Here is a 72089-nt window from a genome sequence, read left to right on the forward strand (position 1 = left end):
CTGCCTAGGATGCCTTGGCACGGGCCCAGAGCACCCCTCACCGCACCTGCCAGACCCTTTACTCAGTACTTTGTTGAAGCACCTTTGGCAGCAATTACAGCATAGAGTCTTCTTCGTATGAAACTACAGGCTTGGCACACCTGTATTTGGGGAGTTTCTGCTATTCTTCTCTGCAGATCCTTTCAAGTTCTGTCAGTTCTGTCAGTTCTGTCAGGTTGCACAGCTATTTTCAGGTCTCTCCAGAAATGTTAAATCGGGTTCAAGTCCGGGCTCTGGTTGGGCCACTCAAGGACATTTAGAGACTTGTCCCAAAGCCACTTGTCTTGGCTGTGTGCTTAGGGTCGTTGTCCTGTTGGAAGGTGAACCTTCACCCCAGTCTGAGGTCCTGAGCGCTCTGGAGCAGGTTTTCATCAAGGAACTCTCTGTATTTTGCTCCGTTCATCTTTGCCTCGATCCTGACTTGTCTCCCTGTCCCTGCCGCTGAAAATGATACACACAGCATGATGCTGCCACCACCATACTTCACCGTAGGGATGGTCCCAGGTTTCCTCCAGATGTGACGCTTGGCATTCAGGCCAAAGAGTTCAATCCAAGTTTCATCAGACCAGATAATCTTGTTTCTCATGGTCTGAGAGTCCTTAAGGTGCCCTTTGGCAAACTCCAAGCGGGCTGTCTTGTGCCCTTTACAGAGGAGTGGCTTCCATCTGGCCAATCTACCATAAAGGCCTGATTGGTGGAGTGCTGCAGAACTCTACAGCTCAGAGTGACCATTGGGATCTTGGTCACCTCCCTGACCAAGGCCCTTCTCCCTCGATTGCTCAGTTTGGCCAGGCGGCCAGCTCTAGGAAGAATCTAGGTGGTTCCAAACTTCTTCCATTTAAGAATAATGGAGGCCATTGTGTTCTTGGGAATCTTTATTGCTGCACACATTTTCTACCTCGACACAATCCTGTCTAGGAACTCTATGGACAATTCCTTCGACCTCAAGCTTGGTTTTTTCTCTGACATGCACTGTCAACTGTGGGACCTTATATAAACAGGTGTGTGCCTTTCCAAATCATGTCCAATCAATGGAATTTACCACAGCTAGACTCCAATCAAGACAATCAAGACAAACATACTGTGCTTAAAACCTGTTAAGGATATGGCAGACATACGCCCCCTTTGGAGAGATTGGGTACCCCTAGTAAACTGGAAAAAAAATCTGTCAAAAATTGCTAATATATGCAAATAAAAATTATTATTGGATAGAAAACACTCTAAAGATTCTAAAACCGTTGGAATTATGTCTGTAAGTATAGCAGAACTCACAGGGCAGGCATTCTTCCAAACTAGTTTTTGTGGCCATGAAAGTTGGAGCAACTTTGACGTCATGGCCCCCACCCTTCCCAACCAGCTATGATTCTGAGGACACTTTCTATCTCTTCCGCTAGATGTCCTCTTTCATTAGAGCTTTGAATCGTTCAAACCCCCGAGAATTGACCCTATGGGAGTGAAATTAGTGCGTGCCACGAGAGAATAGGCTGTGCGTATGGGCGCGAATTGGTCCCAGCCATTCCTTTGTTTCCAGCACTCAAGAGAAGGGCAGACGATGGCCGATTGAATTGAAGTTTGTTTTGCATGTCTAAAACATCATAAAGCTTGCTTCTGCACTTAGTTTGACCTGTTTAGTCGACATATAATGTGTAATTTTGAAGTTTTGATGCGCAACTTATCCGGACCAGAGGACGTTTTGGGTGCATTTCAGCTGATGTTATTAGCAGTAGCTAATACAAAGACGCAAGACTTGAAACCAAACGATGTATTGGGTAAGTATGAAGCCTTCCAGAACATTCTGAACGAAGACCATCGAAGGTAAGGGAATATTTATGCTTAAATCTGTGTTTCTGTTGACTCCAACATTACGTGGAAATGTAGCTTGGAACTGAGCGCTGTCTCAGCATATGGAATAGTGTGCGATTTCTGTAACGTTAAAAATAAATCTAACACAGCGGTTGCATAAAGAAGCAGTGTATCTTTCTAACTATATGTAGAACATGTATATTTAGTCAAAGTTTATGATGTCTATTTACGTTATCTTGCCGCGCTACATAGATTTCCTGCGGGCATTTTTGAGTAATTTCTGAAGGTGAACTCACTGTAAATGGACATTTATGGATATAAATGGCATATTATTGAAAAAAAAAAATATGTACTGTGTAATATGTCATATTACTGTCATCTGATGAAGATTTTCAAAAGGTTAGTGAGCGATTTATTTTTTAATCCTGCGTTTGTTGATTGCATGTTTTGGCTATTGAAATGAGCTGTGTCTGGTGGTGGTTTTACATATATATGTGCTATGTTTTCGCCGTAAAACATTTTAGAAATCTGACTTGCTGGCTAGATGAACAAGATGTTTATCTTTCATTTGAGCTATTGGACTTGTTAATGTGTGGAGGTTAAATATTTTTAAGAATATTTTTGCGTTCCATGCGCCACCGTTTCAGCTGAACGTGGGAGGGTTGATTCCCAATTGGGAACCAGTATCGTAGACAGGTTAAACTAATAACACACAAATTATTGTATTTTTCTTGTCTATATTGAATACATAATTTAAACATTCACAGTGTAGGTTGGAAAAAGTATGTGAACCACTAGGCTAATGACTTTTCCAAAATATAATTGTCAGGAGTCAGCTAACCAGGAGTCAGCTAACCAGGAGTCAGCTAACCTGATAATTGTCAGGAGTCAGGAGTCAGCTAACCTGGAGTCCAATCAATGAGATGAGATTGGAGAATTTGCTATTCACAAGAAGCATTGCCTGATGTGAACCATGCCTCAAACAAAAGAGATCTCAGAAGACCTAAGATGAAGAATTGTTGACTTGCATGAAGCTGGAAAGGGTTACAAAAGTATCTCTAAAAGTATTGATGTTCATCAGTGTATGGGAAGAGAAACGGTCTATAAATGCAGAAAGTTCAGCACTGTTGCTACTCTCCGTAGGAGTGGCCATCCTGCAAAGATGACTGCAAAAGCACAGCGCAGAATGCTCAATGAGGTTAAGAAGAATCCTAGAGTGTCAGCTAAAGACTTACAGAAATATCTGGAACATGCTAAAATCTCTGTTGACGAGTCTACGATACATATAACACTTAACAAGAATGGTGTTCATGGTAGGACACCAAGGAAGAAGCCACTGCTGTCCAAAAAAAACATTGCTGCATTTCTGAAGTTTGCAAAAGTGCACCTGGCTGTTCTACAGCGCTACTGGCAAAATATTTTGTGGACAGATGAAACTACAGTTGAGTTGTTTGGAAGGAACACACAACGCCGTGTGGAGAAAAACGGCACAGCACACCAACATCAAAACCTCATCCCAACTGTACAGTATGGTGGAGGGAGCATCATGGTTTGGGGCTGCTTTGCTGCCTCAGGGTCTGGACAGCTTACCACCATCGATGGAAAAATTTATTACGTTTATCAAGACATTTTGCAGGAGAATGTTATGCTGTCCGCCAATGACCCAAAACAGAGAAGTAAATCAACAACAGAATGGCTTCAGCAGAAGAAAATACGCCTCCTGGAGTGGCCCAGTCATTGTCCTGACCTCAACCCGATTGACATGACCTCAATAGAGCGGTTCACACCAGACATCCCAAGAATATTGCTGAACTGAAACAGTTTTGTGAAGAGAAATGGTCCAAAATTCCTCTTGACTGTTGTGGAGGTCTGATCCGCAACTACAGAAAATGTTTGGTTGAAGTTACTGCTGCCAAAGGAGGGTCAACCAGTTATTAAATCCAAGGGTTCACATACTTTTCCCACACTGCAATGTGAATGTTTACACGGTGTGTTCAATAAAGACATGGAAACATATAATTGTTTGTGTGTTATTAGTTTAAGCAGACTGTGTTTGCCTATTATTGTGACCAAGATGCAGATCAGATCAAATGTTATGACAAATTTATGCAGAAATCCAGTTATTTCCAAAGGGTTCACATACTTGCCACTGTATGCTTGATAATGGCAAGTTTGTTTTTAGATATAATTCTGTATATGATTATGAAAACGGTTGATACATTCATATTTGTAATTTCTTGGCTAGCCTATGATTTGTAAATATTTGTAAACTACACAGGGCCATGCAACACAGTAGTCAATGCACAGGGACTATGTTCACTTTGCAAAATGGATCGTTAAGTTATAGATGGTAAAGAAAACATTGGGTCCTACTGGTGCGGTGTATATTACAATAATATTGTGTTATTGTTGATCTGGATCGAAATCTACATGTATGAACTTGTATGTGGTGGAGTGCTGTTGCTTTATGATTACACAGCAGTCATTGACACTTGGATGTTGGGTATGTTGGGTGCACAGTACTTGGTATTTTGGAATGAATTCTGCCTGGCATGTGGGTCAGACGGGCACAGACATGTTCCACCATAATATACAGCACATAAATCCCAAGGGCAACTGTGGAGCATGCCACCCACAGGCAGACAATTCTCTTTGGCAGTTAACAATTTTCTGAGCTGTTTGTGTTTTGCTCAACAACAACCGGACAGTGACCTTAAGGGGAGTTTACCCCGGCCCCCTCTCAACCCTCCCATTCCCTTCTCCGTGACCCTGAGAAGTCTGGACCCGGAGAAGCCCGGGGTGTCAGGTTCGTAACATGGGCTCTTCAGGGCACACCGAGGAGAGCTTGCCCCTTCTCAGTGCTCGGGTCATGGTTGGGTTTAATAGCAGGCAGCAATGCTCAAACTCTCCCAGCTTTCCCTTGTAAAGACACAGTCTACTGCTTCATTAATAGCAACAGCCTGGTCCATATCACCAGGTATCTCTTGATTATTTTTGACCTGCTGTGTAAATTTTGGAGAGGCGCAGACATGTACAATGGCAAGGGTAGCTTTGTGCGCCTAGCTGCCTAGGATGCCTTGGCATGGGCCCAGAGCACCCCCCATGGCCCCTGCCAGCCAGCCAGCAACGACCAACCAACCCACTAACCTCAACCCCCCCCCCACCACTCCACTGCAGCTCCCTACACTGGAGAGGTGTGGGAGATAAGGAGAGAAGACAATATTAACATGAGCTGGGTCTTTGCAGGTTGTTAGTAGGGACAAGGGGGGATTTTGGAAGCATTGATTGGATGAAGGTAATGAACAAACAAACAGACGGGTGGGTGTGCCATGTATTGGATAAACTACAGTGATTAGATGACAAAACAAAAAGTATTTTGGTAATGTTTGCAATCATGTTTCCTAGCCTTTCATACTGCACAATTCAGTATACAAAATGTGTGCATTATTTTGCTCAAATAAATCCTTGAATTAAACGGAGATGGCAGACACTGCACTGGGACACTTGAATACCTACAGTATTACATGTTATTCTACCCATGTGAATCCTGGCTCCCATGATTACATGCCACTTTATGGGCCAAGCCACATGGTCCTCCAAAATCGTGGAGGTCAATGAGGCCTCCTCAGACTGTGACCTTGTGTCGTTGGCATACAGTCGGTTGCCTCTCCAGTTTCTTCTGGCTTCCTGGAATTATGATGGCCTCCGGTGTGATTCCAGACCTAGACACATGCCACAGACAGTATCACACTGGAGCCTTGTCTCCTCTGCTCCACACACTCTTGAGACCACGGATTGAATGTGGTTGAGTTAAGCATGCATTTTAGTATCTTGATCCATGAAACCAAACAAATGAACAAGGTATCATGGTTTCTCTCCCAGGAGGTTGGTGGCACCTTAATTGGGGAGAACGGGCTCATGGTAATGGCTGGAGCGGAATTAGTGGAATGGAATCATATACATCAAACACATAGTTTCCATGGTTTCCATGTATTTGATGCCATTCCATTTGTGCCGTTCCAGCCATTATTATGTGCCGTCCTCCTCTTAGCAGCCTCCACTGGTTTCTTTGGATTGTACATTAAGCTTGATAATCAGAGGTTAGTTTTGTTTGTTCTGTTCGAACAGACGCTAATCTATTTTGATATAATGTTTCTCTATAAAGGTTATAAATGTTTTTCTCTGACCAGTTCCAACTTGCTTCATACAGTAATGGTGGCCTCATTCCTAGCTTGTCAAACTATCGATGTCACCTCAGAGGTGTCAGAATGTCTGGGCTGTCCTTGGCTGACCAATTGGTCTGGCTGTTTCAGTAACACACTGCTTTTCTATCTATCTGATCCAGGGAACCATGGGCCTACTGAATGTATCCAAGAGGAGTTGGACAGAAGATCAACTAGCTGATCCCAGCTGTGCTAACTGCATCAGTGGACAGGAATGAGGGGCATTCCACCAGCTGTGCACATCGTCCTCATACCGAACAGAAATGCCTGTTTTTACTGGGCTGTCATGACAGCCAGTCAGTTAGTCATGTGCTTGCCTGCATGGTCCCCAGGGGCTGTGACTGATAACTAGCCCCCCACTGCAGCCCAGCACAGACCCATGTGTGTGTGTCCATCAGATAGGGTCTGGGCTCTGCATCCCTGCCGGCCTGCATGACTATGTCCCTGATTGCCTGACTAACACTCCAGCGGAAAGCGGCCCGCGCCGCTCCAATCTCCTATTTTAGCATTAGCTGGCTGCAGGGAGAAGGGCAGCAAGAGGAACTGACACGAAAGTCTGTTTGGAACTTGGTTGGAGGCTGGGTTGCTAGGGGAGACCCTCCTGCTGACACCATGTGACCTGATTCCGGGAAAGGTTGAGTGGCTGGCTACAGATAGCAATAGGGAAATGCACTCGGATTGCACTCTACTTTTAAATCATCTTATCAATCTCTCCAACAATGAAGGGAATTTCCCAGTCTGAGATCGATAAATTGTCTAGTATATTCCATACACATTTAAAACAGTAGATAGTGATAGCGCTGACATCATCCATATATTCCTATGGAAAGCTCCCATGAACCCGGAAGTATTTTAATTTGAAGTGCACCATTTTGCATAATGGGACTGAATGGCACTTATAAATAATTGCTAATAATCATGGTGAAAGTGGCCATAACTAGCAAAGGATCATGGTTGATGTAATCATTTTCATCCTGACTGGGGGAGTCAACCTTAATGTCTATGGCATGAGGGTGCAAGCCTCCTCATAGCCTGTTGGCCATTGTGGCGATCATAATGGGCTTTCTAGGGCAGACTAGGGCTTATGGCACCGCTAGGTTGCTACGCAGTAGCTGGCTAGCAGAGCTCATGACTTCATGCTTTTTTTTCTGTCAAACCATCTAGGGAATGTTCAAATAAAAGTCTGTGTCACCTTTGCTTGCAAACAGAAAAGTTGTGTAAAATCACACATTTCTCAAATTTCCCTTGAAATCTTGCTTTTTCAAAGATACAGTCCTTCCAATCCCGTGTCTATACTTTCTGCAACAACTCTTCACACTGTATCTCTCAAGTCAGCAAAGGCATTGCAGACACTGTTTCCATCCCCTGGAATCACATTGGACCTTGCTTGCTGCCAGTAACAGGTGTTGTTGGCCTGACATTTGACTGATTAGCTGAGATATGGAAGGTGTGACAGAACGAGAGACATGTTGTTACTGTATGAAATACAACATGACAGAAATAGACCTGCTTAAATAGAGCACCTTGGTACAGTAAGTCAGGAGAAGTTCATGGAAAAGCAAACCAAGGAACAAAAACAATGAAATCAGGGTTGAATAAGTTACTTTCTAAATGTAATCCATTACAGTTACTAAATACATGTCCAGTAATGTAACTTTTGGATTACCCAAACTCAGTAACGTAATCTGATTACTTTGTTACTTTGGGATTACTTTCCCCTTAAAGCAGCATTCAGCAGTTGAAACAATAACAAATAATTTCCCCCTCCCCTGTTTCGGTGAAAAGCTGAGGGATGGAGCTGGAGAAATGTAACCACTCTCTAATTCATAGACGGGGGTATGGATGCAAGGACTTACCATCCATAATAATTTTAACCATGTTTGTTTAAATTTACCTTGTTTTGGGGAAAAACAAGTTCATATGTTGGGTACTGATTTGGTAGATTTGGTAGAACAGTTGAACTGTTCATGGGAAATGTATAAAATATATTCTTAAAGAATCAATGTTTACATATCATTAATTTAAAAGGAAAAAAATGGCCTCATGAGTGGTGCAGCGGTCTAAGGCACTGCATTGAAGAGTAGCGGCATCACAACAGCCTGGGGTTCGATCCGGCCATGACTGGGAACCCCATAGGGCGGCACACAATTGGCTCAGCGTCGTCCGGGTTATGGGAGGGTTTGGCCGGTGGGGCTTTACTTGGCTCATCGCCAAGTAGCTATTCCTTGTTGCGGGCCGGATGCCTGCAAATCAAATGTTATTTGTCACGTGCCCTGAATACAACCTTACAGTGAAATGCTTACTTACAAGCACTTAACCAACAATGCAATTTTAAGACAATGCAGCTATATACAGGGTGTACCAGTACAGAGTCAATGTGCGGGGGCACCGTTTAGTCGAGGTAATTGAGGTAATATGTACATGTAGGTAGAGTTATTAAAGTGACTATTAATAGATAATAACAGAGAGTAGCAGCAGCGTAGAAGGGGGGGGGGGGCAATGCAAATAGTCTGGGTAGCCATTTGACTAGATGTTCAGGAGTTTTATGGCTTGGGGGTAGAAGCTGTTTAGAAGCCTCTTGGATCTAGACTTGGCGCTCCGGTACCGCTTGCCGTGCGGTATCAGAGAGAACAGTTTATGATTAGGGTGGCTGGAGTCTTTGATAATTTTTAGGACCTTCCTCTGACACCGCCTGGTATAGAGGTCGGCAGGATGACAGGAAGCTTGGCCCTGGTTGATGTACTGGGCCGTACGCATTACCTTCTGTAGTGCCTTGCGGTTGGAGGCCGAGCAGTTGCCAGACCAGGCAGTGATGCAACCTGTCAGGATGCTCTCGATGGTGCAGCTTTAAAACCTTTTGAGGATCTGAGGACCCATGCCAAATATTTCCAGTCTCCAGAAGGGGAATAGCGTTTGTTGTGCCCTCTTCGAGACTATCTTGGTGTGCTTGGACCATGATAGTTTGTTGGTGATGTGGACGCCAAGGAACTTGAAGCTCTCAACCTGCTCTACTACAGCCCCATTGTTGAGAATGGGGGCGTGCTCGGTCCTCCTTTTCCTATAGTCCACAATCATCTCCTTTACCTTGATCATGTTGAGGGAGAGGTGTTAAGAAGCGCGGCTTAACAGGTCATATTTCAGAGGATGCATGACTGGGTCAGTAGCTATATACAGGGTCAGTTCCAGGGTCAATAGCTACATACAGGGTCAGTAACTATATACAGGATCAGTTCCAGGGTCAGTAGCTATGTACAGGGTCAGTAGCTAAAGTATTCGGCCCCCTTGAACTTTGCGACCTTTTGCCACATTTCAGGCTTCAAACATAAAGATATAAAACTGTATTTTTTTGTGAAGAATCAACAACAAGTGGGACACAATCATGAAGTGGAACGACATTTATTGGATATTTCAAACTTTTTTAACAAATCAAAAACTGAAAAATTGGGCGTGCAAAATTATTCAGCCCCCTTAAGTTAATACTTTGTAGCGCCACCTTTAGCTGCGATTACAGCTGTAAGTCGCTTGGGGTATGTCTCTATCAGTTTTGCACATCGAGAGACTGAAATTTTTTCCCATTCCTCCTTGCAAAACAGCTCGAGCTCAGTGAGGTTGGATGGAGAGCATTTGTGAACAGCAGTTTTCAGTTCTTTCCACAGATTCTCGATTGGATTCAGGTCTGGACTTTGACTTGGCCATTCTAACACCTGGAAATGTTTATTTTTGAACCATTCCATTGTAGATTTTGCTCTATGTTTTGGATCATTGTCTTGTTGGAAGACAAATCTCCGTCCCAGTCTCAGGTCTTTTGCAGACTCCATCAGGGTTTCTTCCAGAATGGTCCTGTATTTGGCTCCATCCATCTTCCCATCAATTTTAACCATCTTCCCTGTCCCTGCTGAAGAAAAGCAGGCCCAAACCATGATGCTGCCACCACCATGTTTGACAGTGGGGATGGTGTGTTCAGGGTGATGAGCTGTGTTGCTTTTACGCCAAACATAACGTTTTGCATTGTTGCCAAAAAGTTCAATTTTGGTTTCATCTGACCAGAGCACCTTCTTCCACATGTTTGGTGTGTCTCCCAGGTGCCTTGTGGCAAACTTTAAACTACACTTTTTTATGGATATCTTTAAGAAATGGCTTTCTTCTTGCCACTCTTCCATAAAGGCCAGATTTGTGCAATATACGACTGATTGTTGTCCTATGGACAGAGTCTCCCACCTCAGCTGTAGATCTCTGCAGTTCATCCAGAGTGATCATGGGCCTCTTGGCTGCATCTCTGATCAGTCTTCTCCTTGTATGAGCTGAAAGTTTAGAGGGACGGCCAGGTCTTGGTAGATTTGCAGTGGTCTGATACTCCTTCCATTTCAATATTATCGCTTGCACAGTGCTCCTTGGGATGTTTAAAGCTTGGGAAATCTTTTTGTATCCAAATCCGGCTTTAAACTTCTTCACAACAGTATCTCGGACCTGCCTGGTGTGTTCCTTGTTCTTCATGATGCTCTCTGCGCTTTTAACGGACCTCTGAGACTATCACAGTGCAGGTGCATTTATACGGAGACTTGATTACACACAGGTGGATTGTATTTATCATCATTAGTCATTTAGGTCAACATTGGATCATTCAGAGATCCTCACTGAACTTCTGGAGAGAGTTTGCTGCACTGAAAGTAAAGGGGCTGAATAATTTTGCACGCCCAATTTTTCAGTTTTTGATTTGTTAAAAAAGTTTGAAATATCCAATAAATGTCGTTCCACTTCATGATTGTGTCCCACTTGTTGTTGATTCTTCACAAAAAAATACAGTTTTATATCTTTATGTTTGAAGCCTGAAATGTGGCAAAAGGTCGCAAAGTTCAAGGGGGCCGAATACTTTCAAAAGGCACTGTACAGGGTCAGTTCAATGGTCAGTAGCTACAGTTGAAGTCGGAAGTTTACATAGACTTAGATTGGAGTCACTAAAACTAATTTGACTGTGCCTTTAAAGAGCTTGGAAAATTACAGAAAATGATGTCATGTCTTTAGAAGCTTCTGATTGACATCATTTGAGTCAATTGCAGGTGTACCTGTGGATGTATTTCAAGGTCTACCTTCAAACTCAGTGCCTCTTTGCTTGACATCATGGGAAAATCAAAAGAAATCAGCCAAGACCTCAGCAAAAAAAAAATGTAGACCTACACAAGTCTGGTTCATTCTTTGGAGCAATTTCCAAACGCCTGAAGGTACCACGTTCATCTGAACGTCATGACAGCAAATAACCTTGTGAAGATGGTGGAGGAAACAGGTACAAAAGTACAAGGAGTATCAGGTACAAAAGTATCTATATCCATAGTAAAACGAGTCCTATATCAACATAACCTGAAAGGCCGCTCAGCAAGGAAGAATCCACTAGTACAAAACCACCATAAAAAAGCCAGACTACGGTTTGCAATTGCACATGGGGACAAAGATCGTACTTTTTGGAGAAAAGTTGGAAAAATAGGATGATCGAGCATCATTGAGGGCTCTTCGATTCTGCACGGTACCGTCTTTCCAAGCCAGTCGGAAGACTTCCAATTTGGTGCAACGCCATTTCCGTTCCAATTTTCTGGAAGCTTGCTTCAGAGCTCGGGTATTTTCTGTATACCAGGGAGCTCGTTTCTTATGACAAATGTTTTTTGTTTTTAGGGATGTGACTGCATCGAGGGTATTGTGCAAGGTTAAATTGAGTTTGTCAATTAGGTGGTTAACTGATTTCTGTACTCTGACGTCCTTGGTTAGGCGGAGGGAGTCTGGAAGGGCATTTAGGAATCTTTGGTTTGTCCAAGAATTTATAGCACGACTTTTGATGATCCTTGGTTGGGGACTGAGCAGATTATTTGTTGTGATTGCAAACAATTGATAGTCCAGGATTATGAGGAAAAACATTAAGATCCACAACATTTATTCCACGGGACAAAACTAGGTCCAGAGTATGACTGTGACAGTGAGTAGGTCCGGAGACATGCTGGACAAAACCCACTCGATGATGACTCTGAAAGCCTTTTGTAGTGGGTCTGTGGACTTTTCCATGTGAATATTAAAGTCACCAAAAATGTGAATATTATCTGCCATGACTACAAGGTCCGATAGGAATTCAGGGAACTCAGTGAGGAACGCTGTATACGGCCCAGGAGGCCTGTAAACAGTAGCTATTAAAAAGTGATTAAGTAGGATGCATAGATTTTATGACTAGATGACGAAAACATAGTTTTTTTTATTTTTATTGAAATTTGCTATTGTAAATGTTAGCAACACCTCCGCCTTTGCGAGATGCACGGGGGATATGGTCACTGGTGTAACTAGGAGGTGAGGCCTCATTTAACACAGTAAATTCATCAAGCTTAAGCCATGTTTCAGTCAGGCCGATCACATCAAGATTATGATCAGTGATTAGTTCATTGACTATAACTGCCTTGGAAGTGAGGAATCTAACATTAAGTAGCCCTATTTTGAGATGTAGTTTTGCCCAACCTAGGTCGAGGCACAGACACGATCTCAATGGGGATAGCTGAGCTGACTACACTGACTGTGCTAGTGGCAGACTCCACTAAGCTGGCAGGCTGGCTAACAGCCTGCTGCCTGGCCTGCACCCTATCTCATTGTGGAGCTAGGGGAGTTAGAGCCTTGTCTATGTTCGTAGATGTGATTCCTCCTTATTCCTATTTTGTGCTTTTGCCTGATTGATGAGTCATTTTTTCAATGCTGACTTGAATGTCATTGAGAAAACAGAAATGTGTCATAATGTTTTTTTTTCTTCTCGCAAACATGTTTCTAAATGTAAAAGTAATCCAATAAGTAATCTAGTTTTACAAAAGTATCTATAATCTGATTATAATATTTGTGCTGCTAACGTCAATTATTACAGTTTAAAAAAAAATGTAATCAGATTACATGGAATTGATTACATGCAATCAGCTACTGCTCAACCCTGAATGAAAGTGTGGTATTGACAATGAAAGGGGGAAATTGATTAATTGTAGGAACGATTCAAATCTTAATTTGTCTGCAGGATTACAAGAGCTATTTTATGTGTGTACTAATCAAGTCCTTATTTTCCTTACCAAAGTAATTATGAAAGTTCCACCAATGTGGTTGAACAATGATTGACTAAATTGAGTAAAAGTTACCAGAAACTAGACGCCTCTCACTTCAATCTCACTGAAACAACAGAAGCTTCAAACACACAGACCACACAGCTTATCCCAGTAAACAAAGCATGGATAATGTGTGTGTGTGTGTGTGTGTGTGAGGGGGGGGGGGGGAAACCAAACCCGTCATGGTAATCAGATGCCATTTGTCTCTCATTCTCCGCTTTAAGGAGTGTGACACTTGTGTGGATGACGCAATGAGCTATGTTTGATACCTTGTTTGTATGGCGAGACCATGGGAAAGACAAGTGAGTCACAGACTTAAAACCATCACCCCATGAGTCCAACAGGAGCTAGAGACTACTCCACTGTAGTCTTTGAAGGCGCTTAAAGATAAGGCTAGCGTGCTGCTATGGACACATGCTCTTAGATACTAAAATTAGTGTTACTGCTCAGTTTGGCCACACCGTCTTCTGTGTCTATTTCGGTAGCCACTCTTCCATGCTTAGCTTTTAGGGTCCTTTACCCCGCTGCATTTACCGCATGGAACTCAGAGCTTGAGTAGGTTCAAGGATTTATCTTTGGTTATTTATTTATTCAAAGTCAACTTTTTTCCTGCTTGTAAACTTGTTACTCACTCCTACGATTTTTTTTGCAGGTGCCGTCGATTCATCAGGACTTAAGGATTTTTCCTCATGACCCCCCCCCCCCCCCCGCCTTGATTTGACCCTTACCCCCAACCAAACATGGAATACACGATCAAAAGGTAAAGCCGAATTGTATCTTCATTAATGGTAATAACTGTCCAAAGCATGGAAATGTAAGGGGATGATTGGATCACACAGTCTGGATCGTTTCTTTGTGTGTGGGGTGAAGGGCTCACAATCTGACCCTTCTACCCTAATACCCAAACAAACATATGGCACATGTACACGACAAACATGTCAATATTTACTTTAAATTTTTATGATAGCCATTTGCAAATACATATATATATATTTACCAACTGAAGCTTTTGTCCAAATTGTGCACTTTTATGTCCAAACAATTTAAGTCCAACATTTAAGTCCATGAGTTATGAGGCGGAACTTTGAAGACGATGTTGCTGACACTAAATTTACTGTATATTACTGTACCTTAACTGTATAATACTGAATAGTTACCTTGGGGTTTGATAGGAGGGATAGATAGCCTCTCTACTCTTGTTTCTCCTCTGGTATTAATACACCAACTAGAGGCTGGGAAATCACCCTGCCTCTGTAGCTGGCATCACATTATAAGCACTGGAAAATAGCTTAGTGCTGGCCAAATTCTCCTGGAAAGTGAATGCATTCTCTCATCTCAGTTCCAGTTACATAATAAAGTGTGTTGTTAAATATTGAGGGCAAAAGATTGAAAATGCATGTGTGTGACTGGCAAAGGCACGACGGCTGTACGCAGAGCTCGGCCTACACATGTCTGGGTAACTGCTGTTGATCTTGACATGATCATGAATCGGAATCATGTTTCTTCTTCTGTGCTTTTGAATCCCGTTTTACTCAGAGGGTTAAATTGAATGCAACACTATGGCATATTCTATACATTCGGTACTCTCACTGTGTTTGTGTGTCTATTTATCTTGATCAGCTGCAGCTTCTTTTAAGGAGTTTTGTAGGAACAATAACATTGACCAATATGCCAACGGTTAAGCTCCCAGGTCAGAATATTGAAATGGGTTAATGAGCTATTCTAGACCCTCACCCAGATAGCTAAACTGAGCTAAGCAGCTGCTGCAAAGTGCACTGTGAACAACGACGCGATTTAAAAGCATTCTCAGCGCCCCATGTAAACTTATTCTGCACATAACATGTCTAAAGAGCATCGTGGCGTGTGATTTGCTTATATAAGCTTGACCATCAATCATATTATGAAAATATACACTGCCTGTACAAAACATTAGCAACACATTTACTAATGTTGAGTTGCACCCCCTTTTGCACTCAGAACAGCCTCAATTCATCAGGGCATGGACTCTACAAGGTGTTGAAAGTGTTCCACAAGGATGCTGGCCCACGTTGACTCCAATGCTTCCCACAGTTGTGTCGAGTTGGTTGGATGTTCTTCGGGTGGAGGACCATTCTTGAAACACGCAGGAAACTGTTGAGCGTGAAAAACCCAGCAGTGTTGCAGTTCTTGACACAAACCAGTGCGCCTGGTACCTACTACCATACCCTGTTCAAAGGCACATACATATCTTGTCTTGCCCATTCACCCTCTGAATGGCACACATACACAATCCATGTCTCAATTGTCTCAAGGCTAAAAAAAAATCATTCTTTAACCTGTCTCCTCCCTTTCATCCACACTGATTGAAGTGGATTGAACAGGTGACATCAATAAGGGATCATAGCTTTCACCTGGATTCACCTGGTCAGTCTGTCATGGAAAGAGTTCCTATTGTTCCTAATGTTTTGTCCACTCGGGGGAATATAATAAGTACTGTATATCCATTGTGAAGGTGACCACAGGAGGAAAATAATCCTGCAGCAACAGGAAAAGTGAATTATTGTGTGGTTATAATAATGGACATTTTTGTAGAGTGGAAATGACTAACATTTTAAGCATTTTTAAACCTCAAAAACACCACATGTTTGCATCTCCTGCAATGACAGGGTGATGAAATGAAGATCCTGCACCTGTAGCATGTTCTAACATGCTGTTAACATGCAACCCACATGGTTGTACACAAACCTATGCTGATTTATAGGAATGTTGCAAACAATAACAGTGATTACAATGTGATGGCCTTTTCTGATGATAATGCCTATGTTAGTCTATTAGTCTGTTCGTCCATAGCCTGTTAGTCTATAGCCATTATTATCGGACTATACCAGGGTTCTCCAACCCTGTTCCTGGAGAGCTACCCCCCTGTACATTTTTACTCCAACCCCAGTTGTATCTAACCTGATTCAGCGTATCAACTAGCTAATTATTAGAATTGTGTGTGCTCGGTTAGGGTTGGAGCAAAAACGTACAGGACATTAGCTCTCCAGGAACAGGGTTGGAGAACCCTGATATAGTCAGATAATAATGCCTATAGACTAACATAGTCATACAGGTGTAGGATCTTAATTTGATCACCCAGTTGCAGGATAACTTTTTTTCCAATGCAAGAAATATCACACCTGTGGTGTATTTGAGGTTTAAAAATACTTCTGAAGCTTTTAATTTCACCTTTGAAATTTCAGAATTGATTTGCCCTACCAATTTTTTTTTTTTACTTACAGCAAATGTATCAACCCCTACAAAAATGTCCATTAATTAGTCCACATTTTCTGTTGCTGCAGGACAATTTTCCTGCTGTAGCAAACTGGCTGAAATTAAGATCCTACATCTGTAGGCAGTACAACAGATACACTGTGGTACAGGGCATCAAGGACACCAGCTCCTATAAAATCTCAGTATTTATGAGACACGAGGTCAAAAGTTCTTTATTGTCATGCTGCTCATATCCATGGTCATCCTTGATGTTTAGGAGACAGTGTAGAAGCATCCTCCTTCCCTTGAAATAGCCTGCGGTATGGTATGTGTTTGTCTGTGGTGTACATAGCAATGAGATAGTTCAGCTCACACATATCATGGACACAAAGGACAGAGTGAGATACAGTACATGGTCTACCAAACAATTTATTGTTCTATCAAAATGGACACAGCCCTTTATGTAGTGTTAGGAGGAATCACATAAAAAAAAACTACATCTAGCTTGTAATTTGTAAAAATTATTAGGCTGATGAAAAAACGCTTGCATCTCAGGAATGCATCGACAAACGCCTGGAACTTTCATTGAGCAGATACTCTACATGCTTCAAAGTCAGTCACCATACAATCTGAATAAAGCAATTAAGTGCTGCTGTTTCCTGATTGTGACACTCTACGTATTTCCTTCTTTCCCAGGAAGATGGTAAGCTGACCCAACTAGGGACGCTATAGACTCAACCATCTAAAACCCATTGTCAACCATCAGCCATCACCATGACCTGTGTGGAGAAGCGCCAACACGTGAGCCACCGGAACACCATGCTCCACCACCGCTTCCCCAACGGCTTCACTGAAATCTTCCTGGACGAGACGGACCGAGAGGTCAGCACGCTCACTGACCGAGCCTTCCGGAGCCTGTGCATCGGAGACGAGGCCGTGTACAACGATGAGTTTTCATATGGATTCCCTTTCAGCTGTCACAAGCCCCTAGTGGAGAAGCCCCTGGAAAAGACTAAAGACGCTGGTACAAAGCACCAACTCAATGGTGCCAAAGACACTCAACCCTGGAGGCAGAAGAAGAGCATGTCCAACGTGTTGATTAAAAATAGTGATTTTAAGGACCCTAACGGGGACTCGTTGGATAAGTCGGCCCTCTTCAGCATCGAAAGGGAACTATCAGAATTCTCCTCGGATTGCAAGAACCTCACAGCCAAGAAATCAGACAAAAATGCAAAGTCCTCCAAGACTAAAAATGGCCAATCTATTTTCAAGCTGCGGAAGCTGAATATCAAAAACTTTTTTCTCCACAGCGAGTTCAGCCCGTTCCAATCGTGGAGGGATTTTAACCGCTTTCCGTTAGGTCAAGACGGCATCACCTCCATTCTCCCGGTGGTGGACAACCTCCCTAAATGGTATGACTCCCCGCTATACAAACAACTGACTGAGGCGCATCGAATAGATACACTGCTTGCGGAGGAGACAGAGCAGCAGTGCCAGAAACCAGTCGAACCCCCTCCTCCTCCTCGTCCTCCACCCAAGGTTCTGCCAAAACCCTCTGCCCCCGAGAAGAGGTCTGCGTCGGACACCTCTTCTAAGGGTGAAACCAATGCCCCCTGGAGGAGAAACAGAGCGAGAGCCAAGAGTGCTGTAACTGTCAACCAACCGGGAGTACTTTGCCCTCCCACTGAAACCCCAAAACTGATGGAGGAGATTCCTCTGCTGTATAAAAAGGAAGTCAAGTCGGCAAAGGTGAAAGAAGTGGAGAAGTCGTGCTCTTTGACCTCTACTCCATTCAGCATTTCTCAGCTGATGACACCCGTAATACTGTTCAGACAGGCTACAGACACCTCAGAGATCCTGTCAGCAGTGCTCTCTCCCTCTCTCCTCGATCTCCCCCTCCTAGACATAGAGCATGTGTCGCCAGTCATATCAAGGTCGACCTCCGAGGTCGTCAAACGAGACAGCTACAAATCTATTGCGTCCAGTTTGTTGTTCAACCTCAAGGATAACAGGAAGAGGGTCAAGAGCAGGTACAGCCCGCCAAAGTTCAAAACCGAACAGGCGGATCGTAGCACTCTGTCTCCAAAGCTGCTGGAACAGAGACTACTCAAATATGCAAATGCTCCTTCTGATAGTATAGCCTCTGGCTTCAGTACACCTGCCATTCTAGCCTCCGGTTTAAGCACACCTCCCATTCTATTAGATGGACTGCCTATCTGTAGCCCAGCTGTTTCAGAATCTAGCAATGCTGGTCTTAGGAAATATATAGATTCGGATATATCAGACGATTACTTAATATCCAACTTATTGCAAACCAAAAGAGAGGCTGCGGGTAGCAGGAGCCCTGGGTCGCCCTTCACACACTCAAAGGTGAACAAGCGCTCCCTGACTACGAAACAAACATACCCAACTCTGAACTTGTACAAGAGTCCTGCGGGGCCAGAGATGAAACACTTCTCACCGTCATTGAGTAAGGATACTTTGTCCATTGCCACACCCAACAAAGGACTTTCTCTGAATATTTCAGACAAGACAACGTACCATCCTAGTGCACAAAAGAAAGGGATTTCTCTGAATATACCAGAAAAGCCAGCAAAAGAGATGTTGCAGCAAAAGGAGAAAGACATCGGTGACCAGCCTGTACATACAATAAGGAATACAGCACAGAACAAAGTGGCATCTCCCAATTTACCTGCAGCGCAAAACAAAGTGTCGTCGCCAAATTTAACAACCAACGCTAAACAACCAACAAAAGACACTGTGGAATTGAAGGAAGAACACATCGGTGAACAGACTGTAAATACAAGAGAAGTCATCACAGCTATTAGGGAGACATTAACTACAGCCCAAAATAAAGTGCTGTTCTCGAAAAGAAAAGACCATACCAAAAGGTCAACAAAGGACATGAGCGAGTTAAAGGTCAAATATGCAGTTGAAGAGGTTACGAAAGCCGGTTTGGAAGCAATATTCACCGCTCAAACCAAAATATTATCTCCCAATAGAACAGAAGCTGTAGAAGAATTAACCATGAACAAGAACAACATCGTCAAAACAGAGGCGTCCCAAGAGAAAGATGACAATGCAATTGTAGTCGAGGATAGACATTCACTTCATTCCCTTTCAGTGCCAAGCCACAGACGGATAGAGCGACAGACAACAGGTGAGACATATCCAACTGACAACACACTCACCAACGGATTTGTAGAATGTGCGGAAAAAGAGAAAGAAATGATTTTGTCAGAAAAGGAGAAGGAGCCGGTTAAAAAGCAAGGCAGGTTTAAACACGTATTTTCAGCGAGACAAAACAACTATATTAAAAGCCAAAGATATGCAATGAAGGAGAGTGGCGAGAAAGTGGAAGATGAGGAGGATTTTGAACCTAAAATGGAGGTAAATAATAAGAAAGATGTGGATGAAGAAGTACATTATACAGAGAAGATGGTGCACAAAGAAATGAAAGATAGCGAAAAGAAAGTAAGTGACTTACATGCACTGAAAGAGCTGGAAAAGGCTAGAATGGGTGAACACCTTATCAAGGACAGTGAGAATTTGAACCTCGAACCAGGGATAGATAGGGAGACAAAGGCAAAAAACAATTTAATTTCCAGGGAGCTTAGGAACATCAAAAGGGGCATGCTTTCCATGCGAGGAAACACATTCGCTAAAAAAGAGGTATTTGTGAACAAAGAGAAGGAGCAAACTAAGCATAATGTATTCTCAAAGATAGACAACAACGTTGTTATAAACAAGTCATTGATCAACGACAATTATGACAAGGCTAAAATGGCCCTCGAGGAAATCATATCGGATAGAGAAGAGAAACGTAAAAAGAAAGTCTTAAAGAATAAAGAAGAGGATGTCAATACAGTCCCAGGTGAGAACACTGATGATAGTTGTAATGTTAGAGTCCAAGAGCGTAGACAAGCAAGACAGGAATCTATCAGGACAGCAGCAGAGGAGGAACAAAAGGAGGCGAGAGAGAGGCTCGGAGATCCGAGGGATCATCATCATCATCAGACACAAGAAATCATTACCAAGACTGAGACACAACTTGGTGGAAATCACAGGTTGGGTGCCACAATCTATGCTGAAGAAAAGAAACTCGCAACAAGACCTATCAGGGAGGATCAAGAGACTAGAAACATCATCAATAATGTCAGTGACAAACAAAAATACAATATTAGATCCAGCAAATACTCAGCAGAGGAGAGTGATAGAACTGTTGCTAGACAGTTATCTATTGAAACAAGCGATGACACCTCTACAAATGATGAGGTCGTCAGAGAGGAGAGTCAACCAGACGCACCCGTTCTCAAACCAGAGGCACCACCGAGGAGCAAGAAAGGGAACACTGAAAAAGAGGACAGCACAGAGGAGGAGAAAGAATGTGGGAATGTTATGAATATAATTGAGGAGGATATAAAGAATAGAGAACTTTCAAGAAGGGATAGTACTAATGACACAATTCAACAACAAAGGAACACACGGGCAAGAGGCAAGGTCTCAAACAGGGAGGCCCTTGATGCAAAGATAAAAGCAGAAAGACAAACAGATGCACTTGAAACAGAGACGACGACTGAGCAAGATACGCCAATTATACAAAATAATCCCCAGAAGAAGACTATTCTAGAAGACTATTCTAAACATTCAAGTCATCCCCATGAAACAAATGCCTCTTTTTCACTCAGTGAAGAGAAGGAAAAGGAAAGGAAGGCTTTATTAAATGAAAGCCAAACTAATAAACTTCCTGTAAGGGAGCCCAAAGCAGAACAAACACCAAACAATATGGAACAACAGGAACAACCCTGTGTAAGAAGGAAGGCCCCTTTAAAACCAGGCAAAGATCATTCAAAACCTTCAAACCAAGTAAACATCACTACTGAGGATGAATCACTAATGGAAAAAGAGACCATGAAAAAGAGCCAAGCAACTGAAGAGTCAAACAAATCAGTTAAGATTAGTGAAGATATTGCAAATGTTGATGAAGATATTAGAGAACTAGTGTCTCCGTTGTCAAATAGCAGTAGTATAAATCAAAGTCAACAGGATCAAACCAGTATGTCCTCGAAGTCATCATATTTCTCTGTCGCGAGTTCATTGCAAAGAAACAACGAAACTGACTCAAACATCTATCACTCTTTGGAGAATTTGATTGCTGAATTAGAGGAGGTTGAGGAAGGAGTAGAGGATGTGGCAGAACGTGTGAGATGGGATTTGGAGTCTAAGATAGAAGTGGAGTATTACTCGGTAAGTGATCATGAAAATGAGGAAGTTGGAGTTAAGCCAGTAATCCCTTCCAGGCGAGATAGGGAAACATCCCGGAAGGATGACAACGAGTCAAGAGCCAGAGAGATTGACAAAATTGGATGGCTCCAGAGCCCCATGGACAACACAAACAGTCAAACGCCAACATCTCAGTCCAACGCCTCTTCACCAGTTCTGGGGAAACCGGCTCTATTCAAAGTGAAAGACAACACCTTCAAGCATCATGTCTCACCTGTAACCAAGACAGTGAAACAGGTTCTGCACAAGACAAACCATGACCCAGCGGAACGTGCACCGTGGTCACCTAGGGAAAGCTTGAGTGGCTCTGAGAGGAGCGAGGAAGATCCTTTCAATCATCTTAAAGAGTCTATTGAAATACCGTCACCCTATAATGTCGCCACCACACCAGACAAACACTTCAAACCCAAAGAGACGGCATCTCCCCACTCTCCACAGTCACCGCTGTCTCCCTCAAAACTAGCCCCCGAACACAGTCAGAAAGACAAACGTGCGCCATGGTCACCCAGGGAGTGCTTGAGTGGCTCTGAGAGGGGCGAGAAAGATCATCTTGATATCCCTGAACCCCATGCTGCTGCCACCACACCAGACAAACACCTCAAACCCAAAGAGGTTCAATCTCACCACGCTACACACTCCCCACTGTCTCCCACAAAACTGACCCCCGAAAACACCCCCAAAAGCCAACAATATGGGTCTTTCCTCACTGTCCCTCAGGAAGATTACATACATTTGGGGGTGAGTCCATCATCAGAAGGGGGGACAAGCACAGTGGATACATCTGATAACAACCCAGAGGACTCCAAGGTGCAGTCTGGGTCAGTCTGCAGCGGGAATGACACCCAAGGCCCCGGCAGACCCCCCGTGGTCCCTCCCAAGTCAGAGAAGGCCCTCCTCAAAGCCATGAAGCTGACCACCAGAAGGATCCGAAAGGAGGAGAAGGGAAGTCAACCACACAAGAGCCGCAGCAGTAGAAGTGATAAAAACAAGATTGATAAATCATCGGAGCATAAAAATAGTAGCAGTGATAGTATTGACAAGCATTGTAGTAGTAAGAAGCAACATCAGGAAAGGACTGAACACATCAGCCATAGCAGTGAAAAGCACAGCCGTGGTGAATCGGAGCATCAAGGCCGTAGTAGTGAAAAGCCCAGGCAGGATGAATCAGAGCGTCAAGCCTATAAGAGTGAGAAGCACCACAATGGTGTACCTGAACATCAGAGCCATGCTAATGAGAAGCCCCCGACAGAAAAAAAAGAGCACAGCAGTCATAGTAGTGAGAAACACAGGCAAGGACGCAGCATTGACGAACAGAGGCATGGTGAATCAGAGCATCAAGGCCGTAAGAGTGACAAGCAAAGTCCTGGTGATTCCAAGCGTGAGGGCCGTAGTAGTGAGAAACACGGCCGAGGGATGCAAGAAAAGAGATTCCGCAGCAGCGACAGAGCTGTCAGTGAGAATAAAAGGCAAAACAGTGAGAGATCCACAAGTGAGAGAACCCCGCGTCATAGAGCTCAGAGCATGGATGGACACATCGGTGATAAAGTGGAACAGAGAATTCGTAGTAGTGAGACATCTCATAGGGACAGACCAGTACCGAGGAGTCAGCGTATTGAGAAGTCCATTAGGGAGGAGCTGTCTCAGAGGGGCAGAGCCCAAGAGAGATCCAACAGAGAGAAACCAGAGAATTGGAACCATAGTGTTGATTCCTATGCCAGTGACGTTATAGACTTGACATCACCTCACCCTAATCTATCCCGCCAGTCCAGTTACACCAGCCAGTTCTCTCGTCAGTCCAGCATCGAGCACGGTTACGCCTCCTACCCAATGACCCAACGGAAGTTGCTGCAGGATCCAGACTCGGGGCAGTACTTCGTAGTTGACATGTCCGTCCAGGTCCAAACGAAGACCTTCTTTGATCCCAAAACTGGGAATTACGTGCAGTTACCTGTTCAGCCTCCTGAGGGCCCTGTGTCTCAGGCTTCCACCATGGAGGTGATAACCGCACCAATGGTACTCTACCACGGTTCCTTTGTCCCAGTGCCTGTCTCATCCATCCCATCGCAGAAATCCACTGTCCCCGCCTCACAGTTGGACCAGGAAGACTTTGAACAAAGGCTGGAAAGGCAGAGGTATAAACACACAAACGATAGTCATCGCTACCTAGAGCCAGTGAACGGCTCCCAAGATCACATGCTAGGGGAGTTCTTAGGCACTGAGGATCTTTATGACTGTATGAGTTGATAGGGCTTTTATCAACTTTGTGAGAAACGTTTTAACAGAGTTGAAGTGGAGTGTTCATTTGCATTTTTGAATTTGTGGTTTATATGAGCTACTTTAGACTTAATATAAAATTGGCATTTGGGAGTGTCTGACTTCAGGGATTCATGTACGATAAATATGTGATTTGTAATGTTATTGATGGAAAATGACAGCTTAAAGAGAAAGGACATGGGTGTTCCGTGTTAATATGTATTTTCACACGCAGACATGAAGTTTGGTTATGCATTTTTATGTATTGTTTTGTTATTTTATTGATATGTAAAGTTCTGCTTTTTTTTTTAGACTTTTTCCACAAGCAGTTTGCCCTCACATAAACACAATTTAGTCAGATTTTTATTTATTTATTTAAACATAAAGATACATTGTGTTTTAATCTACGTTTCAGTAGTCAATATCAGTCAACATGCAACTGAATATTGAAAGTCGCACATTACGTTTCATACTAATATCTAAATGCTTGAAATACCATTAATGTACTTGGCAATGATTTATGCTTTGTAAAATAATTGGAGATACTTGGAAATATGTTTGGCAGTATTTTGCATCGAATGGCTAGAAAAAGCAGGTCTACATTTTGTTTTTGTAAATCATTCCAATAAAAAAAAGATCTGAAGAACTAGAGTTATCCTTTGCTGTTATTTCATAATCTTGAGCTTGTTAAAATATGAAGTGATTTTTATCCACTTATAAAAAGGCCTACCTTTTCATAGGTAGGCCTACCAACACATGATGATTAGGCCTAAACTGCATTTATACACCATATTGTAATGCTTTTTCTTCTTTTTTTTCATTCCAATTCATGGTGAGAGATCATATACAAGTGGTTCCAAACTTTTTTTTAAATCGCGACGCCACCATGTAAAAAAAGTAATGTAATAAACGGCCACCTTTTTTAATTGGGACTATGCCAGTCTATTACAAATCAGTCTGATGGTATTTCTGTACTTCTGTACAGTATTTTCATCTGAAAGAAATATGGTTTCAAGTGACTGAAATGCATCAGAAAGGTATTGGGAAGTTCAGAAGATCATCAGGCAATGATGTTGTATGATTTTCTGTGTAGAAAACAACATCATCATTGATTATTTTATTCCCCCCCCCCCCCCAGTCTGATTTAGCACCTGGTCTTGTTCAAATGTTCTGATGAGACTTGGGGGCGTTGTAGAAGAGTCTTATCTTTCAATGATGGGGGTCACAATATTTTCAAGCTTAAACCGTTCAAAAGTTAGAATCACATTTGTAGGAAGAAAACAAACCCTTGCGTTTATTACAACCACAGTTTCACTTGCTTGTTTGGGAATGCTGTCTTATACCATGCATGAGATTGACTTTTTTTTATGTGAATCTCAGCCCTCTGGCATCATCTAGTGTGTATTCTTTGTTACACTGAAGAGGGAAATAACAACTGTAGTGTATGATTTAGTGTATGATATTGCAAACAAACAAACAAAAAAAAAAGATAAAAACAAATTATTCATAGGCTTACACGATTTAGTTAATTGGGACATCAGAAATACAGTTGGAAGTTTACATACACCTTAGGCAAATACATTTAAACTCAGTTCTTCACAATTCCTGACATGTAATCCTAGTAAAAACCTCTTAGGTCAGTTAGGATCACCACTTTATTTTAAGTATGTGAAATGTCAGAATAATAGTAGAGAGAAGGATTTATTTCAGCATTTCTATCTTTCATCACATTCCCAGTGGGTCAGAAGTTTACATACACTCAATTAGTATTTGATTGGCATTGCCTTTAAATGGTTTAACTTGGGTCAAACGTTTTGGGTAGCCTTCCACAAGCTTCCCACAATAAGTTGGGTGAATTTTGGCCCATTCATCCTGACAGAGCTGGTGTAACTGAGTCAGGATTGTAGGCCTCCTTGCTCGCACACACTTTTTCAGTTCTGCCCACAAATGTTCTATAGGACTGAGGTCAGGGCTTTGTGATGGCCACTCCAATACATTGACTTTGTTGTCCTTTAGCCATTTTGCCACAACTTTGGAAGTATGCTTGGTGTCATTGTCCATTTGGAAGACCCATTTGCGACCAAGCTTTAACTTCCTGACTGATGTCTTTAGATGTTGCTTCAATGTATCCACATAAATGTCCGATCTCATGATGCCATCTATTTTGTGAAGTGCCCCAGTCCCTCCTGCAGCAAAGCACCCCCACAACATGATGCTGCCACCATCGTGCTTCACGGTGGGGATGGTGTTCTTTGGCTTGCAAGCCTCCCCCTTTTTCCTCCAAACATAACGAAGGTCATTATGGCCAAATAGTTATATTTTTGTTTCATCAGACCAGGGAACATTTCTCCAAAAAGTACAATCTTTGTCCCCATGTGCAGTTGCAAACCGTAGTCTGGCTTTTTTTATGGTGGTTTTGGACCAGTGGCTTCTTCCTTGCTAAACGGCCTTTCAGGTTATGTCGATATAGGACTTGTATTACTGTGGATATAGATACTTTTGTACCTGTTTCCTCCAGCATCTTCACAAGATTCTTTCTTCTTGTTCTGGAATTGATTTGCACTTTTCGCACCAAAGTACGTTTACCAAAGTACGTTTATTGTTTGTACAGATGAACGTGGTACCTTTGGAAATTGCTCCCAAGGATGACCCAGACTTGTGGAGATCTACAATTTTTTTTTCTGAGGTCTTTTTTCTTTTGATCTTCCCATAATGTCAAGCAAAGAGGCAGTGGGTTTGAAGGTAGGACTTGAAATACATCCACAGGTACACTTCCAATTGACTTAGATGTCAATTAGCCTATCATATGCTTCTAAAGCCATGACATCATTTTCTGGAATTTTCCAAGCTGTTTATTAAAGGCACAGTCAATTTAGTGTATGTCAACTTCTGACCAACTGGAATTGTGATACAGTGAATTATAAGTGAAATAATCTGCCTGTAAACAATTGTTGAAAAAATGACTTGTGTCATGCACAAGATCAGCTTCCTGGCTGATGTTTTGGTCACTTTTGAATGGTGGTGCTTTCACTCTAGTGGTAGCATGAGATGGAGTCTACAACCCACACAAGTGGCTCAGGTAGTGCAGCTCATCCAGGATGGGACATCAATGCGAGCTGTGGCAAGAAGGTTTGCTGTGTCTGTCAGCGTAGTGTCCAGAGCATGGAGGCGCTACCAGGAGACAGGCCAGTACATCAGGAGACGTGGAGGAGGCCGTAGGAGGGCAACAACCCAGCAGCAGAACCGCTACCTCCGCCTTTGTGCAAGGAGGAGCAGGAGGAGCACTGCTAGAGCCCTGCAAAATGACCTCCATCAGGCCACAAATGTGCATGTGTCTTCTCAAACGGTCAGAAACAGATTCCATGAGGGTGGTATGAGGGCCCGACGTCCATAGGTGGGGGTTGTGCTTACAGCCCAACACTGTGCAGGACGTTTGGCATTTGCCAGAGAACACCAAGATTGACAAATTCGCCACTGGTGCCCTGTGCTCTTCACAGATGAAAGCAGGTTCACACTGAGCACGTGACAGACGTGACAGAGTCTGGAGACGCCGTGGAGAACGTTCTGCTGCCTCCAGCATGACCAGTTTGGCGGTGGGTCAGTCATGGTGTGGGGTGACATTTCTTTGGGGGGCCGCACAGCCCTCCATGTGCTCGCCAGAGGTAGCCTGACTGCCATTAGGTACCGAGATTAGATCCTCAGACCCCTTGTGAGACCATATGCTGGTGCGGTTTGCCCTGGGTTCCTCCTAATGCAAGACAATGCTAGACCTCATGTGGCTGGAGTGTGTCAGCAGTTCCTGCAAGAGGAAGGCATTGATGCTATGGACTGGCCCGCCCGTTCCCCAGACCTGAATCAAATTGAGCACATCTGGGACATCATGTCTCGCTCCATCCACCAGACTATCCAGGAGTTGGCGGATGCTTTAGTCCAGGTCTGGGAGGAGATCCCTCAGGAGACCATCCGCCACCTCATCAGGAGCATGCCCAGGCGTTGTAAGGAGGTCATACAGGCACGTGGAGGCCACACACACTACTGAGCCTCATTTTGACTTGTTTTAAGGACATTACATCAAAGTTGGATTAGCCTGTAGTGTGGTTTTCCACTTTAATTTTGAGTGTGACTCCAAATCCAGACCTCCATAGGTTGATAAATTTGATTTCCATTGATAATTTTTGTGTGATTTTGTTGTCAGCACATTCAACTATGTAAAGAAAAAAGTATTTAATAAGAATATTTCATTCATTCAGATCTAGGATGTATTATTTTAGTGTTCCCTTTATTTTTTTGAGCAGTGTATATAAAGCCCTATTACTAGGCTATTCAAAAACAAATTCACAAAAATGGAATGCTAGATCTGAATGTGTTTAATTTAGGCTAAACCAATTATGTACGTTGTATTGTATAACAGCACAATCATTGTTTTCATTCAGCGGGTTTTTTCAGGCTTGGGCTCATGTATAGACCTATGCTTATGCGTAAGCATTTGAATTAATCATCACCTTAGAAAGCACTCTCCGTTTGATTGTTAGGCTTTGAAACAGCATTCACATTGACCATGTTTTCCACTCAGCTTCAACCTATTGTTGAACTTCTTTCTTCAAATTGATCATTCACAGTAAGGTGAGTTTTAAAAGCGAATCAAATGAACTCAAATTGTATTTGTCACTGGTGAAGACCGTACTGTGAAATGCTTACTTATAAGCATTTAACCAACAACACAGTTTTAAGAAAATATTGTTAAGAATATATTCACCGAATAAACTAAAGTATAAATATATATATATATATATATATATATATATATATATATATATATATAAAAAGTGACAACAAAATAACAATAATGAGGCTATATACAGGGGTACTGGTACCGAGTCAATGTGCGGGGGTACAGGTTAGTCGAGGTTATTTGTACATGTAGGTCGGGGTAAAGTAACAATGCATTGACAATAAACAATGAGTAGCAGCAGTGTAAAGAAAAGCGGGGGATCAATGCAAATAGTCCGGGTGGCCATTTGATTAATTGTTTAGCAGTTATTGAGCCTTCTACCGCTTGCTGTGCGGTAGCAGAGAGAACAGTCTATGACTTGTGTGACTGGAATCTTTGAAAGAAATGTGGGCCATCCTCTGACACCTCATAGTATATAGGTCTTGGATGGCAGGAAGCTTGGCCCCAGTGATGTACTGGGCTGTACGCACTACCCTCTGTAGCACCTTACGGATGCCAAGCGGTTGCCATACCAGGCGGTGATGCAATCGGTCAGGATGCTCTTGATGGTGCAACTGTAGAACTTTTGAGTGTCTGGGGACCCATGCAAAATCTTTTCAGTCTCCAAAGGGGGAAAAGGCATTGTCGCGCCTTCTTCACAACTGTGTTCGTGTGTGTTGACTACTTTAAGTACTTTGGGATTTGGTGCTTCCAACTTGCGACCAAGTTGGAAGCACAGCATCGTCTAGAATGTCATTGTATGCTGTAGCGTTAAGATTTCCTATCACTGGAACTAAGGGGCCTAGCCCGAACCATGAAAAACAGCTCCAGAACATTATTCCTTCTCCACCAAAATTATAGTGGTCAATATACATTTGGGCAGGTAGCATTCTCCTGGCATCCACCAAACCCAGATTCATCAGTCGGATTACCAGATGGTGGAGCCTGATTCATCACTTTTTTATTTTTTCTTATTTCTATTTTTATTTTGTTTTTGTTCTACTTTAGTTTATTTTATACTATCATATTTTTTACTACTGATATTGATCACTGCATTGTTGGGAAAAAGCTAGCATGAAAGGCCTTTCACTGTAAGTGTGCACGTGACAATAAAATTTGAAACTTGAAAACGTGTAGTTTACCAATAACAACCTCATCTTGTTGACAACCATGACACTAAAATAGTTTGATAATTCATGCGCTTTGTTAGTATTGCCAGCATTTCTGACAATGGCAATACTTTTTATTCATTAAAGGGTTTTCTTTCACGGCAATTGCACCACACGGACGCTTCATTTCAGCACCTTGGTCAGCTCCACAGGGACTTCCATTACTGCTTGTGCCCGGCCTCAAAGCGTAATCAAATATCAATCTAAACATGTTAAATTGCAACGAGCGATTTTTATTTCTCAAAAATAACGTCCATTTATGCATGAATCACTGGACATACTGTAATTCAGGCAACATTTCTGAAACTCGTGGGAAATGTTCCCGGAGTGCAGCTGGCAATCGCACTGTAGTCAATGACAGCCACAGCTGACTGCCACCATATCGTCATACTGTTTAAGAACTACGTTTTCCTCGTCGTCAAAATAGAGAAGGCTGATGGACTGGAGTTTGTCAGGCACGCAGCATGGTGTATTCACGTCGTTGGAGAGCTTTAGTGCATGCATGATGGACTGCACAGTGGCATGATTCGTGGCGCGGAGACTCTCTCCGAGTGGGAACGGGCAGGAGCCCTTGCAGTGGTAAGCGTTGTACCCCCGTGGAGAGATGATCCAGCCTGCCCAGCCGATCTCCTCGAAGTCCACAAAGAGGGGGATACGCTGGCAGGACATGGGGCGGCTGCGGTGATAACTTGGGGCTGCGCGCCTCCTTCTGCTCCCGCTGTCTTGACGCAATACCTTCGCAGGACTGTCATGTGCGGTGGCGTGGCTGACATGTCCTACAAAAATGTACATGAGAAATGAATATATCAGTATTTCAATAATTATCGACAGTTAGGCATACAACTGCAAACCTCCACCATTCACATAATATAATTTGATCATTGACAGCCCATTAATATGCTTGTAGAAATGTTCGTACTACATGTTCTATGATGAACAAAGTCCAATTCATGGCCTACAATCAGATAAACGTTTATTTTCAACGTTTAATTCTCCCCGTTTGTATCTTTCAGTCCTGCAAGTAGTCATACTGTTGGCCCATTATTCGATTTAAACATCCCGCCCACCAGGCCTACTTGTTAAACAAAATATATTTCTCTGCGCAATTGAGTTAGTATAAAATAATATAATGTCCCTTTTTTTAACATGAGAAAAAAGAAGGAACTCGCACACTGCTCTTGACAGTATCACTGCTCTTTAATAAGCTTCACGTATCGGCCTCACGGCCTTCGTCAGAGCTTTTTCTCATTTTATTCAACTGTTACCATGCACCTGCAAAAAAAGATAGCTCAGATGTGCGAGGGCCTTTTGAATTTTGAATACATTTTTTTTAACATACAATATAGCTCAGTATTTGAGTTATTAATTTTATACAGGCATTTTTGCTCAAGGCTGTTATTCATGTCGCACCCCAATGTACACCTGGTGCGCCTCAGACGTACTGCCAGGCATACAGCTGGAGGAACTACACCGAGTAAACTCTACCGAGGAGCCCATGTCTTAGGACGAGAGAATGATAACTATTCATCCGAAGCAACAGAAACTATATTCATCAACCTTGTTATCCATATTTTTTGTCTGTTTTTACATGAAAAGTAGAAAAATAAAACGTTGAAAAGAGTTCTCTCGATGTATTTTTTTGACAACTATGAGTTTGGAGGTCTGAGGCCTTGTACAAGATTCTACTGTTATTCTGTCTGAATATAAAAAAACTGAAATTCTGACCCTGCTAGTTTACCTTGATTTAGTGACTGATTAGTGGTCGAGCCTCTTCCGTCGTCTGAGAATATAACCAGGAAAGCATTCTCCGTAGGTGATTCTCCCTGTCTCTCTGAAGACTGCAGGACTGACTTAATCCATTTCCCCGATGGCAGAGTAGTAACCACCAGAATACCATTATTCTCCTCACTGTTGCGAATCCAGTTGGACACCTTTCATTTGGGAAAACAAATGATGCGATTAAAATATAGAAAGGGTGATGTTGAAATATGGTGTGCAGTGATAAAACGTGAACAGATCGTACTGTTTGTGTGACGTTGAAGACTTCCCATCCCTGAGTGTATAAAGGCAACAGTCTTGACGTGATTAGATTCCCTCTCCAAGGTTTTACTCTGTTGTCCAACACCTCATATAGGTCCACCTGCGCGCGCAAAGCATGCGTTAGGCTAAACAGTACAATAATTATATCGAGTTATCTCAACACACTTAAAAGTATTTATTTCCAACTAACCTTGTAGAAATGGGGTCCATATGCCTGCCCAAGGAAAAGTCGTTGTTTTTGCCTGAACCAGCGAAATTCTGCTTTGATCATTCTCTCATCTCTGGCAAATGAGGACAAATTGAAGAAATGAAACCTTCCACCGGCATGTCCTGCATAAATATATCAAGAATTGTGTTAAAATAAAAAGTCTGAAAGTTTTCCCATTAAGATAACATAAAAATGTTGTACATTATCTTCAAACATGCTTGGTCACAAAAGTTTGTGCGTATTATGCGCTTGGACTCACCTCTGTCCTCGAAGCTCCGCACCACATTGCCCTCTAGTTTCTCCGAGTTCCTGGGGTATCCATTGGAGTCCGCCACTGAGTTGAACAAGTCCAGCATAAACTGAGGTGCCTTTCTATGAGGCACTGAAGAGATCTCAGGCAAATCCTTCGGATTGAACAATTCGTCCATCTTCTCAGCCGACTTTGTTATATCCAAACGGTTCTCTTTCCAAACAGTTTCTTTGGATTCTTCGTCATAAGAGATAGTGAACATGGACACGGTTCTTAGCGGTAATGTGAGGACTAGCCAGACGAGTAGACCCTGTAATATCATGCTAGCGATAGCCTAATGAGCCCGACTGGTTATGGGTCAGTGGTTCGGCTATCACCGCCTTTGGTAGGAGCAAGCGCCCCTGTCCTGAGGGTGATGGTCGAATGGACCATTTAAAGGTCTACGAATTCATATAGCGGATTTAAATACGGAAGTAGCACCCCCTCAGACAAACAATGAATCATTTGACCTACAAATTGCAGGTTGGCCCAAATAAGAGGGTTACCTTAACTATTCGCCTGATCCAACCTCTCTCCCCTTCACAAAAGATAGATTATTCAATTGTTATAAATCTAATTTTAAATGGTGAACTTGACATGACATTATCGTAAATCACTATGCCTACTGATATGTCAAATACTACCTTAATCTTAACCTGAAGACATCATATGGTTTACATTTGAGTTTTCAAGCATAGATATAAAAAAAAAAACGTTATGCTTAACAAAAAGACCAATGACGCACGTCCTCACATCATGAACTAGAAGACAAACGTTTTTCTCAGTTTATCCTCTTTTAAAAAAATCTATAGTGTGTTATCCGTTATCTGTATGAGGCCAGTTGGTCCCCAAAGGAACGCACACACAAACCTATGACGCAAATGAAAACTGAGGTTTACTTGTTGTTACGGGGAGTTTCCGTCTCTGTTGGGCGTTGTTTATTGAATGACTCACAGGATTAAATGCTAATGAATGGAGGTGTCACCAAATCCAATAATTTGTGTATTCGCATTTTAAATTAATCAGGGATTATCTTCAATCAAGGGTGAGAACACATTCCTAAAATCGTCTCATTGATCAATGTGGCTTCAATTTATAATGAATTGAATCAAATGATGATCCCCTCATTTGGAGGCAATTACTCGATCACTGTCTTGTTATTTTACGCACGTGAGCCCGATGGCCAGATGACATATCACTGTATGCGAATTTATTACACTGTGGATGTGTCCCTCATTTTACTGTGTGCATATTTTCCATTATACATATCGATTATAATACTGAGGAGCATATTTGCCAGACAACCACACCATGGACATAAAAGCATTTGAACAGCAGTGAAAGTGGACGGTTGTGCATACAGGGGACCCTGCATGTGCGTCATCCACGGCGCAGGGCATATTGGAAGCCCCCTCTGTGGCCAATAAACGCAGTGTGTGAGATCACCTCAAATGTTTGGATTGACCATGTGCGGATTACTGATAAACGTGAAGAGAAGCCATATGACGTGGACTGAATCTCACAGGCCTACCACGTTATCCTGCATTGTACTGTATAAGAGCGACCTCGTCTCTGCCTTGGTTTTTGGCTGAATGCAGTAGCCTCATGTATACAGCAGATGGCGGCATTGGCCAAAGCATAAATTGATACCCACTGCATGTGTCTCTGTGGTAATCATTTTGATGTGGAGCCTCGTTGTGACTAGTACGGAGTGGGCAATCACTTTGAAAGAACATTGCACATTTCCCATCATTAACCAATGGTTAGTGCTATCCTGGATCCTTGGTACGTCCATACCCTAAACCTTAACCTTTACCTTAACCATACCTTAAATTTCAACTTCTACGGGGTGAAGTCAGAGTTCGGACGGATCACGTTAATATGTCTACATTTGACATTTTTGTCATTTAGCAGACGCTCTCTTTGAAGAGGTAGGGTTTTAGATGTTTTCAGAAGCTTCTGTTGTAGAGCATGAACTTGCAGGAGAAGTCACTTATTTTATGTTTGCAGAGAACGACAGGGTGTTTTCCAAGGTCACGCCAAGGTTCTTTGCTCTCTGGAATGGGGACACAGTGGAGTTGTCAACCATGATGGAAAGGTCTTGGAGCGGGCAGGTCTTCCCGATGACGAAGAGCAGCTCCGTCTGGTCGAGGTTGAGCTTGAGGTGGTGGGCCGACATCCAAGCTGAGATATCTGCCATGCAAGCAGAGATGCGTGTCACCACCTGTGTGTCAGAAGAGGGGAAGGAGAAGAAAAGTAGTTGAGTGTCATCTGAAAGCAATGATAGGAGAGACCATGTGAGGATATGACAGAGCCTAGTGACTTGCTTCCTAGAGTTAGAGGCAGAAGCATGACATTTTGAGTGATAGTAAGTGGCTTTAGCCTTGGATACAAAGGAAGAGAAGGTAGAGAGGAAGGAGTGAAAGGATGATAGGTTCTCCTGAAGTTTTTTTTTTCTCAGCTGCCCACAGCCCTGTTCTGTAAGCTCGCAATGAGTCACTCAGCCACGGAGCTTGAGGGGAGGGCCGATCCAGCCGGGCGTAAGGGGACAGTGCGAATCATAGGATGTAGAAAGGGAGGAAAGTAAGGACAGAGAGGCATAATCAGGAGAGGGATTTATCTGAAGGGAGTGATGATAGGATCGAAGAGGAGAAAGTAGTGGGAGATAGCGATCAAAGATTGCGACGGCGCATGACCGTCTGGGTAGGGGCTGTGTGATTAGGGTTGGAGGAAAGGGAGGCAGAAATGGAAACAATGCAGTGATCAGAGACCTGGAGGGGGGTTGCAGTGAGATTAGTAGGAGAACAGCCTCTAGTAAAGATGAGGTCAAGCGTATTGACTGTCTTGTGAGTGGGAGGGGACTGGGAAAGGGTGAGGGCAAAAGAGGCAAGGAGGGGAAACAGAGAGTTGGGAACAAATTAATCAAAAGCAGACGTCGGGAGGTTGAAGTTGTCAAGAACGAAGAGCGCTGAGCCGTCGTCAGGAAATGAGCTTATCAAGGTGTCAAGCTCATTGAGAAACTCTCTAGGGACACCTGGTGGGCGATAGAGGACAACAATGTCAAGCTTGAGTGGACAAGTGACAGTGACAGCATGGAATTCAAATGAGGTGAGAGAGGGAGAGAGAGGGAGAAAAGACCAAATCTAAATTTTAGGAGAAAGGAGTAGCCAGCCCTGTGCCTCCACCTCGACAACCAGATGCTCTCGGACGACGAGAGGAAACATAGTCAGATGAAGAGAGAGGAGCTGGAGTAGCAGCGTTCTCTGAGGGGATCCATGTCTCCGTAAGGGCCAAAAGGTCAAGGGACGGAAGGTCAGCAGAGGCTGAGATGAACTCTGCATTCTTGACCGCAGATCGGCTGTTTCAAACGCTGCCAGAGTCCAGGAATTCCACATGGGTTGTGTGCGCAGGGGACACTAAATTATAAGGGTTACAGCCAAGTGGGGGGGAGTGTCTGTAAAGCCTACATGGAGAGGAGCAAACAGGTATAGAAAACACACATAGTTGACAAAGCTATAAAATATCAGAAATGAGATAATCAGAAAACAACTAGGTAAGATACTAAAGTGGGAGAGTGGTGTTGGACCTTCTTCTCTTTCCTTCCTCGAATAACTCAGCAGAACTTTGTTTCAGCAAAAGTCTACGTTTTGCAACGAGACTGCTGCTTACAGCTGCTGCTGAGAAAACTGAAGTACTAATACTAATTTCCAATTTCTTTGCAAAGGTGAAGAGCCCCACCTTTTTAGCAGATTTTCTGGGGCGGGGGGTGTTTCGCATGATATTTTGGCATTAATACATACCACATATCAGTTTGAAAACAGCATCTAAAATATATTTATCATTGAATTAATAAAGGTGCATACAAATATGGTCTCTTTTTGGTTTTCTCGAGTAAGGCAGCTCCAAAATGCAGGTGCTTCAGCCTAGTTCAGTGCTTTCTGTGGTGGTGCGGCAAGCCAGCAGAAAACACGGAGCGTAGCTCCAAGATTTGCTCAGTGTTCTGTCACTCATGGGGACACTCCGTCACCACCAAGTCTAAGGCTAGAGCTCGAAAATTCTAGCCCTTTGGGTGCTGTCATGGAGTTACATTAGGAGTGCCCATCCAAGAAGGCTCAAGGTCATTAGCCACAGATAAAAGGTCGTCAAATCACGTTATATGTACAGTAGTTTTGATTGGACTGATCATCTCAACATCATACTTTCAAAATCTTATCTAGCAGTCATCATCATGAAACCAGTCGATAATCTACTGTCAAATCCTTTTTAATCCTTGTCATATTGTCACGAACCGGCTCAAAGCCCGTAACAAAAAGGGAGACAACGTGGAGATAAGGAATAACAAAAAAAATATCTATTAACGGAAGTAATCTACATACAATAAACAATGGTGTGTGTAGTCAGTAATCAGTAGTGTAAGTGAGTGGTTGTGTGTATAGATGTGATAATGAGGAGTGTTGAAAGATGCCAAAGCAAGCACCCAAAGCAAGTAAACAAAATGGCCACAAAAATGCCACAACCAAAATCTAACAGTGTGTCTGCATGGAGAGAGTCTCCTCAATGAATGGGGAAGAGGTGTATTTATCCTGGGACACACCCGGGCCCAGGTGTGTCCCGACATCCTAATAAGGAAAACAAGAGCAAAGAGAAAGAATTCGGCAGACAGAGTGGGAGGGTCGTCACAATATGAAGAGAAATAATGAAGAGAAATCATAGATAAAACATATCCGTGCCCATTGGCCTTTGGACATAAACATTACACAACACAGTTGGAAATCGCAAAATTTAACAATGAGTGGTTGGCAAGGAATTTGTGACAGTGGCTAACTGCAAGCATACAGTATATTGAAGACTTGAGCGAAAGTAGGAACACGGTGTGTCAGAAAGCAGACAGAAGTGGAAAGGGCTTGTCGTTTTTTACAGGGCTACTGAGACAGACAGTTACTCTCCTCACTCCTGTCTGACTTTAGCAGCAGACTCTGGGACAGCCATGGAGATTAGCCTTGCCGCCTAATATGGCAATGTTTAAGATTTAAGATTGGGACCAGCCACTGACACTTTTATATGATAAAGATGAAGCATATGTATTACGTCTAAACAGCCTGGAAAGGGAAAAGAGGGGAGACAGTGAAATGATTGGCTGAGAGTGAGACAGTATGCACCTAGTTTCTCCATTTCAGGAGAGCCCAGTAGTAACCCTTATAACCCTGTTAAACCTTGTCCAACTATTTCTAATTGAAGTGGACAAATGTGGACTGTCAGGACTCAGGAGAGCCTTCTAAACATGTTGTGGCTGTCTCGTCTTCCCCCCCTGCTTCGCCTTCCCTCCCTGTCTCATCTTCCCTCCCTGTCTCGTCTTCCCTCCCTGCCTCGCCTTCCCTCCCTGTCTCGTCTTCCCTCCCTGCCTCATCTTCCCTCTCTGTCTCGACTTCCCTCCCTGCCTCGCCTTCCCTCCCTGTCTCATCTTCCCTCTCTTTAACTTCTTCCCTCCCTGTCTCGTCTTCCCTCCCTGCCTCGCCTTCCCTCCCTGCCTCATCTTCCCTCTCTGTCTCGTCTTCTATCCCTGCCTCGCCTTCCCTCCCGGTCTCGTCTTCCCTCCCTGTCTCGTCTTCCCTCCCTGTCTCGTCTTCCCTCCCTGCCTCGCCTTCCCTCCCGGTCTTGTCTTCCCTCCCTGTCTCGCCTTCCCTCTCTGTCCCGTCTTCCCTTCCTGTCTCGTCTTCCTTCCCTTCCTCGCCTTCCCTCCCTGTCTCATCTTCCCTCTCTGTCTCATCTTCCCCCGCTGTCTCGTCTTCCCTTCCTGTCTTCTCTCCCCTCCCTGTCTCCAATTCCCTCCCTGTCTCAACTTCCCTCCCTGCCTCGTCTTCCCTCCATGTCTCCTCTTCCCCCCTGTCTCCTCTTCCCTTTGCATCTCAGTCTGTCTTCCCTTCCTGTCTCTTCTTCCCTCCCTGCCTCGCCTTCCCTCCCTGTCTCATCTTCCCTCTCTGTCTCGTCTTCCCTCCAGGTCTTGTCTTTCCTCCCTGTCTCCTCTTCCCTCCCTGTCTTGTCTTCCCTCCCTGTCTCCTCTCCCCTCCCTGTCTCCTCTTCCCTTTGCATCTCAGTCTGTCTTCCCTCCCTGCCTCGCCTTCCCTCCCTGTCTCATCTTCCCTCTCTTTCCCTTCTTCCCTCCCTGTCTCGTCTTCCCTCCCTGCCTCGCCTTCCCTCCCTGCCTCATCTTCCCTCTCTGTCTCGTCTTCCCTCCCTGCCTCGCCTTCCCTCCCGGTCTCGTCTTCCCTCCCTGTCTCGTCTTCCCTCCCTGTCTCATCTTCCCTCCCTGCCTCGCCTTCCCTCCCGGTCTTGTCTTCCCTCCCTGTCTCGCCTTCCCTCTCTGTCCCGTCTTCCCTTCCTGTCTCGTCTTCCTTCCCTTCCTCGCCTTCCCTCCCTGTCTCATCTTCCCTCTCTGTCTCATCTTCCCCCACTGTCTCGTCTTCCCTTCCTGTCTTCTCTCCCCTCCCTGTCTCCAATTCCCTCCCTGTCTCAACTTCCCTCCCTGCCTCGTCTTCCCTCCATGTCTCCTCTTCCCCCCTGTCTCCTCTTCCCTTTGCATCTCAGTCTGTCTTCCCTTCCTGTCTCTTCTTCCCTCCCTGCCTCGCCTTCCCTCCCTGTCTCATCTTCCCTCTCTGTCTCGTCTTCCCTCCAGGTCTCGTCTTTCCTCCCTGTCTCCTCTTCCCTCCCTGTCTTGTCTTCCCTCCCTGTCTCCTCTCCCCTCCCTGTCTCCTCTTCCCTTTGCATCTCAGTCTGTCTTCCCTCCCTGCCTCACTTTCCCTCCCTGTCTCTCCTTCCCTCCCTGCCTCGCCTTCCCTCCCTGTCTCGTCTTCCCTCCCTGCCTCACTTTCCCTCCCTGTCTCGTCTTCCCTCCCTGCCTCGCCTTCCCTCCCTGTCTCGTCTTCCCTCCCTGCCTCGTCTTCCCTCCCTGCCTCGCCTTCCCTCCCTGTCTCGTCTTCCCTCGCTGCCTCGCCTTCCCTCCCTGCCTCGCCTTCCCACCCTGTCTTCCCTCCCTGCCTCGACCTTCCCTCCCTGTCTCGTCTACCCTCCCTGCCTCACCTTCCCTCCCTGTCTTGTCTTCCCTCCCTGCCTCGCCTTCCCTCCCTGCCTCGCCTTCCCTCCCTGTCTTCCCTCCCTGCCTCACCTTCCCTCCCGGTCTCGTCTTCCCTCCCTGTCTTTTCTTTCCTCCCTGTCTTGTCTTCCCTCCCTGCCTCACTTTCCCTCCCTGTCTCGTCTTCCCTCCCTGTCTCGTCTTTCCTCCCTGTCTCGTCTTTCCTCCCTGTCTTGTCTTTCCTCCCTGTCTCTCCTTCCCTCCCTGCCTCAATTTCCCTCCCTGTCTCGTCTTCCCTCCCTGCCTCGCCTTCCCTCCCTGTCTCGTCTTTCCTCCCTGCCTCGCATTCCCTCCCTGTCTCGTCATCCCTTCCTGCCTCGCCTTCCCTCCCGGTCTCGTCTTCCCTCCCTGTCTCGCCTTCCCTCCCTGCCTCGCCTTCCCTCCCTGCCTCGTGTTCCCTCCCTGTCTCGCCTTCCCTCCCAGCCTCGCCTTCCCTCCCTGCCTCGCATTTCCTCCCTGTCTTCCCTCCCTGTCTCGTCTTCCTTCCCTGTCTCGTCTTTCCTCCCTGCCTCGTCTTCCCTCCCTGTCTTGTCTTCCCTCCCGGTCTCGTCTTCCCTCCCTGTCTCGCCTTCCCTCCCTGCCTCGGCTTCCCTCCCTGCCTCGCCTTCCCTCCCTGTCTTCCCTCCCTGTCTTGTCTTCCCTTCCTTCCTCAATTTCCCTCCCTGTCTCGTCTTCCCTTCCTGCCTCCTCTTCCCTCCCTGTCTCGTCTTCCCTCCCCGTCTCCTCTTCCGTTCCTGTCTCCTTTTCCCTCACTGTCTCATCTTCCCTCCCTGCCTCGTTTTCCCTCCCTGCCTCGTCTTCCCTCCCTGTCTCCTCTTCCCCCCTGTCTCCTCTTCCCTCTGCATCTCAGTCTGTCTTCCCTCCTTGCCTCGTCTTCCTTCCTGCCTCCTCTTCCCTCCCTGCCTCGTCTTCCCTCCCCGTCTCCTCTTCCGTTCCTGTCTCCTTTTCCCTCACTGTCCTTTCTTCCTTCCCTTTCTTGTCTTTCCTCCCTGCCTCGTCTTCCCTCCCTGTCTCGTCTTCCCTCCCTGCCTCGCCTTCCCTCCCTGTCTCGTCTTTCCTCCTCCCTGTCTTGTCTTCCCTCCCTGCCTCAATTTCCCTCCCTGTCTCGTCTTCCATCCCTGCCTCGCCTTCCCTCCCTGTCTCGTCTTCCCTCCCTGCCTCGCCTTCCCTCCCGGTCTCGTCTTCCCTCCCTGTCTCATCTTCCCTTCCTGTCTCATCTTCCATCCCTGTCCTCTCTTCCCTCCCTGCCTCGTCTTCCCTTCCTGCCTCCTCTTCCCTTCCTGCCTCCTCTTCCCTCCCTGTCTCGTCTTCCCTCCCCGTCTCCTCTTCCGTTCCTGTCTCCTTTTCCCTCACTGTCTCATCTTCCCTCCCTGCCTCGTTTTCCCTCCCTGCCTCGTCTTCCCTCCCTGTCTCCTCTTCCCCCCTGTCTCCTCTTCCCTCTGCATCTCAGTCTGTCTTCCCTCCCTGCCTCGTCTTCCCTCCCTGTCTCCTCTTCCCCCCTGTCTCCTCTTCCCTCTGCATCTCAGTCTGTCTTCCCTCCCTGCCTCGTCTTCCCTCCCTGTCTCCTCTTCCCCCCTGTCTCCTCTTCCCTCTGCATCTCAGTCTGTCTTCCCTCCCTGCCTCGTCTTCCCTCCCCGTCTCCTCTTCCGTTCCTGTCTCCTTTTCCCTCACTGTCTCATCTTCCCTTCCTGTCTATTCTTCCCTCCCTGTCTCCTCTTCCCTTCCTGTCTCCTCTTCCCTTCCTGTCTCCTCTTCCCTCCCCATCTCAGTCTGTCTTCCCTACCCGTCTGTCTGTCTTCCCTCCCTGTCTCAGTTTGTCTTCCCTCCTCGTCTCAGTCTCTCTCCCTCCCTGTCTCAGTCTGCCTTCCCTGCCCGTCTCAGTCTCTCTTTCCTCCCCTTCTCAGTCTCTCTACCTCCATGCTTTGACTAGCTCCTCTGCTTTTTGGCAGCCCATCTGCTCCAGTGGGTCTGAGCCATCTTTCAACACCTCATCCCTGGCACAGGAGCAGCTGGGCCCCTGGGTGGAGTGTGGGGCTGGTTGTGTGTTTGTTCGTTAGAGGGGGTACACTCCACACACACACACACACACACACTTGCTGCTGCCCCGTCCGGTCACTGATAGACACGTTGGCACATGGTAAACAAACAGCCCTAAGCGGTGCTGACAGAGCAGTGCTGGGCCTCTGCCAGGCTGAGCGGGTGGCGAGTCCGGTAAGGCCCCTCCCTACTTCCCTCGGAGGCATATGCTCACTGCTGCTTCTATAGGACACCACTCACATCTCACATCTCACCATTCACTAGAGCCAGCACTGCCATGTCAAAGATACATGGTCCTTATTTATTGACTGTTGGTGAACTGCGGAAGGATGATGCTGAGGGAGAGGGACTATTTTAGCTGTCTGTCTTTGCTGAGGGTTTGCTGTTGTGGATGAAACTTCTTCAACCTTCTACACTGGCCTCCTTGTACTCAGCCATGCTGGGTGTCGAGGAGGATTCTTGTTAGTCCTAACACGTGTCTGGCACTGTGTCCTCTCCTCCCTCACTACCTCCAGGTCCTGATTCTCCTCATGCACAGCCCGGGCCCAATGGACATTTCCAGCCGCCAGTGTGGACGAAGGCCGGCTGACGTCTGTCATTCACGTGCTGTCATAGTGTAAGTTCAACGGACGCCCGCACACGCACACACACACACACACACACACACACACACACACACACACACACACACACACACACACACACACACACACACACACACAGTTCTATTACAGGTGCATAAATACTTATTTTATGCCTAAACGGGGACAGGCAGCCCAGACAGAGAAGGAGAGCTGTAAGAGCCTTATCTTGCATGGACAGACTTCCAGCAGGAGCATTAGCGTGGTACTCACCGCAGCCTAAGCATGAATATCACAGGACATCAGCTTCAATGGATATGATGAGTGCTGTTCCTGGATATGTTACTTTGACTGTAGCATGACTGAAATACATGACAAATGAGGAGTTTTAGAAGAAGGAAGCCGGGCCAGTAAGAAGGGGGATAAGAGTGAGAGAGATACAAAAGAGTGTAAGAGAGATGTCGAAAATGACTTTTTTTTCTCTCATAATCTTAGTGCTGGAAGATCCTCAAAAACGTACATCCTCTACTTCACCAATAGAGTATTACTCGCGTGCTTATTAGACATCGAAGCCAGTGAGAGGTCACCTGCTAAGTGAACACACTTCCTAGGACCTTCACCGGCGTTTTAAACCTGGGACGAGAAGGAGAGAGGGGGGTTGAAGGGGCATGAGTGTGTGTATTGGTGTGTGCAATTGCTCCTCTGTACAGCTTCCAGCCCCTTAACTAGCCCAGCTTCTACGCAAACACACAACCGCAGTATCAGATACAACTCAATAATATTTATCACATCCGTTTTCGGATCCCCCTCTCTGCCTCAGAGAAACGAGCAGGACAGCCAGAGGTGTGTAATGATCTTTGGGTTGGATCCAGGCCTTTGCGTGTCAGGGAGGCTTTCGATTCCCTATGTGGTTCCTCACAATGAAAATACTTTGATTGTCTGTTAAGAAGTCTCACTTGATTTTTCATTGGTTCAGCAGATAAAACAGTAGGCGGGTTAGTTAGTGTTGGTGCTAAATACCGGTCTGTTCCAGGATAGTGCATATTTTTCCCTTGATGAGTGTGGGCCAGGGCTTGGTGTTGTAAATGAAATGAGAGCCAAGGGAAGGGAACCCCTGAACGAATGCACCGAGCTTGGGACTGAGATCTCTGTTAAATCTTTCATTTCTATCCTTTAAATATTGCTCTCTTGCTTTGAAAAAAGAGAGAGAACATTTAGTTTTGGGAGCAGAGAGAGGGAACGAGAGAGAAAGACAAAAATAGAGAGGTACTCATGGCCCTGAACCTGTTTAACTTTTTGTTCCAATTTCTCAAACTTCTGAGTAGCCTCCTCACCTCTTGACCATTCAGAGGGCTAGACGCTACATCATATGGGAAGTTGTTGCGGGTTTAGGTGATATTCCCGATTGCCGAAATGTGCAGTGTTATTTTTTTCTACTGTGTTATTATTTTGTCAATATCAGCAGTAGAGGGGAGTTATTATATTTTCCTGTTTCTAATTACATTGGTAATTACTCTAGCCAGCCAACAGCAGCCACTGCCCAGTACACTGAGTGGAGGACCGTGAGAGTGTGCGCATGTGCATATGTGTGTGTGTGCGTGCAAGTGGGTGTGTGAATGTGCATTTGTGCATGGTGTGTGTGTGTGCACGTGAGAGTGCCTGTGTGTGTGTGTGTGTGTGTGTGTGTGTGTGTGTGTGTGTGTGTGTGTGTGTGTGTGTGTGTGTGTGTGTGTGTGTGTGTGTGTGTGTGTGTGTGTGTGTGTGTGTGTGTACAAGGACAGCCGGTCTAGTCTATAGGCCTGTGTGCCAGTGGGTTCAAGCTGGTGCCAGTGCTGGAACAGAGGGTTTAGAAGGGGAAGAAGGGTGGCAGGGTGATGGAGGGGTGGAGCAGTGGGCAGACAGGGTACAGGCCACTGGAGTGCCAACATCCACAGAGCACTGTGGCTCTAGGTCTTCAGCACTGCAGTGATGTGGATTAAAGAAGACTTGGGCAAATATACTGAAGGAGCCTCATTATTCTGTCTGTGTCCACTGGCTCCATTGGCTTTAGGCCTTCAGACATATGTAATGGTTAGCTGGTTATGTTGGCTTGTTTTTATTTACTGTAGGCATAGGCACATACGTACAATACTGACTAGTGTGTGTGTGTGTTTCAGCTGGCACTCGATGCCTTTACCTATTATCCAAAGGTCCCTCAACTACAAGCTATCTGACATGCATCTCTTACTCCTTTTGTGAGACTTTTAAATGGCTGTTTACATAAACCGGTCAGAAGTTTGAATGAAGTACCGTTCAAATGGTGCGAGGAGAGCCTTTGTGGAGAATTTGGAACTTTGCCTATCTGACCGTTCATTTCTTTCTTTCATTATGTTTATTTTCTCTTTGCTTCTAACACTACAATTTTCTATTTTCTTTCTTTCAACAAACGCAATGGTTGGAAACGGAACTATGTATGAAGGTGGGGTGGGAAATAGAGGGGTTAAACTACAGAAGAAGAGGTGCATCAGAGAGGGATCTCTACAGTATGCATGCCAATGCGCTGTGTAAGATATAACATAGTCAGACAGGGGTATAGGAGAGAGACAGCGGACCCCCCTCCCCTCCATAATGACATCAGCATCTGTTGACCAATGGCCATGCATCTCCCCTGAGTCCCCCAGTATTCCCCAACTGGGTTCGTCGCTCACGGCCGGGGGGGGGGGGGGGGGGGGGGGGGGGGGGGGGGGGGGGGGGTCACTGCATATGGAAGACATACACCATAAACCTCAATTTCTCATCCCATCCCAGTGGTGTGGACAGCAGCCTTGTGTTCTGTTCTCTTGGACCCTCATCAAGCTCTCCCACCTGCGGATGGGATGTGAAGAGAAGAAAGAGTCAGAGTCAATCATTGTACATCCGTGGCCTGCTGCTTCGTGTGCCTTTTGAGAGAGAGAGAGAGCGCTGGGTTGTGCTTGGGCTGGTTATAGTTATGCTGCATTTGGAGTGGCCAAGTGTTTGGGGCTGAATGGGTTGAGTGTTGTACAGGTAGGACATGATTGTCTGAAGGGTGGATTTGTAATTTCCTGCCAAGTGGAGCAGTGATTTTCTCTAGCGTTGCCTCTCTTCTCCCTGCTGGTAGCCTCCCCTTTGTGTCTGCCCCCCCAAATGAAACATGGATATTTTTCCAACTGCAGACAAAGGCAATAATTCCAAAAGGCAAATAAAAAAATCATGAACCAGGCCTTTTTTTTCTCTCTTCGCTCCAGCGGATTGCGGTTTGCTATAAATCCCATGAAACATCTGAGACAGACCCTATTTTAAATAAGCCCATGCAGAGAGAGAGAGATCGCTTCAGGCTGGAGAAACAGGCCATGAATGGCCCTGGGCTAGTACTACCAACTACCTCATATGGAGGATTTATAAAGTGTTTACATAAAGTGTGCTAACACTGGCCTAATTGAGAGGAAGATCTTGAGTTTCATACCACAGAGCTTGCTTAAGGGCAAGCCGATAACAGCTAGGTTAACTGCAATTAGGCTTTATTAATGATCCAAAAACTCTCTCTATGTTTCCCCGCACCAGAACATACCTGTACTTGCCGCCAAAACTGATGCTGGCTGGATCTCGACTATCTTCGCTGTACCTTAAAAAAACACGGAGTGAAAAACAATCCTGTTTATTTGCTTCCATAGTAACGTCTGAGAGGCCACAGTGTTCTATGAAAGCTAATATAAAGTCAAGTAGCCTGCCTTTCCCTAGGGCAGTTTGGAGAAGGCCGGGCCCTGATACTTGTGATTACCTAAAAACAAACAGTAGTTGTAATTTGACAGGTGAGGAAGGCTTCGCCGGCTAACGCAGGGCCAAAAGCAATAGAGAACCTGATCTCAACACAACATTACCACAGCGTATAGCTCACAACAAGCCTGTAAGGGGAGAGGTCACAGAGGGACCACAGAGAGGGTCTCTAGCCATGCACCATAATTAGCTAGCTAGCTAACCAACAACTGTATCAACATATTTGAGAGACAACAAGTGCTCATAGTGCAAATGTATTTATGTGTTCGATAAACATTTGGAGACAAAATATAGTTTACATGTCGTTAACAGTCTAAGCCAACCCTGTCTGTTTTGTCCCATAATTGCACATGCATCAGTTTTGTTGCTAAAAAAAACAACACTGTTGCAGTTCTTGACACATTCAAATCAGTGCTCCTGGCACCGACCTCCATACCCCGTTCAAAGGCACAGTCCTTTGTCTTGCCCGTTCACCCTCTGAATGGCACACACACAATCCATGTCTAAATTGTCTCAAGCCTTAAAAATGATTATTTAAACTGTCTCCTCCCCTTCATCTACACTGATTGAAGTGGGTTTAACAAGTGACATCAATAAGGGATCATATCCTTCACCTGGATTCACCTGGTCAGTCTATGTCATGGAAATGTTTTGTACAGTCAGTGTATACTGTACTCTGGGTCACCCCATACACAAGCTCATATCTGTCACCATCCACTTAGGTGAACCGCCCGTTTCTCACTGAGCTGGATAATCTTGAGGCTTTTACATTGATCTGTAATGGCCCTTGAGAACTTAAGATAAAACAATTGCTACCAGTATATCATGTGAAACTAAGTCTCTTTCTCATAAAGGTTATCCCAGTAGGCTTTAACCATGAAACAGGCTTGTATTTGACCAGTTTTCATCAGCTGTATTTCTGTCTTCCTTGTCTGTTTCTCCCACATGAGAACATTTGCCAGGACAGATATGCCAAAATACTAGTGGCCGTCTAATAGTACGTTTGACAGAGTGAAAGAGAGAAGGAAAGATCCATCGGTTTGTTTGTCTTTCCCTCCGATCTTCCATGTGTAGGTCTGTATGCTCAAATCAAATCAAAGTTTATTTGTCACATGCGCTGAATACAACAGGTGTAGTAGACCTTACAGTGAAATCACTGTTTGGTCTGACAAATTGAGGTAGTATGTACATTAATGTATAGTTAAAGTGACTATGCATATATGATAAACAGAGAGTAGCAACAGCGTAAAAAGAGGGGTTGGGGGGCACACAATGCAAATAGTCCGGGTAGCCATTTGATTACCTGTTCAGGAGTCTTATGGCTTGGGGGTAAAAACTGTTGAGAAGCCTTTTTGTCCTAGACTTGGCACTCCGGTACCGCTTGCCATGCAGTTGTAGAGAGAACAGTCTATGACTGGGGTGGCTGGGGTCTTTGACAATGTTTAGGGCCTTCCTCTGACCCCGCCTGGTGTAGAGGTCCTGGATGGCAGGCAGCTTAGCCTCAGTGATGTACTGGGCCGTATGCACTACCCTCTGTAGTGCCTTGCGGTCAGAGGACGAGCAGTTGCCGTACCAGGCATTGATGCAACCGGTCAGGATGCTCTCGATGTTGCAGCTGTAGAACCGTTTGATGATCTCAGGACCCATGCCAAATCTTTTTAGTTTCCTGAGGGGGAATAGGCTTTGTCGTGTCCTCTTCACAACTGTCTTGGTGTGTTTGGACTAGAGGTCGACCGATTACGATTTTTCAACGCCGATACCGATACCGATTATTGGATGACCAAAAAAGCCTTTCCTGATGAATCGGACAATTTCATTTTTTTGTAATAATGACAATTACAACAATACTGAATGAACACTTATTTTAACTTAATATAATACATCAATAAAATCTATTTAGCCTCAAGTAAATAATGAAACATGTTCAATTTGGTTTAAATAATGCAAAAACAAAGTGTTGGAGAAGAAACTAAAAGTGCAATATGTGCTATATAAGAAAGCTAACGTTTCAGTTCCTTGCTCAGAACATGAGAACATATGAAAGCTGGCGGTTCCTTTTAACATGAGTCTTCAATATTCTCAGGTAAGAAGTTTTAGGTTGTAGTTATTATAGGAATTATAGGACTATTATAGGACTATATACCATTTGTATTTCATTTACCTTTGACTATTGGATGTTCTTATGGGCACTTTAGTATTGCCAGTGTAACAGTATAGCTTCCGTCCCTCTCCTCTCTCCTACCTGGGCTCGAACCAGCAACACAACGACAACAGCCACCATCGAAGCAGCGTTACCCATGCAGAGCAAGGGGAACAACTACTAGAAGGCTCAGAGGGAGTGACGATTGAAACGCTATTAGCGCGCGCTAACTAGCTAGCCATTTCACTTCGGTTACACCAGCCTCATCTCAGGAGTTGATAGGCTTGAAGTCATAAACAGCGCAATGCTTGACGCACAACGAAGAGCTGCTGGCAAAACGCACAAAAGTGCTGTTTGAATGAATGTTTACGTGCCTGCTTCTGCCTACCACCGCTCAGTCAGATACTTGTATGCTTGTATGCTCAGTCAGATTATATGCAACGCAGGACACGCTAGATAATATCTAGTAATATCATCAACCATGTGTAGTTAACTAGTGATTATGATTGATTGTTTTTTATAAGATAAGTTCAATGCTAGCTAGCAACTTACCTTGGCTTACTGCATTTGCGTAACAGGCCGTCTCCTTGTGGAGTGCAATGAGAGAGAGGCAGGTCGGTATTGCATTGGACTAGGCACCACCCGGCCAGGTCTCTGACTTCCTCCCTATAGGCTGTCTCGTCGATCAGGCCTACCGCTGTTGTTCTTAATGATGGTGTTGGAGTCATGCCTGGCCATGCAGTCGCGAGTGAACAGGGAGTACAGGAGGGGACTGAACACGCAACCCTGGGGAGCTCCAGTGTTGAGGATCAGCGTGGCAGATGTGTTGCTACCTGCCCTCACCACCTGCGGGCGGCCCGTCAGGAGGTCGAGGATCCAGTTGCAGAGGGAGATGTTTAGTCCTAGGATACTTAGCTTAGTTTTGAGCTTTGAGGGTACTATGGTGTTGCGCTGTTTCAATCAGAGGTGAACGAGTGATATGTAGTGCTTTAGGGTATTTTTTCCTACTGTTTCTTAGTCTGTTGCTCTCTCTCTGTGTGTGTGTGTGTGTGGGGGGGGGGGGGGGGGGGGGGGGGTCTCAGTCCGACATTGAGAAGGGATTTTGGGGGTGCAGGCTCGCCTGGGGAGGAAGGATGGATGATCGGAGGGGCGCTGCTAAATATAGGGAGGTGGGACGGGCTGTGAAGTCTATCCGTACCTGTCACCAGTCCTGTGAATCAGCCTCAAAATAAACACATTGTCCCTTATAGTGAGTTTACAACCACCAACACCCCATCCAACAATCCATCCATCCTCCTTCTATCTCATACTGCCTCTCTGCCATCACTGGGTTACTCAGGTCACAGAGCAAGGGTCTCTGTGTTTGTGCTTGTGTTTGTGTGTGTGTAACGGGTGTCTTAGAATATTTGGAGGAATGTTTCTTCCCCTGTAAATTCAATATCCTCAGCACAAAATGATATGCATACATCAATGTGCACTGCTGTGCACATGGTGAGTTTTGCAACAATTTCAAAACCCAAGAGTCGGGATGAATCATTTGACCATTTTCTGAGGGAATCAGTTTTCATCTCAGGTTGTGCAACCTTGTCTTAAACACTACTAGATGGCTCCATGGTTCAAGATGACACATTGAAAGATTTGATAAATTGCAGCTAAAGAAGCCAATAATGAATCAATGTACCAATGACAGAGAAAAGTCCCAAGAACTGGAATACTTGACTGGAGTACAGATGTAGGATCTTCATTTAATTCCCCGGTTGGAGGATAACTTTTTTTCGATGCAGGTTGTGGAAAACCTGTAGTGCATTTGAGGTTAAAGAGGCTTCTGAAGTTTGTAATATCCTATTGGAATTTTCTGACTTGATTTTCCCTCACGAAATAGTTAAACCCATTAAAAAATGAGCACTAATTCTAATCCACATAATAATGAACAATTCCTGTTGCTGCAGGATTATTTTCCTGCTGTAGCAAACTGGCTCAAATTACCTAATGCATGACTTCTCTACTGTCAACACTGTGTAAAAACACAGACACAGAGACCCAGGGATGAAAATCTAATGCTCAAAATGAATGGATCGATTTCTCTTTTCACTTTTCCTTTGGTCTTTAAACCAAGGTTCAACGAAGAATAAACTGAAAAAAAATATCTAATTTCCCTTTTGAACGGTTAGAGAGAGAGGGGGGGGGAGTCGTGGTCTGACATCATGTGTCCCGATTACTTTAGCACACCTTGGCGGACCACGCGCGTTAGTTGGCTCCGACCGACCAATAAGCAGACAGTTAGGAATGGTTGCCTTGCTGACAGAGACATATTTAACACACTCCCAGACTTCACAAGGACTTGCTCCAGCCCTCCCGGTCAGTCTCTCAGCGATAGAGGGAGAGGTGGAGAGGGGAGCAATGGGGAATGGAGTGGGAGATTCATAGACGTCACAAATCTGTGAAATGTGGCACCAAAGGAGTCGTCTGAACTGTTGTCAGTTCCAGAGCAGAGCGATGTCACAGGACGGGAGGGGAGAGAAACAGCGAATAGGAGTCTCAAGTCAGTGTGAGAAGATATGAATGCAACTTAAAGAGAGCGAGAGATGAACGTGGCACAAATCAAATCTGGAAACGTCTGTAGAATGTCATTGGAGTGATATGCTCTCTCTGGCCAAGACAAGCTGAACATAAAACCGTTCAGGATGGACAGTGACTAAGAAGGGCCCAGCCGCCAAAAGCCCCTACCATAGACATAAAATATCAAACGAGGCCTCTCTCTCTGGTGGAGCAGGCCAATTTTGTAATCAGAGAAACTTGCAAACGGCCTGTTGACAGTTCATTCTCGCTTTGAGCAGTGCGGGCTTCCATAAAATGATGCAGGACTGCAAAGTTATACAATCAAAGAATTAAACCATTCCATATGCCTATGATGTAGGTACATACTATCTGATACTGTGATAGAAGGCTCCCCAATGCTCTGTTCCTGTGGTTTGTCCTATCACATTCATTAGTATCCAGTTTGAAGATGCTATCTACTGTATCAGATGGTTGTCATGGCTATGAGGAAATGCACAGTCCAGGAGCCTATCTCACGAGAGATGATGGTTGAGTTCTCTACAGCAGGGACTGATAGGTTTTCAACTGTGTGTTTGTGTGTGAGTGTGCGTTCGGGCGTGTGTGTCCGTGTGTGTTTGTGTATAGACCTGCAAGGTCACCCGTGACACAAGTCCCACCCCCCAACTTTGAGAAGTCAGGGGGCGTGATCAACAGTGCGCACCTCATCTCTGCTGTCACATCCAAAATGGATCGATATTTGGTTTTAATGCAGACGAGAGCACTAAATCCAACTTCACACAGATATGAGCTGGCGAAGGGTAGCATGAGTTTTATGGTGCTTTCAAGACAACTGAGAACTCTGAAAAATGCAAGGTCAAATCATGATATCAGTGATCTTCTGGTCAGAAAGCCGAGTTGGATGACCGTTCAAAACTATTTTTCCCGATTGGAGGTCGTTTTTTTCAGAGTTCCCAGTTGTCTTGAACGCACTGAAGTCAGAAGTTTGAGATTTCTGAATTCCCAGTTCAGAGTTCACCGTTGTTTTGAACGTGGCATTAATGCTCAGAGGCAGAAGTATTCCCTTTGAGTAAGGAACCAAAACTCCACCGTAGTGACCTGTGAATGCATTCACTCACATGACAACTCGATCAGCTGTTCGATTGCACTTACCAGCATGTCAACTGAGTCAGGATCACAGACAAACGGATTGGGAAGATGTCCCAAAGTGCTCTTCCAAGCATTGGAGGTGAGCACTCATCACTCGTGTGGGACACCGGCCTGGTCTCATAGCACCCGGGACACTTACTGATGCTGTTTTCTGTTAGATATATGCACAGCCGAGGGAAGGGGACATGGTTCGCTTTTGAAAGACCTTCTCTCCAGTAAGAAGTCTTTCCTCTGAATCCACTGATTCGGGTACTCATTTGTAGAATGTATCTGTATTTTCCCTGCATGGACGTGTTCAGTCTGTTAAGTTCCCCAAATATTTCTGTTACATAGGCAAGGAGATAGAAAGTCAAAACACTCTTTCTTTTTTTTTTTACATCCATTGTGAATGACAACAGTTCCTCTTTCAATGCAATTTTTTTTCCAACATTCCCACTCGATAACCACCAAGCCTGGGTATGATCCAATATCGCCACATACATTATATACAGTATACAAAAGTATTGGAACACCCCTTCATATTAAGAATTCGACTATTTCAGCCCCACTTGTTACTGACAGGTGTATAAAATCGAGCACTCAGCCATGCAGTCGCCATAGACAAACATTGGCAGTAGAATGGCCTTACTGAAGAGCTTAGTGACTTTCAATGTGGCACCGTCATAGGATGTCGCCTTTCTGAGTCGGTTGGTCAAATTTCTGCCCTGCTAGAGCTGCCCCGAGTGCTGTTATTGTGAAGTGGAAATGCGAATGTAGTAGGCCACACAAGCTCACAGAATGGGACTGCTGAGTGCTGAAGTGCGTAGGGCGAAAAAATCGTCTGTCCTCGGTTGCAACACTCACTACTGTCTTCATGGTTTAGGCTAGGCCCCTTAGTTCACGTAAAGGGAAATCTTAACGCTACCGTGTAGAATGACATTCTAGTCGATTCTGTGCTTTCAACTTTGTGGCAACAGTTCAGGGAAAGCACTTTCCTGTTTCAGCATGACAATGCCCCTGTGCACAAAGCGAGGTCCATACAGAAATCGTGTGTCGAGAAATCGTGTGTCGAGATCTTGACTGGCCTGTGTGGAAGAACTTGACTGGCCTGCACAGTGCCCTGACCTCAACTCCATCGAATACCTTTGGGATGATTTGGAACGGCGACTGCGAGCCAGGCCTAATTCCCCAACATCGGTGCCCAACCTCAACCTGTGGCTGAATGGAAGCAAGTACCCGCAGCAATGTTTCGACATCTAGTGGAAAGCGTTCCAAGAAGAGTTGCGGCTGTTATAGCAGCAAAGGGGGGACCAACTCCATATTAATGCCCATGATTTTGTAATAAAATGTTCGAGAGCAGGTGTCCACATATTTTTGGTCATATAGTGTAGTACTGCGAACAGGCGTGCGCGCAAGTGAATGTAGTTTGATGTAGGTTACAATCTAAGTTATTTGCTGCAGTATATTTACGAGTTCTGTGCTCAGCTCCTTTGCCGCCAATTGCTCTCAGTGTATTATACAAAGCGTTGATATGGCAAGAAACAGTCATAACTGGAGTGCAGAGGCCTGCCCACCGTCCTGCCATAGATGGAGCTCCATCTGTGCAAAAGCCCACCATGCAATCTGTTTTTCGTCAAAATAGCCACACAGCACACTGAATATCCCATGTGCCCTTTCATGCTCGGGAATCGTGAGACAGAACAAAATGTCCTCGTGAATAGCATCCCCTGACGTGTATAGCGAAAAAAAGCCAATGCATGAGCATCTTGGCACTTCCAGCTAACGTCCATTTGGAGTGCATTAGCTGAGGAGTTTTTGACTCGTTCTGTCAGTTTCCTCTTGATTGCTAGCAATAGCATAAATGATTTGTTTAACAGTACAATCTGACAAAGGTTTTGATGTGAGTTTCTGTGCCTCTGCCTCCCCACACATTGTTTTCACCATATCAATTGCGGCCGGTAATATCAAAGTCTCTGCAATAGTGTGTGGTTTCATAGCGTAGTAGGCCTAGCTATTCACATATGAATGTGTATATGTGACACACCACCTGGACTCGGTGTTATGTAGCAACATTTGAAATTGTGTTTTTTACATTGGATAACAGTAGAGACTCAGAGCTAAAAAATGTTACAGCATACACTGCATGTTTAAGGAACAATGGGAAAGTAATTCTGCTTTGAAAGTTAATAAACTTGTAAACTCACTTTTGAGAAAATGGCCTTTGAATGTTTTGGTATCTAGTTAAGAACTCCTCTTTGTCTACACCCATTCAGCATCATTCACACACTCTTAAGCTTTATCCCCACCCATCTCGTTTTGCTGATTTGTTTACCTATGAATAACATGAAAACAGCCTAACAAGCTCTGCTGGCAACAATTTCATTATGCTTTTTTGCAGACGTTTACCGACACCGGCCATATTCAATGGGTGTTGTACACTTTAGCTTAAGACATGTAACTAGCTAGCTAGGTATACAATGAACCTAGCTAGACAAACAAAGTGTAAGATCACACACGTCACATAACGTTAGCTAACGAGTCAGCTAGCTAACGTTAGCTAGTTAAACAACAATGAACACAGTGCCAAATCATGTCGTTACTAACCTGCATGAATATGCTGGGAGCTAACCAACCAGGTGCAATGTTAGCTAGCTAACATTAGGCTCTAACTAGAAAAACAAACGGCTCTGGGATACGAATTATAACGTTAGCTAGGGAGCCAGCCAGCTAAAGTTAGCTAGCTAGCTAACTGTACACGTTAGCTTAAGACATGTAGCTAGCTAGCTAGGTATACAATGAACCTAGCTAGACAAACAAAGTATAAGATCACACACGTCACGTAACGCCAGCTAACGAGCCAGCCAGCTAACGTTAGCTAGTTAAACAACAATGAACACAGTCCAAAATAATGTTGTTACTACCCTGCACGAATATGCTGGGAGCTAAGCAATTAGGTTCTATGTTAGCTAGCTAACATTAGGCTCAAATTAGAAAAAAAAAAAAAAGCTCTGGGATACGAATAATAACCTCAGCTAGGGAGCCAGTCAATGTAGCTAGCTGACGCTAGAATGTCTTACCTTTATACATCATCATGCATGATGGACACAGCTCCCTGTCAGGAATGCCATGCCACGGATGCACTAAGGTTGAAAATGTAATCCGGAGACAGATGTTTTCTCTTTAGCAATCATACTCTTATTCCACTGATTTCAAAACTTGATCCTCCAGAAATTGGAGATCAACACTTATGCAGCTCCTCTACACAATACATTTTAAAAACACTATTACAGGATTATCGACAGGATTACAGACTGACCAACTCAAATAGACAGAAGCTTTCTATATAGCAGACCAATCTGAACTCCCCTCTTGGTACGTCCAGCCCACTCGTTATCTCAGCCAATCATGGCTAGTGGGAAGGTTGCTCGCTTTTTCTGTGGCTTAACCAAGGCTCATAATTTAATAATTTAATTTGTATTTACAGATGGCATACAAGTCTGTTATTAAGGCACATGAAGGTTCACATGTACGAGAAGGCATTTCTAACAAAAACGCATTTTCATAAAAACTTTAATAACTTTAAAACGGCTCTCTTGTGAAGTTGTAACTTACGACATACACCTAGTTTCCTGAATCGGGTCAGACACAGATATATATATATATATATATATATATATTGTTTTTGACACCATTCTCAATGTCAACAACGAAGTGACGACTCCGGGATGCTGGCCTTCTAGGCAGAGTTGCAGAGAAAAAGCCATATCTCAGACTGGCCAATAAAAAGAAAAGATTAAGATGTGCAAAAGAACACAGACACTGGACAGAGGAACTCTGCCTAGAAGGTCAGGATCCCGGAGTCGCCTCTTCACCGTTGACGTTGAGATTGGTGTTTTGAGAGTAGTATTTAATAAAGTTGCTAGTTGAGGACTTGTGAGGCATCTGTTTCTCAAATGAGACACTCTAATGTACTTGTCCTCTTGTTCAGTTGTGCCTCCCACTCCTCTTTCTATTCTAGTTAGAGCCAGTTTGCGCTCTTCTGTGAAGGGAGTAGTACACAGGGTTGTGCAAGATCTTCCGTTTCTTGGCAATTTCTCTCATGGAATAGCCTTAATTTCTCAGAACAAGAATAGACTGACGAGTTTCAGAAGAAAGGTCTTTGTTTCTGGACATTTTGAGCCTGTAATCGAACCCACAAATGTTGATGCTCCCGATACTCAACTCAAGGATCCCCAGCATTACTCGCTCAAGCCACCATCAGTACGCACACCTGTCTCCCCCCCCGTCACGCGCATCAGCGATCATTGCTCACTTGGACTCAATTACTTGTGTCATTACCTTCCCTATATCTGTCTGTTCCCAAGCTCTGTTCCCTGCGTCGGGATTGATTGTCATATGTCCGTGTTACCTGTGTTCTGACCCTGTTGCTGTCTTGTTCTATGTCTGTTCCCTATTAAAATGTTTGACTCTCCGTGCCTGCTTCTCCTCTCCAGCGTCACTCCTTACACATAGAGGGATAGATCACCCCCACAAGAAAAACAACTCATGGGTAGAGGCTGCAACACTGAGGGATGGATGGAGGCGAGACAAAACAACACTAAGAGTATTGTTATGAGGGGATATTTGCAACCGACTGCAAAATGACAGTAAATTACAAACTTTATAGGTCGGTTTTAGTGATAAAACACTACTGAATTTCTTGTAAAGGTTATAGATGTTAGTGTCTCCATAGAGACCGAAACGTGAACTTGCAAAGCATTTGGCTTTCAGTTGGTAAAGAGACACAAGAGGGAACCGATATGGGAGAGAGGAGACTGTGAGAGGGGGGGGAACAGTTTTACTGTAGCACATCCTAGACTTCTACAACCTCCCGCGGGGCGAATTTCACGCCTGTCTGACGATTCTTCATCTCTCACTGCAGTCCTACGTGGCCACCAACCAACAACCGACTCAAGAGCAAAGGCTCATGGGATACCTGTCCAGAGGCCTAGCTGTCAAAATCAAATGAAATCAAATTGTATCGTCATATACACATATTTTGCAGATGTTATTGCGGGTGTAGCGAAATGCTTGTGTTCCTAGCACCAACAGTGCAGTAGTATCTAACAGTTCACAACAATACACAAATCCAAAAGTAAAATAATGGAGTGAATAAATATTAGGACGTGCAATGTCAGAGTGGAATTGACTAAAATAGTGTAGAATAGAATACAGTATATACATACAAGATGAGTAAAGCAACATGTAAACATTATTAAAGTGACCAGTGATTCCATGTCAGGCCCCCTCCCACCGCCTCCACTAGCCCCATAAACCCAACTGTAAAAGCTAGTAAGGCATGACAGTGGCCACCTCATCGCCTGTTGTTTGAGTTCTCTACCTCCTCCTTCCCTCCCTCCTCCATCCTCTGTGCAGTCCCATGGCACTTCAGACCCGAACTTCATTGGACTGTAAGTTCTGTAAGTTCACAGGGGTCATCCATTTGTTTTGCGGCTCCTGTAGACCGTCCAAGTCAAACAGAGGAGTACGGGGCTTGACACTGTGCTCGGTCGTGGCGAGAAGACTTCAGGCATATTATTCTAGCGTACACTACACTTGTATTTATGACATGTGATTATGCATGTGTTCATAGAATAGTGAAGGGATGGCGGTAGCACGGTGAGCGGTGGTGACACGTTTATGGCTAAGAATGACATTATGTTCTCTATACGAACAGTAGCCTATAGTTGTCTACATGATACAATGCTATGTTTCTCAACCCCTGTTGTTTTTGATGCATCACCAAAGACAGAACAAATTATGACATGTTGATTGAGAATGCATTTCTCGGAAAAGAATGACCATGATACCAGAGGAGTCTCATCCAAGGGCTCAACTTAGGATTGCCAACAGATCTGACATTCTATTTCTTCACAGTGAGCTCTGCCAAGAGATACAGTATGTACTTTAGTGATGCACACTGGAGATTTGGATACAGACCCAGCTTGATTTCAGCTAGCAGTCGTCATCGCTGGTCTTTTGGGAGTTGAAGGGAGTGTGACACTAGGCCCCGTGGACATTTGATCCTTCTCCAAAGATTCCAATGAACCCAACTTTCCAAACCTGTGAAATGACATCCAGCTACATAACAGCATATCATCCAAACCTGTGAAATGACATCCAGCTACAGAACAGCATACCATCCAAACCTGTGAAATGACATCCAGCTACAGAACAGCATACCATCCAAACCTGTGAAATGACATCCAGCTACAGAACAGCATACCATCCAAACCTGTGACATGACATCCAGCTACAGAACAGCATACCATCCAAACCTGTAAAATGACATCCAGCTACAGAACAGCATACCATCCAAACCTGTAAAATGACATCCAGCTACATAACAGCATATCATCCAAACCTGTGAAATGACATCCAGCTACAGAACAGCATACCATCCAAACCTGTGAAATGACATCCAGCTACAGAACAGCATACCATCCAAACCTGTAAAATGACATCCAGCTACAGAACAGCATACCATCCAAACCTGTAAAATGACCTCCAGCTACAGAACAGCATATCATCCAAACCTGTGAAATGACATCCAGCTACAGAACAGCATATCATCCAAACCTGTGAAATGACATCTAGTTACAGAACAGCATATCATCCAAACCTGTGAAATGACATCCAGCTACAGAACAGCATACCATCCAAACCTGTAAAATGACATCCAGCTACAGAACAGCATACCATCCAAACCTGTAAAATGACATCCAGCTACAGAACAGCATACCATCCAAACCTGTGACATGACATCCAGCTACAGAACAGCATACCATCCAAACCTGTAAAATGACATCCAGCTACAGAACAGCATATCATCCAGACTTGGCCATACGGGTACAGTAGAGACAAAAGGTTCCATGAAGATAAACTCAAACAACAGAGATCCAGATAGGAGGATGTTGCCAGTTGATGAAGAAAACACATCCAGAAAGGAATTAGAAAATGAGACCCCTCCCTCTGGTCATGGTCTCCTGCTTTCCTTCTTTCCTGCTTTCCTTCTAAATCACTCTCTTTGTTTACAGAGTGATTTAGAGTGATTGGCGAATCCATTGAACAGCAGGGGATGTAGGCCTGAGGCTGTTGCTTGTAGGATGAGTTTAATGGACCTTTGAGAGGTCCTGGGAGGGAAAGAGTGTTTGGCGCAAGACTTGGGCGCTGACTCCCCCCCTTTCTCCCCTCTCTACCCATTTCTCCCCCTTTCTCCCTAGCTCTCCTCTCTCTCTCTCTTCTCTCTCATTTCTCACACTTATCCAAGGCCAAGAAGTTAGATTTCACCGGGAGTAGCAGTTTTATCCCCTTGTGACCTCACCGCCACTGTCTCAAGAGTAACCAAGTTGCCCAAGCCAATAGGAAAGTGTTCAGTGTTTTCAGCAGCAGCATGGGACACTATGAGGTCAGATATGCTTGATTGAGCTCTTCCCTCCAATCCCAATCTTTGAAGGTTTGGCAATGACCACTGACTGATCATGTCATTGGATGACATAGGTCTCTTTTTAGGGGGGTGCCGTGTTTCACGGACTTCTCTGCCAATCTTCTGAGGCAGTATTTAGTTTGACTGTTTGTATATGGTAAGACTTCACAGATCGCAGGGTTCAATTCTCGGGCCAACTCTGTATATCTCAATGATGTCGCTCTTGCTGCGGGCGATTCTTTGATCCACCTCTACGCTGACGACACCATGCTGTATACATCTGGTCCTTCTTTGGACACTGTAGTTTTGACAAACCTCCAAATGAGCTTCAATGCCATACAACTCTCCTTCCGTGGCATCCAACTGCTCTTAAATGCTAGTAAAACTAAATCCACGTTCTTCAAATGATCGCTGCCCGCACCCGCCCGCCCGACTAGCATCACTACTCTGGACGGTTCTGACTTAGAATATGTGGACAACTACAAATACCTAGGTGTCTGGTTAGACTGTAAACTCTCCTTCCAGACACACATTAAGCATCCCCAATCCAAAATGAAATCTAGAATTGGCATCCTATTTTCGCAACAAAGCCTCCTTCACTCATGCTGCCAAACATACCCCCGTAAAACTGACTATCCTACCGATCCTTGACTTCGGCGATGTAATTTACAAAATAGCCTCTAACACTCTACTCAACAAATTGGATGCAGTCTATCACAGTGCCATCCGTTTTGTCACCAAAGCCCCATATACTACCCACCACTGCAACCTGTATGCTCTCGTTGGCTGGCCCTCGCTTCATATTTGTCACTAAACCCACTGGCTCCAGGTGATCTATAAGTCTTTGCTAGGTATAGCTCAGCCTTATCTCAGCTCACTGGTCACCATAACACCCACCCGTAGCACGCGCTCCAGCAGGTATATTTCACTGGTCATCCCCAAAGCCAACACCACTTTTGCCGCCTTTCCTTCCAGTTCTCTTCTGCCAATGACTGGAACGAATTGCAAAAATCACTGAAGTTGGAGACTTATATCTCCCTCACTAACTTTAACCTGTTGAGTGTAGGGGGCAGAATTTTGATGTTTGGATGAAAAATGTACCCAAATGAAACTGCCTATTTCTCAGGCCCAGAATCTAAAATATGCATATAATTGTCAGATTAGGATAGAAAACACTCTAAAGTTTCCAAAACTGTCAAAATATTGTCTGTGAGTATAACATAACTGATATTGCAGGAGAAAACCTGAGGAAAATCCAACCCGGAAGTGCTTTTTTTCCTGAAAGGTCTCCTTTCCATTTCCTGCCTTCGCTCCATTTAAAGGGATATCAACCCAATTTCTTTTCCTATGGCTTCCCCATGGCGTGAACAGTCTTTAGATATAGCTTCAGGCTTTTATTTTGAAAAATGAGCGAGAAAGATCACATCGTGTCATTGTATGGCTGGGTGCGAGCAGCGTTTTGCATGTGCAATAGCTTGGAGCAGACATGTACTCTCTCTCTCCTATTGAAGAAGCTACAGTCCCGGTTGAAATATTATCGATTATATATTGTCAAAACAACCTGAGGATTGATTATAAAAAACAGTGTTTCTACGAACTTTACGGATACTATTTGGAATTGTCATCTGCGTGGTCGTGACCGCTCGAGCCTGTGGATTTCTGTGGATTTCTGAACATAATGCGCCAACCAAATGGAGGTATTTTGGATATAAAAATAATCTTTATGGAACAGAAGGAACATTTATTGTGTAACTGGGAGTCTCGTGAGTGCAAACATCTGAAGATAATCAGAGGTAAGCGATTCATTTTATTGCTTTTCTGACTTTCGTGACCAATCTACTTGGCTGCTAGCTGTTTGTAATGTTTTGTCTACTGAGAGATGTCCTTACATAAACGCTTGGTATGCTTTCGTCGAAAATCTTTTTTGAAATCTGACATGCCAGGTGGATTAACAACAAGCTACGCTGTGTTTTGCTATATTGCACTTGTGATTTCATGAAAATTAAATATTTTTTGTAATTTAATTTGAATTTGGCGCTCTGTAATTCAGCAGATTTTGACGAAAAGGATCCCGGTAACAGGATGGGTGCATCAAGAAGTTATAAGCGTCAGTTGTCAGAGCAACTTACCGATCGCTGCAGCTGTACACAGCCCATCTGTAAATAGCCCATCCAACCAACTACCTACCTCATCCCCATATTTGTTTTTGTTTTTCTACTCTTTTTCACACCATCTGCATATATATCACTTCAGTGTAAATTGCTAAATTGTAATTACCTTGCCACTATTGGCCTATTTATTGCCTTACCTCCTTACTTCATTTGAACACACTGTATACAGATTTTTATATTGTGTTATTGAACGTACGTTTGTTTATCCCATGTGTAACTCTGTGTTGTGGTTTTTGTACCACTGCTTTGCTTTATCTTGGCCAGGTTGCAGTTGTAAATGAGAACTTGTTCTCAACTGGCCTACCTGGTTAAATAAAGGTGAAATAAAAATCACAGATAAAACCTAACACACTTATCATTAGTAACACAAGTCTGTTGAGGCTTTTGATGTTGGCAGTTTGAGGCCATTTTTCATAGATCGTTGTTTAAAAATTGCACTGGTGTGAAAGAGGGAGAGAACCTTACTTCAAATAGTGGTGGTCAGAGCTGTGTGTTATAATAACATTCAACCTTTCCATACATTATCTCTAAACACACAATCATCACACATGTGACTTGTGGAGACCCAGTTGAAAGGATTTAAATGTGTCACATTAGCCTGTGAATGGGGTACAATTCACCCTGGTTTAGGCCAGTGGGTCAGTGTACCAGTACTTTAGAAGCCATACCGTTTTGTGAGGCATTATAAGAATCCCGGACAAGCATCTTTGTTTAGTCTCCAACTGGATGAGGCTCCGATTGAGAGATGAGCACCTATAGACTACACAAACTATCAACAACGCCATGCCTGGCATTACATCATCAGCAATCCATATGTTACCACCTCCATGAGCCTTGTCAGCAGTTGATGTTACTCTTCAATAACACAAACACCAAAGCAAATCAGGGGGAGGTAGATGGTAGATGTTCATGCTCCCCTGTCCTCAGTGATTCTCTCCTGAGTGATTCTCTCCTGTGATTCTCTCCACGGAACTACAGGATGTCGTTTTAGAACCCAGCCCAAGCCTGTGGTTGACCAATTAGAATTCTTTGCAATAATACTGGGCAGAGGCCAAATAACAAGTATCCTATTTCAGATTCAATGTATAAACAATTTGGACCAATGACAACTTGTCATGTACAGTGCCTTGCGAAAGTATTCAGCCCCCTTGAACTTTGCGACCTTTTGCCACATTTCAGGCTTCAAACATAAAGATATAAAACTGTATTTTTTTGTGAAGAATCAGCAACAAGTGGGACACAATCATGAAGTGGAACGACATTTATTGGATATTTCAAACTTTTTTAACAAATCAAAAACTGAAAAATTGGGCGTGCAAAATTATTCAGCCCCTTTGCTTTCAGTGCAGCAAACTCTCTCCAGAAGTTCAGTGAGGATCTCTGAATGATCCAATGTTGACCTAAATGACTAATGATGATAAATACAATCCACCTGTGTGTAATCAAGTCTCCGTATAAATGCACCTGCACTGTGATAGTCTCAGAGGTCCGTTAAAAGCGCAGAGAGCATGAAGAACAAGGAACACACCAGGCAGGTCCGAGATACTGTTGTGAAGAAGTTTAAAGCCGGATTTGGATACAAAAAGATTTCCCAAGCTTTAAACATCCCAAGGAGTACTGTGCAAGCGATAATATTGAAATGGAAGGAGTATCAGACCACTGCAAATCTACCAAAACCTGGCCGTCCCTCTAAACTTTCAGCTCATACAAGGAGAAGACTGATCAGAGATGCAGCCAAGAGGCCCATAATCACTCTGGATGAACTGCAGATCTACAGCTGAGGTGGGAGACTCTGTCCATTGGACAACAATCAGTCGTATATTGCACAAATCTGGCCTTTATGGAAGAGTGGCAAGAAGAAAGCCATTTCTTAAAGATATCCATAAAAAAGTGTTGTTTAAAGTTTGCTACAAGCCACCTGGGAGACACACCAAACATGTGGAAGAAGGTGCTCTGGTCAGATGAAACCAAAATTGAACTTTTTGACAAAAATGCAAAACGTTATGTTTGGCGTAAAAGCAACACAGCTGAACACACCATCCCCACTGTCAAACATGGTGGTGGCAGCATCATGGTTTGGGCCTGCTTTTCTTCAGCAGGGACAGGGAAGATGGTTAAAATTGATGGGAAGATGGATGGAGCCAAATACAGGACCATTCTGGAAGAAAACCTGATGGAGTCTGCAAAAGACCTGAGACTGGGACGGAGATTTGTCTTCCAACAAGACAATGATCCAAAACATAAAGCAAAATCTACAATGGAATGGTTCAAAAATAAACATTTCCAGGTGTTAGAATGGCCAAGTCAAAGTCCAGACCTGAATCCAATCGAGAATCTGTGGAAAGAACTGAAAACTGCTGTTCACAAATGCTCTTCATCCAACCTCACTGAGCTCGAGCTGTTTTGCAAGGAGGAATGGGAAAAAATGTCAGTCTCTCGATGTGCAAAACTGATAGAGACATACCCCAAGCGACTTACAGCTGTAATCGCAGCAAAAGGTGGCGCTACACAGTATTAACTTAAGGGGGCTGAATAATTTTGCACGCCCAATTTTTCAGTTTTTGATTTGTTAAAAAAGTTTGAAATATCCAATAAATGTCGTTCCACTTCATGATTGTGTCCCACTTGTTGTTGATTCTTCACAAAAAAATACAGTTTTATATCTTTATGTTTGAAGCCTGAAATGTGGCAAAAGGTCACAAAGTTCAAGGGGGCCGAATACTTTCGCAAGGCACTGTAGCTATGAGTCCCGGACTGAAATTCCTCCCATGTCTCTAACCCATTGATTTTATAGAAAAAACACTATTTCCATTGATCATTAGTACTCTATTGACCTCTTGTACTCTGCGTTGTGTATTTACCTTCAAAATATTCTTACACTCTTACTTCAAATGTATTTTTAGAAAACAATGAAAAACATGAAAAAAATAGACAAAAATAGAAAACAGCAGTAAGCATAACATTCTTCACATTAAACACCTTGCATTTCTATAAAACACAAAGGACATATTTGACTTGCTGTTGCAATAAGAAATAGACTTCAAACAAAGTTATAGAAAATAAGTATTAACAGGTGTAATGTTGATGTCCCTGACGATTCCTACCACATCCTGTATTAGGAGGAAACTCAATTGTCTACAAGACAGGAATATTCAATCGTCCTATTGGCAAGGTAATCATTCACCGAGTCCTTTAAAAGTGATCAGCTCTTCCACATTGGCATCAGTCCCACATTTTTTATTTTGTTATTTTTATTTCACCTTTAATGAACTAGGAAGGCAAGTTGAGAGCAAGTTCTCATTTACAATTGCGACTTGGCCAAGATAAAGCAATGCAGTTCGACACAACAACAACAACCCAGAGTTACACATGGAGTAAAACAAACATACAGTCAATAATACAGTAGTAAAATAAGTCTATGTACGATGTGAGCAAATGAGGTGAGATAAGGGAGGTAAAGGCAAAAAAAGGCCATCGTGAGTAAGTAAATACAATATGGCAAGTAAAACACTGGAATGGTAGATTTGCAGTGGAAGAATGTGCAAAGTAGAAATAAAAATAATACATACATACTGTAGATAACCACTAGAAATGATGTTCTGACAGTCTGCCGGCAGTGAGGAATTCTTCTTCCGTTCCACTGGTTGATGAGGACTTCTCTAATGAACACTTCACCGATGATCTTGTATCATTTCAGGTACATTCCTTGGGTCAAGGGATATTGCTATAGCTTCAGAAGATAGATTCTCATAACCTGTAACAAAGGAAACAAAAAAGTGAAAGTAACATTTCCTGGTTTTCATGAAAACGTTGGACATTTCACCTAGATATCCCCAAGATGATGACTGCTGTGTACAACATAGAAGCTTATCAGGTTCTGATCATCTTACTATGCTTCTTCCCCCGAGATTGACCCCCGATTGCTAATCAATCAGTTCTTAATTCTCCAGCCTCCGCTTTGTCATCAAAATGGACAACCTTGCAATGAGTGACATGTATCCATCGTCAATTTCAGAGAGCTGATCCAAAACCAACTCACAATAGTCATGTTCAAGTAATATGGTATCTGGAGGAAGCATCAGAGGAGCTGGATAACATGGAGTGCCACGTTGTATGATGATAGGAGCCTTCACTACTTTTCCACGCCCCTGCATCAATCTTCATTGGACCAACAGAAATTGATAATGGTTTGGTTTGTTTCATATCTGTCTCAGTATTTATCTTTGAAATATTCTTACAGACTCTTCATGGACTACCGCCCTGCCCAAACCGCCCAGAACCAGCCTGATTAATAAACCAGACTGCATTCTCTACTCAACATTGTTTCAAGTATCAAGTTCCAAGGTGTATTGTGACATGCACAAGTACAGTGAAATGCCTTTCTTGCAAGCTCTTTCCCAACAAAGTAGTAATCAATGTCAGTAGTAAAAATAGTATACTATAAAACAAATTCAAAATTCAAAAAGACATAAAATAAATAAGAAAAACATGTAAGTAAAGTGAACTATCTACTGTAACAGTGCCAGTACCATATTTACAATGTGCAGGGATACTGGAGTGATAGAGGTAGATACGGTGCATTCAGAAAGTATTCAGACCCCTTGACTTTTTAAGGGTACAGCCTTAATATCTTTTTTTATTAAGGGTACAGCCTTAATCTTTTTTTCCCTCAGCATTCTACACACAATAATCCATAATGACAAAGCGAAAACAGGTTTTTAGACATTTTTGCAATTGTATTAAAAATAAAAAACAGAAATACCTTCTTTACTTAAGTATTCAGACCCTTTGCTATGAGACTCGAGCTCAGGTGTATCCTGTTTCCATTGATCATCCTTGAGATGTTTCTACAACTTGATTGGAGTCCACTTGTGGTCAATTCAAGTGATTGGACATGATTTGGAAAGGCATACGCCTGTCTATATTTGGTCCCACAGGAGTGCATGTCAGAGCAAAAACCAAGCCATGAGGTCGAAGGAATTGTCCGTAGAGCTCCAAGACAGGAGCAGGGACTAGAAGAATAGTCAGGATTGAGGGATAGATGAATGGAGCAAAGTACATTGAGACGTTTGATTGAAACCTGCTCAGAGCGCTCTAGGACCTCAGACTGGGGCAAAGGTTCTCCTTGCACCAGGACAACGACCCGAAGCACACAGCGAAGATGACGCAGGCGTGGCTTCGGGACAAGTCTCTGAATGTCCTTGAGTGGCCCACTCCCCAAATACAGGTTCTCCAAGCTTGTAGCGTCATACTCAAGAAGACTCAAGGCTGTAATCGCTGCCAAAATGCTTCAACAAAGTACTGAGTAATGGATCTGAATACTTATGTAAATGTAATATTTCTGTTTTTATTTGTTTATTTTTTTGGCCAAAAAATCTAAAACCTGCTTTTGCTTTGTCATTATGTCATTATGTTCATTAATTTTAGAATAAGGCTGTAATGTAACAAAATGTGTAAAAAGCCAAGGGGTCTGAATGCTTTCCGAATGCAGTATGTATCGGGGTCAGGCGACTAGGCATCAGGATATATGACAAATAGAGTAGCAGCACCGTATATGATGATTGTTGATGAGTGTGAGTGCCAGTGTGAGTGTGAGTGTGAGTGTGTGCTTGTGTGTATAGTCTGTGTGAATATGAGTGCATGTTAAGTGTGTGTTGGAGCAAATTAAGTGTGTGTGTGTGTGTGTGTGTGTGTGTGTGTGTGTGTGTGTGTGTGTGTGTGTGTGTGTGTGTGTGTGTGTGTGTGTGGGCGTCCGTTGAACTTACAATATGACAGTACGTGAATGACTGACGTCAGCCGGCCTTCGTCCACCCTGGCGGCTGGAAATGTCCATTGGGCCCCCGCTGTGTGTGTTGGAGTGTCAGTTTGTGTGAGTGAGTGTGCAGAGTCCTGTGAGTGTGCATAGAGTCAGTGCAATGGCTTGGGGACAGTTTCACTGGCATTTATATCACCTGATATAGAAATCCTGGATAGCAGGGAGCTCGGCCACAGTGATGTACTGGGCTGTCCAGACTACCCTCTGTAGTGCCATGCGATCGAGGGCGGTGCAGTTGCCACATCAACCGGTGATGCAGCCAGTCAAGACGCTCTCAATTGTGCAGCTGTAGAACCTTTTGAGGATTGAAGGGCTCATGTCAAATCTTTTCAACCTCCTGAGGGGGAAGAGGCTCTGCATTGTTCCACTTGATGAGTGTATCATTCATTCTGGTTTAACCAGGCTAAAGCAGAGCACATCTTTTGAACAACAGCATCAGAGAGAAAACAGGCTAATCAGAGGAAGGCATCGTCTGGGATGACCCGTGGATTGAGCTTTCATCACATGGTCGGGGTCCTGAGCATGGGTTTTCTCTTTACTGTGTTCCGCCTGTCTCCTTCACTTGGTGAAATTCCCAAGAGCACTGGCAAAATAAGCAAAATTCCTTCTTCCTCGGACATCTGCTACAGTTTTCCTTGGAAAACGAGAGCTGGCTGGACATTCCACCATTGTTTTTTCTTTGTTCAGCTCATCAGAGAGAAAATAAAGATATAACAAACACTGTCTACCCGACTAGTAGCTGCCTGAGTAAAATAACCTAACCCCCCATATCGTAAGGAAACAGCACTGTCAAACACATCACATTTTATTAAAAGATTTGACAATTACTGATATAGTCATTAGAAACGTTCTACTAGCTTCATGTCATTCTAACAATGACATTCTTAGTCTGGCAAATAAAAAGTAGAAAGAAAAACCCCCGAGTTGGATGGAAGTTCAGAGTGCCGCCTTCGTTAAACATCAAAAAATATGTTGTTACAGAAACGCACCGCCTGCTGTTACTAAAACATAGTGTTCTTCCCCGCGGTGTTATTTCAATTGCAGCCAAACTACTTCAACAATCACACCGAGGCAATCGTTTCTCGATTAGTCGCGGCGAGGGCAAGGTTTGTTCAAACCCTTGGTTTGTTGGGGCAACTCAGTAGGGGAGAGAGGGGTAAGTTGAGCCAAAGGGGTAAGTTGAGCCGCCCTTGTTTCTAGAAAACCATACATAAAACCTATAATTTCACCAGAATCTAAGGAAGAGGTCATCATTTCATGGAGTCTTTGAAGGAAGAAACCACATGGAAAAAGTTAGGTAAAAAAAAATTATTTTCTTCAAGTCTATATGCTTCAATATGAGATCCTAAACCTAGTATGAAAGTGCATACTTGTAGCTGTGTGGGCTAATATAGTCAAAATGTTTGCCTTGTGGTAAGTTCAGCCAGAGGCAATGGGGTACGTTTAGCCAAAGGCAAGTTGAGCAAACTGTGTTCTTCCCAAGTGTAATGCAATGGGATATGAAGTAGCAACAGTGCTTGTTGGGTGTTAACCCAGAATATCGAAATAGTTTCTGTTAAAGTTCCAAGAATATTTGTTAAGTTGCGGCAAATGTTCCCAAAACACAAAACCTGTCCAGTTGGGCTGACATTCAGATTATTTATTTGATGTTGCAAGAATGCTGACATAACAGTCTTTCTGAGTTCTTTAAAGGTTCCCAGAACATTTAATTAGGTTGTGGGAACAGTGTGAATATATTACAAGACATAGGTTCCCAAAACACAAAATATACTGTTGTGATGACATTCATTACAATGTTTAGGTTAGGTTGCACAGGATATTCCTATAACGTTTTAAGAATGTTGACATAACACCTGGTCTAAAATATTTAAAGGTTCCAAGAACATTTAATTAAGTTATGGGAGTTGTCTGGGATGTTGTAAGAATATTATTGTGATATTCACAAAAGTTGCACAGAACATTCCCACAATGTTGCAGAATGTTCCACCATTTCCAAATAAGTCTGATTTTACGATGTTCATATCATATTTGTCTACGGGATCGGTGTCATCGTCCCCCCCCCCCCCCCCCCCCCCGTGTGATGGTTGAGCTGACGTGCACTAATGTGATTAGCATGACGTTGTAAGTAACAAGAAAATTTCCCAGGACATAGACATGTCTTAATATGGGCAGAAAGCTTAAATTCTTGTTAATCGAACTGCACTTTCCAATTTACAGTAGCCATTACAGTGAAAAGATACCCTGCTATTAATTGAGGAGAGTGCACAACAACAAAAACATTTATCACGGCAACTGGTTTGATACATTCCCCTCGGAATGTAAATAATGTACTTACATTCAGTAATCCTGCTCTGATTTGTCATCCTGAGGGTCCCAGAGATAAAATGTAGCATAGTTTTGTTTGATGAAATCCATTTTTATATTCAAATGTAGGAATTGGTTTCTACAGTTTGAACCCCTGCTCTGTTCAAAATGCATGTTTTTATATTTTGTATTATCTTTTACCACATCAAATGTGTTCTATTGTTTTACATTCATTTCACATTTCCACAAACTTCAAAGTGTTTCCTTTCAAATGGTATCAAGAATATGCATATCCTTACTTCAGATCCTGAGCTACAGGCAGTTCGATTTGGATATGTCATTTTAGGCGTAAATTGAAAAAACCTTTCTAGAAATGTATGGCTTTTCAAGATTTGTTCCATATCCTCTCTGGATTACAACCAAACTAGACTATGGCTTTTCAAGTCGCCCAGCAGTACTATTTGCAGAGTTAGTTTTAGATAAATGTTGTGATTTTTCAGCCATTTATTTTTGTTATCTGCATGTGTGACATAAGTCGTATTTACTACATCATTAACCAAGATTATACAAAAACGTTTCAATGCTTTAATATTTAATACTTTTAGGCCTCCAAATTCATATTCGTTATATAAATAGCCCCAATTAATTTTGTCTGACTTGCTCAGTGTAGGCAGGGCAATAAATAAATAGTTAAGCTAGGATATGACTAAATAATCATTCAGGCTGATTTTTCCAAAAATATGCAAGTATTTACATTTCCATGGTAGCAAGAGTTTATCTATTTTTGCTTACTTTCTATTGAAATGTATTGTAGTGAGATCATTTCTTTATTTTTGGATATGAATACCTAGTATGTCCTTGTCACAGTCAGACCATTTTATTGGTAAACTACACGATAATGTAAAAGTTGTATTTTTTTGATCCAATATATGATATGGTGCAATTATCATAGTTTGGTTGTAATCCAGAGAGGATATGGAACAAATCTAGATCCTCTATGAGGCTGTGAAGGGATCCAGATGGTCGATTAAATAGAAAACACAATGTACACACGCACACACGCACACACACACACACACACACACATACACACACACACACACACACACACACACACAGACACACACACACACACACACACACACACACACACACACGCACACACGCACACACACACACACACACACACACACACACACGCACACACGCGCACACGCGCACACACACACACACACACACACACAGACACACACACACACACACACACACACATACACACACACACACACACACACACACACACACACACACACACACACACAACCACAAGCTCAGTTGTTCAACAGTTGTTCCAATCCCCAAGCCCAACTCAAGAGTAGACTTGATGTGTGAATGCATATATCGTTGTAGCTGTTTGAGAAGGCATGCCAAATTGAGCAGGAAGGGGAGATTTGATTACAGTAACCAATGTATAGTCCTAGCTGATGGAACTCGGATACCCCCCTCCCCCCCAACACACACACATGCTGGTCCTCCATTGTGATCCTTCTTCCCAGACACCTCTGTGCATTCGGACTGTTTGATAATTTTGTGTCAACGAATTAATTATGTTCAAATGTCATATGAATGAAATGAAAATGTAATGTGTCCCTATATCACCTTCAAATGTGAATAGCCATTAAATCTGGAGAGAAACATAATGGGGATTTATTGCAATTAGCTTTCTTATGGTTTAAGGAACTACACATTTGCATGCTGAGACTGTTGTGGTAATATTAAATAATACTTTATCATAACATCTTCTGAATGTTCTTGAAATGTTCTGAGGACTTTCCAAGGTAAAGTAAAATGCACATTGTGTGAACATCAATGGAATATTATGTTAAACGTAAAATAAATGAAGGTTCTGAAGGTCATACGAACTGAATTATTTGTGGAACATTATGCAACGTTGTGGAACTGTTCTGTGCAACCTATACTGAACAAAAATATAAATGCAACATGAAACAATTTCAAAGATTTACATTTCATATAAGGAAATCATTCAATTGAAATACATTTATTAGGCCCTAATCTATGGATTTCACTGGGCAGGGGTGCAGCCATGGGTGTGCCTAGGAGGACATAGGCCCACCCACTTGGAAGCCAGGCCCAGCTAATCATAATGAGTTTTTCCCCACAAAAAGGCTTTATTAAAGACAGAAATACTCCTCAGTTTCATCAGCTGTCTGGGTGGCTTATCTCAGATGATCCCGCAGGTAAAGAAGTCGGATGTGAACATCCTGGGCTGGCGTGGTCACACGTGGTCTGTGAGGCCAGTTGGATGTACTGCCAAATTCTCGAAAGAAAATTGCATTATCTGGCAACAGCTCTGGTGGACATTCCTGCAGTCAACATGCCAATTGCGTCGCTTTCCCTCAAAATGAAATCTGTGACATTGTGTTGTGTGAAAGAACTGCACATTTTAGTGGCCTTTTATTGTACCCAGCACAAGGTACACCTGTGTAATGATCATGCTGTTAAAGCAGCTTCTTGATATTCCACAACTGTCAGGTGTATGGGTTATTTTGGCAAAGGAGATTATTTTGGCAAAGGAGAAATGCTCAGTAAGAGGGATGTACATTTTTT

General features: G+C 43.8%; 2 protein-coding genes across 3 annotated transcripts; one reads left to right on the plus strand and one right to left on the minus strand.

The window, feature by feature from the left end:
• The first annotated feature begins 13490 nt into the window (after positions 1-13490).
• On the plus strand, positions 13491-24583 carry LOC110491443. 2 transcript variants are annotated; one of them, XM_036946291.1, is made up of 3 exons: positions 13491-13732; positions 13830-13937; positions 17105-24583. In XM_036946291.1, the coding sequence occupies exon 3, from the start codon at positions 17183-17185 to the stop codon at positions 23933-23935; it is 6753 nt and encodes a 2250-aa protein (XP_036802186.1). In that variant the 5' UTR covers positions 13491-13732; positions 13830-13937; positions 17105-17182; the 3' UTR covers positions 23936-24583. The 2 variants fall into 2 exon arrangements, with proteins under 2 accessions (XP_036802186.1, XP_036802187.1); XM_036946292.1 differs by having other exon boundaries at positions 17109-24583.
• Positions 24584-30036: 5453 nt separating this feature from the next.
• LOC110491444 (bone morphogenetic protein 2-like) lies at positions 30037-32877 on the minus strand. The gene is made up of 5 exons (XM_021564905.2): positions 32332-32877; positions 32055-32194; positions 31848-31964; positions 31563-31755; positions 30037-30600 (listed from the first exon to the last, which is right to left on the minus strand). Exons 1-5 carry the CDS (start codon positions 32642-32644, stop codon positions 30176-30178), a joined length of 1188 nt encoding a protein of 395 aa, XP_021420580.2. The 5' UTR covers positions 32645-32877; the 3' UTR covers positions 30037-30175.
• Positions 32878-72089: the final 39212 nt, after the last annotated feature.

This window comes from Oncorhynchus mykiss, chromosome 16 (assembly GCF_013265735.2).
Source record: "Oncorhynchus mykiss isolate Arlee chromosome 16, USDA_OmykA_1.1, whole genome shotgun sequence".
NCBI classification, from domain to species: domain Eukaryota; kingdom Metazoa; phylum Chordata; class Actinopteri; order Salmoniformes; family Salmonidae; genus Oncorhynchus; species Oncorhynchus mykiss.

Coding starts and splice junctions, on each gene's coding strand:
- LOC110491443 (XM_036946291.1), top strand. CDS start 17,183: ATGACCTGTGTGGAGAAGCGCCAACACGTGAGCCACCGGAACACCATG.
- LOC110491444 (XM_021564905.2), bottom strand. CDS start 32,644: ATGATATTACAGGGTCTACTCGTCTGGCTAGTCCTCACATTACCGCTA. Junction 32,195..32,331: donor GCGGAGCTTCGAGGACAGAG/GTGAGTCCAAGC, acceptor ATATTTATGCAG/GACATGCCGGTGGAAGGTTT. Junction 31,965..32,054: donor ATGGACCCCATTTCTACAAG/GTTAGTTGGAAA, acceptor TTGCGCGCGCAG/GTGGACCTATATGAGGTGTT.